Source organism: Numida meleagris, chromosome Z, assembly GCF_002078875.1.
Source record: "Numida meleagris isolate 19003 breed g44 Domestic line chromosome Z, NumMel1.0, whole genome shotgun sequence".
NCBI lineage: Eukaryota > Metazoa > Chordata > Aves > Galliformes > Numididae > Numida > Numida meleagris.
The window spans coordinates 8569743-8639062 of NC_034438.1; the positions used below are offsets into that span (position 1 = coordinate 8569743).

General features: G+C 54.3%; 4 protein-coding genes across 8 annotated transcripts in view; 2 read left to right on the forward strand and 2 right to left on the reverse strand.

The window, feature by feature from the left end:
- Positions 832-4386, reverse strand: LOC110390358. The gene is made up of 2 exons (XM_021381625.1): positions 3833-4386; positions 832-3713 (listed from the first exon to the last, which is right to left on the reverse strand). Exon 2 carries the CDS (start codon positions 3165-3167, stop codon positions 1749-1751), a length of 1419 nt encoding a protein of 472 aa, XP_021237300.1. The 5' UTR covers positions 3168-3713; positions 3833-4386; the 3' UTR covers positions 832-1748.
- PHF24 (PHD finger protein 24) lies at positions 20294-28775 on the forward strand. Its single transcript, XM_021381539.1, has 8 exons — positions 20294-20686; positions 25008-25380; positions 26144-26329; positions 26506-26584; positions 26801-27003; positions 27130-27296; positions 27437-27538; positions 27651-28775. Exons 2-8 carry the CDS (start codon positions 25012-25014, stop codon positions 27745-27747), a joined length of 1203 nt encoding a protein of 400 aa, XP_021237214.1. The 5' UTR covers positions 20294-20686; positions 25008-25011; the 3' UTR covers positions 27748-28775.
- Positions 43433-58731, forward strand: DNAJB5 (DnaJ heat shock protein family (Hsp40) member B5). Of its 5 annotated transcripts, none has more exons than XM_021381099.1 (5): positions 43441-43540; positions 44874-45008; positions 48959-49206; positions 52459-53057; positions 56893-58731. In XM_021381099.1, exons 2-5 carry the CDS (start codon positions 44971-44973, stop codon positions 57124-57126), a joined length of 1119 nt encoding a protein of 372 aa, XP_021236774.1. In that variant the 5' UTR covers positions 43441-43540; positions 44874-44970; the 3' UTR covers positions 57127-58731. The 5 variants fall into 5 exon arrangements, with proteins under 5 accessions (XP_021236775.1, XP_021236774.1, XP_021236778.1 ...); XM_021381101.1 differs by lacking the exon at positions 43441-43540 and adding an exon at positions 45164-46765 and having other exon boundaries at positions 43560-45008; XM_021381100.1 differs by lacking the exon at positions 44874-45008 and having other exon boundaries at positions 43433-43540; positions 56893-58730.
- The window catches only part of VCP (valosin containing protein), a 21059-nt gene continuing 13253 nt past the window's right edge, over positions 61515-69320 (reverse strand). Inside the window, exons 8-17 of the mRNA XM_021379527.1 lie at positions 69192-69320; positions 68820-68955; positions 67697-67809; positions 66899-67063; positions 66666-66788; positions 65456-65668; positions 63974-64282; positions 62872-63027; positions 62357-62511; positions 61515-61964 (exon numbers count right to left, since the gene is read on the reverse strand). The exon at positions 69192-69320 is cut by the window's right edge and continues 5 nt beyond it. Of these exons, the coding sequence (XP_021235202.1) occupies positions 61859-61964; positions 62357-62511; positions 62872-63027; positions 63974-64282; positions 65456-65668; positions 66666-66788; positions 66899-67063; positions 67697-67809; positions 68820-68955; positions 69192-69320 (1605 nt within the window). The 3' untranslated portion in view covers positions 61515-61858. The remainder of the gene's footprint in view (positions 61965-62356; positions 62512-62871; positions 63028-63973; positions 64283-65455; positions 65669-66665; positions 66789-66898; positions 67064-67696; positions 67810-68819; positions 68956-69191) is intronic.

Consider the following 69320-nt stretch of genomic DNA (forward strand, 5'->3'; position numbering starts at 1 on the left):
TCCTGCAGTGGCCATAGCACAGATGGAATCTGTTGAGGGCAGTTCTTCCTGGCTGCAGACAGTAAAGAATCCAACACCTCCTTCAGGCCCCTCCAGGGCAGCATGGTCTGAGATCCCTGGGGACCCCTCATCATACAGATGCCCCTGTTCCTCTGCAGGACCTGAAGTGGTGAGACACACCACATTCACCACTCCCTTCCTCATCTTTGGTCCATCCATCAAATATTCCAAAGCAGGTTTGGCACATACTGCAAGGTTCCTCTTTTACTCTGCCCACTGTTTCTTGTGGTCTTCCATGCTGAATCACTATTGCCTAGACCTCAGCATGGTTCACAAATTACTGCTAATGATACTGTGCAGAGGTGGTCCCAGGGTACTCCTCTTTCATGCCACCTGCAAGACAATGCTACAGCATTTCTTACTAAATAAGAACTAAGGAAATTACACTCCCAAGGCTGTCTCTGTCAGCACTGCTTCTAGCCAGGGTAAGAAAGGCCATCTCCTTAGGCCATCTCACACTACACACCAGATCATTCCTTTCTGAATGATCATAATAATGGTGGGAGACATTACTTCCAATCAGCTGCCTCAATAACATGGCCAACTCTGAGGTGATGGCCAACCCAACCTCGTGCACCCTCTCTCCCCACATCACCATGAGCCAATCTGCCACCCTCACAGATGCATGGGGGAAGGCTAGGCTGGTACCCAGGACCTGGGTTCCAGCAGGACAGGTATCCCATCATGCCTTCCACCTCCGGCCCACAGGCACATCCCACCATGACTTCGCTGGCGCTTCACAGACACAGAGAAACCACTGCAGGATGGCTAGAAACAGGATTTAATGGGACTGTAGCTGCGAGCTGTCTGTTCCCCAGTCCTCCGCTACATCCTTCCACGCTTGGCCCTCCCAGAGCCAATTGGATGCTGATGACAAAAGCCGTGGGCACCCATGGCCTCTCTGCTTCCTTGATGTGCACTAGGGGAAGGAAGTAGCATGGGGCTGGGGCTCTTTGCACTTCCCACAGTGGTGACGCTGGCTTGACAGCCACTGTCCTCCTCTGGCAGCACTGAAGCTGTTTGTGCTGCCTGTGCTGCTGCCCTGTATTCAAGTTGGGAAGTCCAAGAGGAGGAGGCCAAGGGCAACGCAGGAACCTGCTGGGCCACCTCCTACCGGCAGTGTAGCCTCTCATGGGGACCAAGGAGAATGCCACGCACCCTGGTGGCATGCAGTGGTGGCAGAAAGCAGGAGCAGATCCCATGAGGCTGCTTTTTGGCACCTCTGCCTGGCTTGGAGCCCCAGATCTCTTTCCCGGCATGCCTGGGAGTCGTCTGCACGTGCTGGTGCAGCTTTTTCATGCTGGGCGGGTCTGGCTTCTCTGCATTTCCCTTTGATCCCGCTGTCTTATGGGCACCTGGAAGCACTTGGGGCTTGGACACAGGCAATGCAGAAGGCTTCTGGGCCTTGTCGTCCCACCAGCGTTGACCCTGGTTTGGTTGACAAAGTCTCTCATCCACGGGTGGCCGTGGGGGCTGCTCTGTGGCTCCCCTGCCTGGCTTGGAACCCTGACAATTTCTGCTGGAGGGTGTGGGTGCCACCAGCCTCCACGAGTGCTGCCTGTTCATGGAGGGCCTGCCTGTCTGCTCTGCACTTCTCCTGTCACTGAGGGCAGAGCTTGGACACTGGCTGCTTGCACTCCTGCAGTCACCTTCTTTAGCCAGGCTTGAAGGTGCTGCTGCTGGTGGTCTTACTGCCTTGTGGATTTGGGGATCTTCCGGTGGATGCATGGACAATCCAACTGGTGCTGGGCCTTCTGCTGCCACCAATGTATGGCCTTATCTGTTTGCCAGATGTTGTCATGCACAACTGTTCCTAGCTCTGGTGGCAGTGTCTGCCTGCTTTCTTTTCCCACGCTTCTTTGGGCACCAAAGGAACGCGGCGAGTTCTCCTCTCTCGCAGAAGACCTAACACCAACATCTCTTCGGACTGGAGCTGGTCTTGCTGCCACTACCGTAGCGTCTGTGTAGGTGTTGTGAAGGGCTGGTGGAAACACCGCCCACTCCGGAAGGGGCACGAGATTATCCGGCCTCTGGGGCAGCCGCCCGTCTGGGAGGAGGATGTTCTCGCGCACAATGCAGTCCTCTGCTGGTGGCCGGCTAGAGGAGTTGACTGCACCGTGCTTCTCTTCTCTTTTTCCCACCGTGGAAGCCCTGTTTTCGACTCTGAGTGGCCTGCATTCCCTCTGGACTTGCAAGCGTTGTTCGTCTTCAGGGAGCTGACTTGGTTTCCCTGTGCGTCTCTTGGATGGTGTTTGTCCTGGAAGCTCCTTGGTGATCTCGCGAAGGCCTGGTGGAAACACCGCCCACTCCGGAAGGGGCACGAGATTATCCGGCCTCTGGGGCAGCCGCCCGTCTGGGAGGAGGATGTTCTCACGCACAATGCAGTCCTCTGCTGGTGGCCGGCTAGAGGAGTTGACTGCACCGTGCTTCTCTTCTCTGTTTCCTGCCTTTGAACACCAGCTCTCGAGGGCCCCACGTGGCCGGTGTTCACTCAGCACTTGCCTGTCCTGATCCTGTTCACACTGCCTGCTTCGTTTTCCCGCGCTTCTTTGGACACCAAAGGAACGCGGCAAGTTCTCCTCTCTCGCAGAAGTACCAACACCAACATCTCTTCGGACTGGAGCTGGTCTTGCTGCCAGTACCGCAGCGTCTGTGTAGGTGTTGCGAAGGGCTGGTGGAAACACCGCCCACTCCGGAAGGTGCACGAGATTATCCGGCCTCTGGGGCAGCCGCCCGTCTGGGAGGAGGATGTTCTCACGCACAATGCAGTCCTCTGCTGGTGGCCGGCTGGACGAGCAGACCCCGGTGGAATCTGCTACTGCTCTGCTGGCTGCCTTGCCACCTTGACTCTTTGTCTGGGTGGGTTTCGTTGCTGTCAGACCTGGCAGGCAGAGACCCTGACTAGGGAAATAGCCTGGTCGCCCTCCAGCTCTGCATGCATCAGTGGTCTTGCCATACGCACCCAGCCCCTGCGCTTGCTTCTCCCACACGCTGGCCACAATGGCATCCCCCCTGTCCTGCGAAGAGGGGCCCAGACCTTGCAGCAGAAAGGGCTCCAACCAGCAGGGCTCGATTTTGCAATCCCTGTGGGATGCGACAGTCCGCATACGTCCCGGGGCAAAGACAGACACCGGCTCTCTCAAGGCTCCCCGGTGCACATTAATGGAGTTGTTGTTTCTTCTGGGAGAGCTCTGGACGTTTGCAAAGTAGCAGCAGGACGGGCCGCCCTGCTCCACCGGCTCCGCCAGGTCCCTCCGGGCCGCCTGCCATAAGTCAGGGCCCGGAGTAGCCACATGCTCAGGCCGCGCCGACGGCACCAGCTCCTGCAGCTCCTGGTCAGCTTTGCTGCAGCGGTTGCAGCTGGGGCAGCAGCACCGTGGCCCACATGCCTGTCTTTTGGCACCTGCAAAACAGGGAGGGGGCCTGAGCCACGGCAGGACGTGGGCACCAGGGACGCCCTCGGCCCATCAGGCCAACCTGCACTGTGCCAGGTCCTGGCCCAGGGCTGAGCTGCCCTCATGGGCCCAGCCCTGCCTGGGCATGCATCAGGGCAAGCCTGGGGCTTGGGGCTGACCCACAGGAGACTCACCCGACTCCGGTGCTCTTGCTCCTCGCTGCCACCATCTCCTCAATCGCAAGCGTCGTCTGCCAGCCTGCGGGCACACAAACGTGGCGCAGTGAGACTCCTGGGAAGCAACCCGCACAGTTGCTTCCGAATCCCCCGGCCCCAAGTCCCACAGCCCCATGTCACCGCCTCCTCAAACTCCCCTACCAGTAGGTGCCAGATGATGTTGAGCAGGGAGACCCCCAATGCCAAGAACATGAGGTCGTACAGAAGGGAAAGGGTGATAGGGACATCGAGAACGCTGTCGTCAGCCATCGCTCAAAGCTGGTCACGACCGCACTGGCAGAGGCAGCGTGCTGGTTGCTAGCTTCTATAGACTCAGCTGTGAGGTCACAGCCCCACAGCGCACATGGAAGCCAGCCAGCGCTTGCCCTCAGCGTGGTGGTGGGAGAAGTTACAAACCAACCTGAGGATCATGAGAAAATGCTTCAAAAAATTGCAGCTTACGCATCAGGTGAAAGAGTGCAACAGCCTGGGAACCAGCACCATCCTTGCGGTGTGCCGCTGCCATCTTCACTTCAGATACCTGAGGAAGACACAGGGTAAAGCAGGAAGGTGCTTTTAGTTTGCTTTTTCTTCTCACTATCCCAGTGCTTTATTAGCGGGGAATAAAGTAAACGAATTTTTTTTGAGGCCAAAACTGCTTTGCCTACGACTGTAACAGGTAAGCCATCTCCCTCTCCTTCTGGCAGGTTGATTATATCACACTACCCCAAATGAAGAATGGAAGCTACCACTGGTTGGCTGGGAACATATCCCGTGCTCCATGCCACCACCCAAAAGACTATTCTGGGCCTTAAAAAGCAAAAATTCTTTCTGGGGACATGGCACTCCAGAGAGAATTCAGTCAAGCAGGGCTCGCTTCTGAAATAACCTCATCGACACTTGTGGCTTTGAGTGGGTATATCACACTCTCTATCATGCACCAGCAGATCCCACTCGGGGATCATAGGATCACAGAATGACAGAATCATAGAACGGCCTGGGTTGAAAACAACCTCAAAGATCATCAAGTTTCAACTCCCCTTGCTATGTGCAGGGTCACCAATCCCTAGACCAGGCTGCCCAGAGCCACATCCAGCCTGGCCTTGAATGCCTCCAGGGATGGGGCATCCACAACCTCTCTGGACAACCTGTGCCAGTGCGTCACCACCCTCTGAGTGAAAAACTTCCTCCTAATATCTAACCTACATCTCCCCTGTCTCAGTTTAAAACCATTCCCCCTTGTCCTATCGCTATCCACCCTCACAGACAATCGTTCCCCGGCCTGTTTATATGCTCCCTTTGAGTACTGGAAGGCCACAGTGACGTCTCCCCAGAGCCTTCCTTCTCTTCTCCAAGCTGAACAAGCCCAGTTCCCTCAACCTTTCTTCACAGGAGAGCAGCTCCAGCCCTCTGATCATCTTGGTGGCCCTCCTCTGCACTCGTTCCAAGAGCTCCGCGTCTTTCTTGTGCTGGGGCCCCAGGCCTGGACGCAGTACCGCAGATGGGGCCTCACAAGAGCTGAGCAGAGGGGGACAATCCCCTCCCTCTCCTTGCTGGCCACTCCTCTTTTAATGCAGCCCAGAACATAGTTGGCCTTCTGGGCTGCAAGCGCTCACTGCTGGCTCGCATCCAGCTTCTCGTCCATCAAGACTCCCCAGTCCTTCTCCGCAGCGCTGCTCTCAAGGAGATCTTCCCCCAGGTTCTATAAATACCTAGGGTTGCCCCAGCCCAAGTGCAGCACCTTGCGTTTGGCCTTGTTGAACCTCATTATGTTCACATGGGCCTACTTCTCCACCCTGAATGGGTCCCTCTGGATGGCTTCCCTTCCCTCCAATGTATCGACCGCATTAGATCTGCCAGTCAACTGCATTAGGGGATCTGCCAGTCAAGCCTCCTACGTACTGTAGAAGAGGATCAAGTCCCTGCAGAGCACATGAAAAACATGCTGGGCAAGGCAGTCAGGGTTATTCCTGCCTGGGTGCACGTGGTGGGTAATGCACAAGGATGGGGCGGTCCAGTGTGTACTTCAAGAGGATTTGATGTCAGGTGAGAACAGCCAATAATTTGAACTGTATGATATTAGTTGCTGTATAATCCTGCATATTATTATTCCTATGCTTCCCATACACCTTACTAACGGTATTACAGTAAGAAGTACCCAGGTTAAAGAATGAATGAATTCTGATAGAACCAGAAGTGGCTTCAGCATGCAACACTCCAACACCACGCATCATCCTACTAATCAGAACTATTATCCTTTTTTCCCCTTCCTTTTTCTGTCTTAGTTTTTATCTCAACCCACAAGTTCTACTTTGTTGTTTTTTTTCTGATTCTCCCCAGGCAATGCTCCAGGCTTGGGGCTGAGCGGCTGGAAGGCTGTGTGGAGGAAAAGGAACTGCGGATGTTGCTTGGCTGAACACGAGCACTTTGGCCGCAACAACCCCAGGCAACGCTACAGGCTTGGGGCAGAGTGGCTGGAAAGTTGTGTGGAGGAAAAGGAAACTGTGCATGTTGCTCAGCTGAACACGAGCCACCAGTGTGCCCAGGTGGCCACAAAGGCCCACAGCATCCTGGCTTGTGTCAGAAACAGTGCAGTGAGACAGAGCAGGGAGGTGATCATCTCTCTGTACTCAGCTGTGCTGAGGCCGCACCTCAAGTACTGCATTCAGTTTTGGGCCCCTCGGTACGAGAAAGACGCTGGGGCCCTGGAGCGTGTCCAGAGAAGGGAAACAAAGCTGCAAAGGATCTGGAGCACATCTCTTATGGGGGGCAGCCAGAGGAACTAGGATTGTTGAGTCCAGAGAGGAGGAGGCTCAGGGGAGACTTTATCGCTCTCTATAACTGCCTGAAGGGAGGTTGTAGTGAGCTGGGGGCCAGCCTCTTCTCTCTTGTAACTAGTGACAGGACGAGGGGGAATGGCCTCAAGTTGCACCAGGGGATATTCAGGCTGGACATTAGGAAACACTACTTTTCTGAAAGAGTGGTCAGGCGCTGGAACAGGCTGCCCAGGGAAGTGGTGGAGTCACCGTCCCTGGAGGTGTTCTAGAAACATTTAGATGTAGTGTTGAGGGACACAGTTTAGTGAGAACTATTGGTGATAGGCAGACGGTTGGACTGGATGATCTTGGAGGTCTTTTCCAACCTTGGTGATTCTATAATTCTGTGAAATATCTGCAGGCCCCGTAACCCTTCAGTCTGTGCCCAAGACTTCGGCATCCTGCTGCTAGTTGCTCGGACCTGGGACACTGCCTGATGCTGGCAGTTTTTTCCCTGCTGTTTCCTTTGGTGCTTCCCATACAGAAGGCAAGGTACCAAGGTGGCTTCCTCTGGGTCTCCACTAGGGACTGGGGGCACAGCCGGTTGCCCGTGAAACATGTTCTGTGTACAGCCAAACAACGTAAACCAGACTTGCTGTCTCTGCTGTCAAGGTGCTGCTCTGCTGAGCTCTGGGGCACCCAGTCCAAAAAAACTGATTCCAGCTCCTGGTCAGAAAGGGACATTGTCTATAGCTGTTGCAAGTGAAGCACTGACTCTCCTGTGCATCCATCTTGTCTCCTCACATTCTCACAGAAGCAGTCCCCACCAAAACAGTGACAGGGAACTTGCTAGCCATGGCAGATGGCACCTCTTCCCATGCTAATGAGCCAGCAGAATTTAATTCCTGACTCCCATTAACGCTCAGTAGATTGTCACTTGGCCACTCATCTGATTCTGTCACGTCTCTGCCACTAGTTCACCATGTTAATTCAAGGCTGCCTCTGGGATGGCTGTCAGCCTCCCTGCACCCACCCAGCAGTCCCCAAACTTCTCATTAAATGGGTGTTAAGGGGAGGTAGGCATGGAGCAGTGCTACTGGCACTGCTGGGATTTATGGATGGGGCTGGTTTTAAATCACAGACCAAGTTTAGGCTTTTTCTGCAGTGTCCCCAGTTTGCTCCAAATCCCACAGCCCCCCCACTGGTACAGAGATGCAGGAAGAAGCAGACAGACCTGCGGAGCCTGCCTGGGGCTAGAAGTAGGTTACTTTCTGCCATGCATAGAAATGATATGATGCATATTCATCAGTTACGGTTGTGAGGAGATTACAACCGTCACATAAATTGCAGGTTTAAGGATCATCAGCCTCACTCTGTGACTTTCTCAGGGCCTCCTGCCCTGAAAAATGCATGAAAATTGGAGTCTTCTCATTAAAAATAAAGGCTAGCACTTTAAGTGATGTCTTACAGAAATACTCCTCTCTTTACTGTACATTTTTGCACTGCTCAGGCAAGCAATTCAGTAATCATAAACCTCATCTTATTATTTAACTTTATCGTCTGTAATCTCCCTCACTACATTTTCATTCCTCAAATTATTTTATCAAACTCTTCACACCCAGCAAAGGTCTCCTCTGAAACCCTGTATCAGTCATAGCTGGGAAGGAAAAAAGGATCCTTTCAGCTGAGAAGCAGCTGCGCAGCAGCTAAGAGCAACTGGAAGCATTTTGATATTCTTATATTTTGGTGTATCTGAGACCACAGCGGAACGCAAGCTCTTTTCAGCCCAGACTTTCATTAATTTTTCATCCAAAAGAGAAGTTAATATCTAAGTGTAAAGCTCCTTTCCTCCCCAGATGTCTCACTAGAACCATATGGTACTCTCAAGACCGTATATCTATCTCCCAAGCAAGAGCTACAAGTGCCTTGGCATGATGCTACAATTCCCTTTCATTGCTCCTGCAGCAACCTCTTTATCATTGTCTGTATTTTCACATCTCGTTAAGAACAGAGGAAGCTGTGGAAGTGCTGCTGTTAGGAGCTGTTTGAGAAACTCTTCCATGATCTGTGCATCCTCACCAGCGCCAAGGAGAGGGGATAATAACTTCCCGTGATCTGCTTGCCACAGTCCTCCTAATGTAGCCCAGGATGTGGTTTGCCCTTTTAGTGAGGAGAGTGCTCTCTTGGCTCATGTTCCTCCTGGTGACCGTGATAACACCTGGACCCTTCCCAACAGCACAGCTCCTCAGCCCCTCGCTGGGGAGTATCGCATCCTGGTGCTGTGCTTCGCATTACCCCATGCAACCACACCCCTAAAAGCACAGAGCCTTCCTTTCCTGGGCCATCCTTTGGCTGTTGGATGGTTAATCCTCATTACCACCTGGGTTTGAGAGCATGTGAGATGTCCATGGCTCCACACATTCTGTACCCCCTTTACCCAAGATGAACTGCCTTCAGCAGGGCATAGTGGAAGGCTGTGATGATCCCAGCTGTGAGCTTCTGGGAAGGCTGGAGCTTTGCATCCCAGCAGCAGCCTCAGCTAGTTTTATACAAAGACATTAACTAAATTCAGGATGTCTTGGTTTTGAAAGCACTGCATAATTGCAAGCTGTTATTGTCTGAAACTGCATTTGCAAGATGCAATCTCAACAGCCAAGCAGTTTGGGGGAAATGTGAAACACTTACTTGGTGTGGGGGAGGCTCCTGCAGGAAGCCTCACAATAACCCTGCCAAGCTTTCACTGGTCTTCTCAGCTGCCCATGCACAGCAAATTTCAATTGGAAAGCTCTGGAAGGGCTCTGGGCAAAATCCAACACCAGAATACAGGTTTCTGTGTCCCAATTCTCTGTATAGCCATGACAGCTTCTTCACACAACAGCATCAGGCAACAATGCTGGCTTGTGAAGAGGCAGTTCTCTGAGCTTCCCACCATGAATAGCAAAATCCAGAATGCTCTGGCAAAGCCTGCATGTATTTGTGTCTACACTGCTCACAGCACTGATGACACTTTGCAACACACTGCCCCCCTATGCAAGAGCTTGTGTTCCCTTCCAGACTCCTCTTCCTCATCTGCCTGGAAAAGCAGAGGTCAGGGAAATGCTGGGTGTACTCAGGCATTGGCAAAGCTGCAGGCAGAGCATTATTTCAGGCAGGCAATCCGCTGAGGACCTGGATCACCCACGGTAGGAGAATGGCAGGATTTTGTTTTGAGCTTTGTAATTATATTTCAGCCAGTATACTAGGTGACTTTGTATAGGATCCTGTAACTGCACAAGGCCTGATCAATGGCTTGGTGCTGCTCAGTAAAGTACTGAGTGATCAGTTTGGCCTTTTTTCCTGCAGAAGATCACTTAGCCTACAGGTGTCTGCATGCACTCTTCATCATTGTCTTTTTGTATAGAGAAGTTCATTCATCTCTCACTCACACCTTGACTCACCCAAACCCACTTACACCCAAACTTCATAGGATCACGGAATCACTGGAGAAGACCTCTGTGATCACCTAGGCCAACCATCCACCTACCACCAATATTGCCCTCTAAACTATGTCCCTTGGTGCCACATCTCCACATTTCTTGAACATTCCCAGGGAGAGTGAGTCCACCACCTCCCTGGGCAGCCTGTTCCAATGCCTTACCAGTCTTTTGGAGATGAAGGACTTACTTGAGTCACCAAAGCTTAGACTGTGCCTCCTTGTTATCATTTCGCTTTGGGAGCCCAGAACATCTTGCCAAAATACACTGTGCATGTTGCAGCTGTACTCAGGCTCAACAGAAGACAAGTTCAAGGATGAGAGATCCACAAAAGACGCCCAAATGCTGACCAACAGCACCATCCTCTGCCCTTGCCCACTAACACAGGAGCGGGCTGCAGGGCTGGCAGCCATGGATGTCTAAGCATAGCCCAGCAGCATCAGTGTTAACAGGGCTCTGCCCCTCTCCTACTGTTAGTGCACGTTTGCCTGCTGAGTTGTGCTTCCAGAACGCTCCTTGCAATTACATGCCCTGCCACCATGCAGGCGAGTTATTAATATTTATTAGGCTCAATTATTCATGGCCTCTTTAGGATCCTGTTGTTTAAGTCCAGCTTGAGATCTCCAGGCAAGCAATCACAAATGTTGCTTTCCAGAGGAATTACAGTAAATCAATCCTTTGGTGATGTTCCAGGCAGCCATAAAACTCACAGCCAGAGCTGCACAGAAAGGAGCCTCATTCCCAACCCATGATGGCCCAGAAATGCTGCAAGAGATGCTTAGGCGCAGGACACCCCATCCTCTCTCTGTACTGGGGCTGTCTCTCCCAGTGCCATTGTGACTGGCTCTGACCAATAGTCAATGGCAGCTTTCTCCTTGTCTCTGTTACCTTTTTCTTTCCCTATGGCCTGGATATGGGTGACATGGGGCTGTGGGAATCAGGGCTGACAGAGTGAGGTCTGTCCCCCCAGGTCTCTCCCCAGGAGAGTCACTGTGCCACATTTCTGTACCCATGGGATGGAGTGTGACGGTGTGTTTCTTCCTCCCACCCCAACTTGGCAGAACTGATGGCAGAAACCCGATTCAACAGCTGAATTGAGCACGTGCCAAAAAATGCCTGTGAGTCAATCACTGAACTCCATAAGCAGAGCAGCTCAAGAGCACCTTGAGCTCTCCCACACGGCAGCGTTTCCCCTCGAGCAGGAACACCTCCTGAGGTTACGCCTGGACAGAGATCCCTGACACCTGACATCAAGAGATGCCTTGTCATGCAGCTCCTCGGTGAGTGACTAATCACAGAATCACAGAATTGTAGGGGTTGGAAGGGACCTCTAGAGATAACGGAGTCCAACCCCCCTGCAAAGCAGGCCCCCGACAGCAGGCTGCACAGGTTGGCGTCCACGCGGCTCTTGAACAGCTCCAGAAAAGGAGACTGCACAACCTCCCCGGGCAGCCTGTTCCAGTGCTCTGTCACCCTCACCAGGAAGAAGCTCTTATGCACATTTGTGCGGAACTTCCTACGCATCAGTTTGTGGCCATTTCCCCTTGTCCTATCGCCATGCACCACTGAAAAGAGTCTGGCCTCATCCCTTTGCCTCCTGCACCTTAGATATTTATAGACATTGATCAGATCCCCTCTGAGTCTTCTTTTCTCAAGGCTGAACAGACCCAGTTCGCTCAGCCTTTCCTCACAGGGGAGATGCTCCAGGCCCTTTCTCATCTTTGTGGCCCTCTGCTGGACTCTCTCCAGGAGACTCCTGTCTTTTTTGTACTGGGGAGCCCAGAACTGGATACAGAGGCCTCACCAGGGCAGAGGAGATGGGGAGGATCACCTCCTTTGACCTGCTGGCCACGCTCTTTTTAACGCACCCCAGGATCCACTGGCCTTCTTGGCCACCAGGGCAAATGGCTTGGTAAACTCTGTGAGCTTTGCCAAGATTGTATCTTTGATTGACTGTGCATATGTAATCCCTTAGACATAAGCCACTGACCAAGTGTGGGACTAGGAGTGGATCCAGCTGCACCTGGACTCCTCACCCGCCCTAAGAGAAAAATTGCAAGGCCTGAAGTAAGAGCAAGTGTGTCAAACTGCCAAAGCCAATTTCTGACTCCTGGGCGAGAAATGTATGTCAACCACTTGCTTTGCAATTATAAATTGTTCTGAAAAATGTTTCAGGTTTTGAAGTTTTAAGCAGATGACCTTGGCACCAAGTCCTTTGGTTCAAATATCAACCCCAGTACAAACAGAGATGCTACAACACACGTATTTTGTACAGACCCTATACTCTATTAATTTAAAGACTTACATTCTTTGAATTTAAAAAAATAATAATTTAAAAATTATCCAATTTCAAGCAGCACAGGGTGGAATTTCTGAAGTTATAGTGGGTTTGTAAGAACAACAGATTATTTATCTTATGCACAATTGCTTATGCCACACATGCTAAACTTTTACAGACAGCTTTCCTATGAACAGCCTAACCAGAGGAACTTCTTCTAAAAGAGTGAGGAGACCAGCAACACAGCAGGTTTAACCACATTTATGGAAACAGAACGATGATATTCTGAATGGGAAAAGGGACTTCTATTTTTGTCTGAGCAGTCAAGCAAGTTGAGAAAATACATGAGGAACAACCAGTGCAAACCAAAGGATCATTGATTTACTAGAAACAATCCCAAATGGGATCGCTTCCCCAGAAGGAGCTGCGGAAAAATGCAATGCTATGCCCATCTAACAGGAGTAACAGACAGTACGTAGTTAACTGAAGGACGCTCCAAGTTTGCACCTTGCAGATGCCCATACATACAGACCTTCAGTAATACTGAGTGCACTGCCCATTACTGAGGGTACCCCGGCAGCCCCAGTGAAGACTGAGGCTACAAGCAGACCATCCTGCTGAAGCATCACCTCTGCATGTGAATGAAGGGAAAACTTGTCTATGTGGCAAACTGGTTATATCAGACTATTTAAACACTCTGTAGAATATCGATACAGCATCACAGGAGTAAGTAGTCATTGGCTTGCTTAAGGTGACTCAGTGTCAGAAAGCAGAAGGGCAAAATACTGTGAGGGCTATTATTTGGTTCCCAAATCCCAATGTTATCCAAAGTGATAAAGAGAATAAAGAGTAAAGAGAATATATGGCAATATTACAGTCAAGCCAGACTGTGATGGTCAAATTACCATCCACTGATGCTGTGCTTATGATTTTAACTAAACTTTGTAGCCCATCTATCTGAATAGCCGTGGTGCTAAGCATAAAATTTAACAGCTAATGAATTTACGTTTCTTTTTAATGGGGTAACCTGTTTGGAATTCTCTCCAAGCTGATTCTCTGTTTTCTTTTATAGCACCTCCACAGGATGGCAAACGGAATGCTGCGCTCATGCTGCTATCCTGCTCTGTAACAATGCTGCTACTTTTAACTTGTGGTCAGAAAACCTTAGAACTGGCAGGGACTCATGCCTGTGTTCAGTGTATAGGGAGTATGAGAGTAAACACTTGTAAGAAAAAAAGCTTCTCAGCCGTAGTCATATGCAGAAATGAAGTATTCTGAAGTCCATAAATACAAATCAATGCTCCAGGAACAGTACCAACTGAATGCAACCCCTTTGAAAGGGAATGCCAATCCTGGTGCTATTTAGTCAGTTCTACTTATAACCCCATCCAACTCCACCCACACAAAAGATACAATGTAGGACACAATTAATAGAAATACCTTATGCTAAAACTGTTGGCCTGCTGTGGATGGCAATATCTCACATGCCTTGGAACTGTAAGCACTTAAATCATCTGTGTACCCTTTAGGACACAGAGGCAAGAGGTGGCCATACCACCGCTTTGTGAAAGGTACAGTGAATTGACTATAGTCCTGGGGTAGAGAGTGTTGGTTTGCTTGCCCCCAGAAGTGCCTCCTTTTTGGCCTGGCCGTCACACCCAAAGCCTTGCTCAGGCAATGAGCACAGTACTAATGACACTCAAGTCTTTGCTAAGACAGATAGCGACCACAATACTGGCTGAAAGAACTGGTGGCAGAAACCCGATTCAACAGCTGAATTGAGCACGTGCCAAAAAATGCCCGTGAGTCAATCACTGAACTCCATAAGCAGAGCAGCTCGAGAGCGCCTCGAGCTCTCCCACACGGCAGCGTCTCCCCTCGAGCAGGAACACCTCTTGAGGTTACGCCCGCGCAGAGATCCCTGACACCTGACGTCAAGAGATGCCTTGTCATGCAGATCCTCAGGGAGTGACTAATGGCTTGGTAAACTCTGTGAGCTTTGCTAAAACTGTATCCTTGATTGACTGTGAACATATAATCCCTCAAACATAAATTGTTGACCAAGTGTGGGACTAAGAATGAATCCAGCCACACCTGGACTCCTCACCTCTTGGTCTGAGGAGTGTAGACAGCAAAGGGGTCTGCTCTGAACCTCCTGACTCAACAGGAGGGTCTCTTGGGTGAGTCTGTTTTACCCTATCCCCTATGCAGTAAATAACCAAGCTTTGTTAAATTGCTATGTTGTATTAAAAAATGTATTGCTGCTTCAGTAAAGTGTATCGCTTCCATCCACAACATCCCTGCAGCATGCATCCTCCTCACCAGCCTCCACTGAGAGGCCGTGCAGGAGCAGGAGGAAGATCCTATGAGCAACACAGTCTGCCTGGCAGGGTATGGCCCACAGGCAGGCATAGCAGCACGAGTGGACAGCCCCGGCCCCATGCCACCTCCTTCCCCTAGAGAACATCAAGGAAACAGAGGAGGGACAAGTGTGGAAATACGTAACAGAGGACTGCTTACAGCACTATGTGGCATGGGAGGTGAGAATTGGCCTTCCTGCCCTGCTGAAGCCCTGATCTGCACTGTAGCAGTGGTCAGCCTGCACACCACCCACAGCAGACGTGAGCTGCCAACACAAAGCCATCTGGCCTGCTCTGAGACACTCAGCAAGGCTGATAAGCCAGGGCCTGGCACCAGGCTCACTGCAGAAATGATGGCTGGGGCATGGGTGGACAGAAATGACATTGCTCTGGTGCCACCAGGCTCAGATGTGGCTCAGATGGGTGTCAGAGCCCAGCCAAGGTCTGTGGGTGCAGGAATGTGGGAGAACCCAGATACCACCATCCCACAGGACAGGATGTCAAAAAGGCCACACATCACCCTCAGAAACTGGGTTTCTTTGTATGTCATCCCTCCTCTGACCTGTCTTCCCCTCTCCCTGTATGTCCTTGCAGCAGCTGATGCCTCCTGCCTGTGACACAGCTCTCTTTTTTGACTAAAACCTGCAAAGCCTTTTTGTGCTCTGGGCATCAGCACAGCTCAGAATATGAAATTTTTATTACTTAAATGGGTTTGCAGGGGAACCGGGGGAGGGGGGAACGCCCTCACTTCTCTACATCCCTCCATACTGGGGCTGCTCCATCACTTGCACTGCACCAGGCACTGGGAAGCAGCTGGCCAGGGGACGAGGGAGGGCTCGTGCCACACCAGTGCTGGGAAGGAAGGATGGGTAGGAGGTGCTGGACAGGTCCAGCTCACAGCAGGTCCCTGGGCCAGCTCCCACCCCCCCACTCAGAGTCCTCATCTCACAGTCCGCACCAGCCTGTGCTGAAGAAACCCAGACGATGCCACCGCCAGCAGTGCCTCAGACAGACTCCAGCAGGCAGGGACATTGTCTTTTTCCCTAAAAAAGCCTCTTTAGCCCAGCAAGAGCTGTTTTATTTAATCAGCACTTTCTGCCCTGCGGGACTCCTCACGGTGTAATGAAAGAGGCGCAGAAAGCCCTTTTACTCTGCTTTCCCATCAACCCCGTTTGGCCTCAGCTCCTTTTTTTTGTTGCTGTTTCAGTCTCCCCCTCTGCATTTCCAGTCTGCCTGGTAAATGTTTGAAACTGATGCTAATGCGGTTGTTATGGCTACACCAGGCTGGGGCCCTCGCCTGAAACCCCAAACATACTATTTGCTGATTAAAAGGTGAGTGCACCACTGATGCAGGGGCTGTTGCTCTGCGGGGTTTTCCCCGTGCCCTCCCCCTTCCTCTTTCCTCCTCCCCCCTGCGGTCCACCTCCTGCAAGATGCATCCCAGGGAGCACAAACAGACCCTCAGATGGGGAAAGGAATGGGGTTTCCAGGCTTGGGGAGGACAAGCTTTTGCACAAAGCTTCCCTGAAGGATCTTGCAGCAGGGGAATGGTGTGGGATGGGAATGGCTCTGCCCACCTGGGGTGCAGTGGGAACACCAAAGGTGCTGGTCTGGTTTGCAAGCACCATGGATGTGTCTAAATCACAGCACCCAAGAATGTTTTGCAGCTCCTGGCTTGGACACAAGCTATGCCAAATCCTGACTGCACCGTTCAACCCATCCATACCCCGGTGAGAAGCAATGGTTGGATCCAGCACTGCTAGCTCTCCGCTCCGCAGGGACATACGGCAATGGAACCGGCTGGGCTCTGCAGCTGCTCCCTACCCCAGGGGCTGCCTCCTCACATCTATCCCCCAAAACATGCCTAGCAGTGCCCTCAGCAGCAGGGCAGAGGCATAGGAAGCTGCTCCCTCCCCAGCTGCCTCTCTTCACTCTTTGCTGCTTGCACATCTGGATTGTTCATAAAGCAGCTCAGGAAGGCAGCAATCATCCCTGTGACAGCTTTGTTTAATGAAGTCGGCCTTCATTAGGCATTTCCGTTCCACTTGAAAAGCTCCTCTGTGAGGATGCTCAAATGCCCTGCGGCTGAGTTGGTGGGCACAGGGACAGGTGATGCTGAAGGGATAGGTGATGCTGCAGGGACACCATCCCAGTGGAGACCAATGCTGCCCCTGCAAGGGTTCCACTATTTGGGTACCCTCATGTCCCCACTTCGGGCACCAATCCCAGAGAACCTCGGGCACAGGGTCTGGCCCTGACCCCGTTCTGGGTCTCACAGGCACTGGGGAGAGGGCAGGCTGGAGAGCAGAATGCTTACAGGGAGCCAGCTGGAATGGCCCTACAGAGAGGGTAATTTAGCTAATGCCTGCCAGAGTGCTCCTCGAGGAGAGAGCTTTGAAGTGCTCCACAGTTATCTGTCCAGGGGGAGCACTGTCATCCCATCAGTGCCAGGCCTGGCGAGCCACCAGCTGCAGCAGGTCAGGAGAGACCCAGGGCTCCATGCTCAGACATGGGGAACACCTTCCTGCAGCCAGGAGCCCCCGTCCATCACAGGATACTTTGTGGGCTTCCTTCTCCCCCTGTCACAGCACCCCATTTCTCTCACCCCAGAACCTTCCTCCAGCTTCCTTGGGGGCCATTTCAGTGTCCACCCATATCATCAGATCACGTCTTTTCTTTGCACCCCCTCCCCAGGTCCTGGCACTGATTGCCACTGGCTTTGCCCCTTATCATGGCAGAGAAGGTGGCTGAGAGCAAACAAATAGTGAGCTGCGGCTGTGAGGCATGCAGCCACCACCCAAGGGCTTCTCAGCCTCATTCAGGTTCTGCTCACAGGCGCTCTGCCTCCCTCCCCAGCTCAGTCCTGCTCCTGCACGCAGTGATGGGCAATGCATCGCCCTTCCCCGCTGCAGCCTCACACAGCAGCCCAAGAGGCAGATGGTTTTTATCCCATTTCATGCTGATTTTGGCATCAGCCTCGCCTCCCGCACCAGCACGGATGCAAACCCTCCGCACAGCGCCTCAACACTATTATCTCCATCAGCCAAACTTGCAATCTCCTGAAAAAAGATCTCTCGCTATTTTGACAAGTTCTCTTTCCCACCACCTCCTGTCGACTGGCAGCGACGCCAGCTCGCACAGCCGCTTGCTTCGCAGCGGGCTCATCCCCCAAAGCTTATCTCCCCCTCTTCACCCTGTGCTCCCACTTCCCACAGGGTGCTGCTGGCTTCAGGACCGGGTGCCGGCAGGAGAGGTGTCTGCACAGAGCGATGTTCTTGGGCTGTGGGCTCCAGAACAGCCACAGATGGTGAGCCCACACGCCGCGTCGCTGCAGGAGACAGTGACCTACACGCGGGCGTCATGAGAGATTTGGGGAGGGAGGAGAGGAGCTGATGAAAAAGCACATTCCCGCTGCAGCTCAGCTCTCACCTCCACCCCTGCAGCCCTCCCCCAGCAGCTGCCTCCAGTGCCAAGGCTCTCCCAGCCTGTTGCCATCACGCCCGCTCTGATACACTGTTTTTTGGAGAGGGGTGTTGGGGCAGAGGGCGCTGGGGCTGCAAGGGCATCCCGCATCCCACATCCTGCATTTTCCTGCATCCTGTATCCTGCACCCCATATCTTGCATCCTGCATCCTGCATAATCCTGCATCCCACATCCTGCATCCTACATTCTGCATCCCAAATCCCGCAATCCTACATCCCGCATCCTGCATAACCCTGCGTCCCACATCCTGCAACACCCTGCAGTATCTTGCATCCTGCATCCTGTATCCCGTCTTGCTTCTAGCATTCTGCATCCCACATCCTGCATCCCATATCATGAATACTTAATCCCACATCCCGCATTCCAAATTTCACATCCCACTTCTCAAATCCCACACCCTGCATCCCACATCCTGCAGCATCCTGCATCCCACATCCCACGTCCTGCACCCTGCCTCCTACATCCTGCATCGCGCCTCCCATAGCCCACATCCTACATCATGCATTCCACATCCTGAATCCCACATCCTCCATTCGGCATCCCACATTCCACACCTTGCATTCTGCACAAGTCAGAGGCTGCTGGATGCCCTATGCAGGCTCTTTTTGCAGAGGGGGCCCCTGGTCATGCTATGGAAGGGACCAAACCCACCACAGGGATTGTCAGGTGTCCACCAGGCAGTACTGGTACCCAGCCAGGCAAGAGGGCAGCAGGACCCCCAGGCCCTCTGCTCTGGCAGCTTGAGCAGGGAATGAGCTCCTCCTCACCTTGCTTTTCCAGGAATCACTGCTCTCATCCAGGGCTCTGCTAGGGCAGGGCTTCCCCAGCAGAACCACTTAATGCTCTCACAGCCTCCTGGCACAATCCTCCACCACCTCCTCCTTCCTAGTCCTCTGGGGCCAGCACTCAGCTGCAGAGATGGTTTCCTCTGGCCCCATTTACGATTTGCTGCCACTTTCTCCATCTCCCTTCACACCACATGCATCTCAGCACCTTTCCACTGTGTTCAGCAAATAATCATAGAATTACTGAGGTTGGAAAAGACCACTAAGATCATCTAGTCCTACCACCATCTCATTCCCACCAAGCCCACTAACTACATTCCTCAGTGCCACATCTCCACGTTTCTTGGACACCTTCAGGGATGCTGACTCCACCACCTCCCCGGGCAGCCTGTTCCAGTGCCTGACCGAAATAACGCAAAATCTTAAAGGGAAGCATCCTAGGAAGCATCTTCAGGAGGGATTCAGTGCAGTGTGGCTCCCCACACCAGGACAGAGCGATGAGGCTCTGCAGGCGATGGAGCAAGGCACAACAGGAGCTGACAGCACAAGCAGCAAGCAGATGAATCCTGCCTGCAGTCCAGCTTTGCTCATCTGTAGCCACCAGGGAAGGAGCCACGAGTGCCAGCGCAGCAGCCTGGAGCTGCCATGGGTGACACGAGCTGCAGATGATCTCAGCTCATTCCTGACTGGACAGTGAGGGGATGCGATAGATTTTTAGGGAGGTATGGTAGATAACTGCAGCTGGTCCTGCAGCAGTGGGACCAGTGTCAGCTCCCACAGGGCTGGCACCCAGCCCAGACAGTGGCCAGGGACCTCTGGAGGTCCAACACCATGCTCAAGCAGGGCTACACAGAGCACTGCTGAGAGCTGCTTCTAGGAGGGATCTGAGCACCCTAAATCAACCCCAGATATAGTGGGCACCTCCAAAAAGGGAAGCAGAGCCTTCAGCCTGCAGTACCCATAGCAGAAGGGTGTCAGGGGCTGAGTGACTGCCCTTAACAGGCTGGTGAAGGGGATGGAGCAGGTATCCCACCTTCAGCAGCAGAGCTTGGGAGGTGCCCTCTCCTCATCAGCCCAGCACCCACCCTCCTGCCACACCACTCCTGCGTGCCCCCAGCCCTGCAGTGTGCACCCCTCCAGTCCTGGGAAAAGGGAGAGCTGAAAACCCTTTGCACTGCATTGCACTGGGAGAACAAGGCTGGATGGAGCCAGAAACCATCGTGTCCCTGCCCCACAGTGGAAGAGGGTGGGTAGCAGACAGTGGTTTAAAGTGGATGCAGTTTGTGGCTGGGGCTCAATGCAGGGAAGATCTTGGGGTGGAAAGGGAGCCCTCTGCTCCTGCACCAGCGCAGCAGCCCCAGCTCTGTAGTCTTTGAGGCTGTCTCTAAGAAAAGCAGCACAGCCTCGGGTCCAGAAGATTTGCAGGGAAAGCTTTTATTGGTATCTCTCAGCCAATGCCAGCCCAGTTAAAAAAAAAATGCTCCATCTCTCAGATAGCTGTTTAACACAGCTCAGGCAGCAATTGGTACAGGGACAGCAAACCAGGCTGCTTCTGCTCAGCCCCAGTCACAAGCTCCCTGCTTCCTCCGAGTGTGTGTGTGTGTGTGTGTGTGTGTGTGTGTGTGTGTGTGTGTGCGCGCGCGCTAGACACCGGCATCCGCTCCCAGCATCTCGCTGTCTCCTGCATCCTCCAGTGCTCAGCGCACGGCTCTGGCTCTCCGCATACCAGCCTCGCTGCTCCTTCCCCCGGCGCGGATTCTCGCGCAGAGCGCGGGATGCAGTGAGCACCCGCAGGGTGGAGAGGAGGTGGTGGCCGGGAACAGCGGCGATGGGCATCGTATGGGCAGCTCTCTAGGACTTGTGCTCTCAACAGGACCCTGGTAAGTGTTTTTTTTTTGCTGCTGCTGGTGCTTTGCTTGGTGAGTGGCGTGGGCTGGCCATGCATCATGACACCCATGGGTGGGTCACCCTGGAGTCCTGGATCCGGGGAGGGTGACACCTGGGATGGGGCACCTGAGAGAGGGGGTGTGGACAGTGCAGAAGGGTCCTGCGCAGGCACTGGGGTTCTGATGTGGGTGCTGGGGAAGAAGATGAGGGGGAGAAGTGGGGAGCTGGGTGGGAGCTGTGTCTGCTGCAGGGGAAGGGACTCTGCTGTCATGGTATTTTCATCCCCCTCTGGGAGATGGAAACATGCGACACACCTATAAAATCAGCCATGGTGCGGCAGGATGGGCAGCCTGATCCTGCAGGGAGAGCAGCCAACAGCCGTGTGTCCCCAGGAGAGAGACACTGCACAGCTGGGGCTCTGCCCACCCCCCAGACCTCCCATGCCTCTGCAGAGGGTGAGGAGGTTGCTACCAGCATTGGATGCCGCCGACCCTTCTGCCACACTGCAACCAGGTCACCTCCCTGCAGCAGCCCTGACAGCATCCTGGCCCCAGCACGTGTCATCTGCCAGGGAGAAGGGACGAGGGGCTGCTGCCAAACCCCTCTGGGGACCCCTGGCTGCCCAGGTCAGCTCAGGGGATGGGATGTGGGGGTGCCCTGGGCAGGCAGCAGTGGGCAGGATTGTGCCAGAGCAGCATGGGCTCCTCCCAGCTCTGCTCACTGCCCTTCAGACCAAGCTGCTTCGGGTCCTGGGATCTTTGGGTTGTCACCCGCACCTGCACTCCATTCCTAACGCTGCTCCCCACAGGGCTGCAGCCCCAGGACTGCCCCAGGCACAGCATGGGGGGTTAAATCACAGTGAGACTCGTGAGGGCAAGGAGCTGTCCTGGCCCACGGGAGCCAGTGTTGGGTGGGGGGAAGGAGGGCGGAGGAGGTGCATTCTTCCCCAAGGGGGTCCTGCTCCTCACACATCTCTGCTGCATCCCCTTCAGGATTGGTACAAGGGGTACCAATGCCCCTCCTCATGGCTGCATCACGCCAAGACCTCATTTTGCTCACTGAGCTGCTGCCCACCCTGCACCCAAAGCCCTTGCAGCCACCCCCCCAAAACCCTACTGGGCTGTAACACCAACCCCGTGCTCCCAGCTGTTCCGTAACACATCCACCCACAGCTGGTCCCCGACGCATCCATCCTGTGCTTGCAGCCGCCACTACGCCTACGCTGCACTGTGCCGCTCCGCACCCACTCATGACACATCCACCTGTGCCGTCACCCCCCCCTGTGTACAGCCAAAGCCAGTATATCCACACCCAGCACAAGGCTTTGGTGCCAAGGCCAGCCCAGCTCCCTCCTCCCAGGATGCCCCCATGCTGGCCCCATCCCAACCATGCCTCAGTTTCCCCGTGCAGAGTGCCCTGATGAGCTGGGAAGAATGATCCATCAGTGCTAGGGGGATGAAGTGCTTCCTCGCTGTGGTTCACTCCAGAGATGAAGCAGCAAAGAGCATTTGCCACCAGAAGAACACAGGGAAGCAGTGCAGTCTGGGGGATAAAGGCAGGATGTAGATGATCGAAGCAAAGGAAAGGAAGAGGGAAGATGCCCACGACCGCTGTGATTGCCCCTGGCAGGACTCAGCTGAGCTGGGTGTTTGCAGCCAAAACCAGCTCAGATTTAGCTCTTTGATGGCTACAACCTAAAAATAGGCCCTGTGTTGGTGCCCGGCAGCAAGGTCAAGGCCCCAGTGCTTCAGACCAAGGTAAGCAGGGTGACAGCACCAGATCTTGAACTGCTGGGCATCTCCAAGGGCAGCCACAAACAGCAACAGAGTCAGTTTCCCTCGGGGACACCTGGGGATGCAGGATGCAGTCATCAGGATGCATGTGGCAGGAAGCTGGGCTACTATGGGGCAGGGTGCTTTTGGTCCCCATCACATCCAGGGGACACTGGGAGAGGACGGACCTGGGGAGAGCAATGCAGCACTGGGGTTTCCAGGGTGCTTTGGGCCTGGGTTTGGCTGGGTGATGGAGATGAGGGTGAAGCCATTCAGCCCCTAAATGTGCGGGCACCCTGTTGCAGAGACACCCAGAGAGGGGTAAAATTGGGTTGGAAGGAGTCCAGCCATGCAGTTCTAGCAGAGACAGGGAGGCCAGCAGGGCTGAGAAGAGACACAAGCCATGACAGAAGTGTGATGGCCTCTGGGCTCAATGTCAGGCATGCAGCAGCTGGTGGCAGGGGACATTCAGGTTGGCACTGGAAGAGGATGATCACCAGGGACTGGAGGCAGGAAGGTGGGCTGGAACCCTCCAGCAACAGCATGGGGCATGTCACAAGCCCAGGCTGTGAATCGGGAACATAAGCTACTGGGAAGACTGGTGTACCAAGTGCTCTCCTTTATTTTGTGTCCTTGGACAGGATGAGGCCAGCAGCAGGCCAAGGAACACTCAGGGAGACAGGAACCTACAAGGGCAGCTCATAAGGTTGAGGAGTTCTCCCTGCTGTACCCCCTGTTCAGTGGCTTGCAGGCAGAGTTGCAGTGCTGCTTGGCAGGAGAGTTGACCCTACCCATGGCCAATGGGCTTCTGAGCCACCTGGGCAGGGGGTGGCCATGCTGCAAGGAGGCAGAGACATCCAGGTATCTTCCCTCCCACCAGCACAGCCGCAGCGATGCTGCTGCTGTGGCTTGAACACGTGCCTCCAGCTTTTCCCCGCTCCCACCTTTGCAAAGCCCAGGCAGCTGTGCTGGGTGCCAGACACAAGCTGGGTGCGGGGGCTGATGGGTGCAAATACCCCTTCCCACGTGTGCATGCTCCCAAGACATGTGCCAAGCCTGCAGAATGGCTCCTGGGGACACACATGTCCCCCTTGCACAGGGGATGGGGTCCTTGCGTGCACACGCAGTACTGAATGTGAGAATGTGTGCATAGATGGTCCTAGAATTGTAGGGGCCAGAAAGCTACATGCGTATGTGTGTGCAGTAGTGTCTGGTTTTGCATGCCTATGCATGTGCGTGTGCATTCATGCACGTGTACAGGGCTGGTGCAGCAGGGGCTCGCCAGGCAGGAGTGGGAGTGCAGGGCCACGCATCCGCTGCGTGGCAGCTTTGGTGTAGACACAATCTGCTGCCTGCCTGCACGCTCAGCTCAGATGTGGGGCAGCTGTAATTACCGTGCCAAGGCTCCCTGCTGCAGCAGTGTCTGCAGAGCTGGGTCATCCTGCCACTGCGAAATCCTGGTGATATCGTTGCTGCTAATTATCCTGTTCCCCAGGAACATTCCTGCCTCCTGGCGTGCTGCGGAGGCCGGAGGGGCTGGGAGATGGCTGCACTAATGATCCTCCCTTACATAGGTACTGACTGCCACCAGTCGTACAGCTCCAGCAAGGACAGGGAGGCTACGGGGCTCCCTGAGTGCAGGCTGGAAGCTCCTCTTGGCTGCAGCATCTTCCCCAACTCCACTCCTGCCATGCACAAGGCAGTGCTGGGACCCCTATAGGGTGATGCTATGCCCCACACCACTGGAGAACAAATTTTCCTTCTCTCCAGCTTCAGCTCACTCCATCCTCACACTCGTGCAGCCTGGGATCATATCCACCTGCACTGAGACAGAGCCCAACCTGTTTGCTGCCACTGTTGCCCTCCCCATTTTGCCCCAAACTGCTCCTCCCTCAGTGCTGCCCTAAAGTCTCTTCTTGGAGTCCACACACCCCAAGCCCACTTCCCTCCTACACCTCACAGCTCTTCCAACGGCCCAGCCTCCCCTGGGAGGAGCCAGCCCCATGCCACATTTTGAGGACTCCAGGGTGCTCAGCACTCAGGGCAACGATGCACACACATGCATACACACAAGCTTGAGAGATGGAGAGATGTGGGGGTGAAAATAAATTTAGGGAAGGTAAGAGAACCAGCACCAGCTCTGCTGCACCGAGATGCTGGGAGGGCAGGTTGTACCTTCAGGGGGCTAAAGACACTTTTTTGTTGGGATGCAAGCAAAGAGCAGGGCTACAAGTGGTCCTGGTCCTCTGGGATCCACTGGTCTATTGTGGAAAGGGCCTGCAAGCAATTCTTGTTAAGCTGAAGCTGCAGATCCAGGATGGGTGAGGAAAGGTCCCCCAACACTGAGACTCTCCATGCTCAGATCTCCACATGGGGTTGGTTCCTGCTCCCCACAGCCACCATGGTCACCATCCTAGCACAGTTCCCAGTATGCTACCATTGGTACACATTTTGGGAACCAGGAACTTGTCTCAGTGGTACAGCAGTAAGGTGCAGCGTTACACCACAAGAGCTTAGCACTGAGCACCCTTCCCCCTTGCAGAGCCATGGGGGTGCTGATGTCAAGGCGGCAGACGGTGGAGAAGGTGCAGAAGGTCAGCTTGGCTGTGTCAGCTTTCAAAGATGGGCTGCGGGAGCAGCCAGTGGCACGGAGGAGGGCAGAGGCTGGGGGCACACGCCGGGGAACTCTGGAGCAGACAGTGCAAGAGGCAGAGGAGGAGGCATCTGCTGGGCCCTCACAGCCAGAAGAGGTCAGCGCCAGCAAGGCTGCCTGGGAGCGGCTGCGGGATGGCCGAGGTGTGGAGCCAGAGGAGTTTGATCGAGCCAGCAGGTTCACACCACCCGCCTTCATTCGGCCCCAGCGAGAGCTGCACGATGATGAGCCACTGGACATCAGCCTGGAGCAGCGGGAGCAGGCAAGCAGCCAGGCATGGGGACAGGGTGGTAGGGATGAGGCCAGGGTTGGAGATAAATAGGTGGTGTGCAAGCATCTCTGATGTCTGCACCGCGGTCACAGCCTCCCCTGAGCTAGGTGGCTCAACAGGCTTGGCCATGGCACGCATGCAGCTCAGCAGGGCTGAATATGGAAGCAGGATCATTCCTGTTCTGGGGTGATCCACTCTGCATGTTTGTTCACAGGACCTTACAGACTAACCTGACCATCCACAGCTACAACTTTCACAGCCCAGCAAATCTACAACCCCATAGCTTATTCATGCATGCCTCCAATCCTATAGCCACCAACCCACACCTGCAACCCTACGCAACAATCCACCCACATCCACAAGCTGGCGCTCCAGCCAACCTACAACTTTACAGCTTGTCCATTCACACACAGCCAGCAAACTCTCAGATCAAAACTTCCATCCACCCACACCTATAAGCCTGTAATCCAGCCAACCTACAGCCTAACAGCCTGGTCATCCACACCTACAATGCTGGACTCCAGAGAAGTTGCAACCCACCAACCCTACAGCCATACCCTTCCACCTTCCCTTCATTCCTGTGAACCCATGCACCCTCCTATAAAGCTACCTGGCCACCAAGCCAGACATTCCTCCCACTAACCCAAGAATTTGCTCTCCTGTTCCCAGGAGTGTACACCAGTGATGTAGGGCCCCCAAGCTGGGGAGCCACGCTGAGTACCCCATGGTGCTGAGCTGCAGCATCACTCCACAGGTCCTCAATGATGAGATGTGTGAGATCTGTGAGGTGTGGACAGCCGAGAGCCTCTTCCCCTGCCGCATCTGCAGCCGGGTGTACCATGATGGCTGCCTGCGCCGCATGGGCTACGTGCAGAATGACAGTGCCGTGGAGGTGACAGAGACAGCACACACCGAGACAGGCTGGAGCTGCTATTATTGCGTGAGTGCCCACTAGGGTCCAATGATGTGATCTGCCCCAGGACGATGGGTCTTCTACAGTTCCTCAGCTCCCACCACCAACACTAATGGGGAGTCACCATGGGGCTGGGGACACTGACGCCTCTTCACCCCCCTGCCACCATTGGATGCTAACACTCCCCCTGCTTTCCTCTCTAGGACAACCTCAACCTCCTGCTGACCGAGGAAGAGATGTACAGCCTGATGGAGACCTTGCAGCAGTGCAAGATCATCCCAGGTGCGTATCCTCCCTGTGATGCGATGGGCTGAGCCCTTGCTCACCCTGCACATGGCTCCCAGGATGGGGTGTCACCTTGGAGGCCAGAAGGTACAAGCTGTGCAAAAAGTAGCAGCTGTGCATGTCCCATAGCGAGGAAGCAGGAGAAATGGGAGGGATGCTCAGGGTGCCGGGGGGAAGGCTGGTGTAAGAGTTGCCCCGAATGTGCCCCCACAGAAACCTCCCTGACACTGGACGACTTCCTGCACTACAAGCACCTGGTGCACAAACAGCAGTTTGAACGGCCCATGGAGGAGGCACAGGAGGAGCGAGCCACTCTGCAGTTCTCCGCCCTGGACCCTGACAAGAAGGGGCACATCGAGTGGCCAGATTTCCTCTCCCACGAGTCCATCCAGCTGCTGCAGAAACTCCGGCCACCGGTATGGCCACAGGGCTGGGATGTCTGTCACAACTTGATTGTGACCCTGGGGCTTTGCCCAGATCTTCCACAGCCAGTAGTGGGGGATCCCCAAACCTGGGTGTTCCCTGCTCCCCTCTGTCCCCAGAACTCCCTGCTGCGGCTGCTGACAGTCAAGGAACGGGAGCGGGCACGTGCAGCCTTCCTGGCCCTGGACCAGGACGGCAATGGCTTCATCGGGGAGGGTGAGTGCCACAAGGCCCAGCACGCCTGGTTCCGCAAGCACCAGAAGGAGACACCATCCTGCAATGTCAGGTATGGAGGGGACCCTGGTATGGAATGAGGAGCCCCCTCCTTTCCTCCTTCATGCCTGCAGCCCTTCCCTCATGCTGCACACCCTCTCCCTGCCAGCCACTGCCTCTGGCAGGGCTGAACGGCGTTCTGTCACCCTGCAGCATCAGCCATGTTGGGCCCATGTCAGAGAGCAGCCCGGCCAGCAGTGGCAGTGGCAAGAGCCAGGAGAAGACACTGCTGGCCTCGGAGCAGGAGGAAGCCAGGTGAGGGACGGCTCTGGGGTGGGGGGCACGCCATCATGAAGGGCAAGCACTGGGGAGGTCACTCTGAAGCTGTCCCCCCGGGGCCTGTGAGGTGACAGTGTTTGCCCCACAGGCCCATCGACTGGCCCAGATTCCTGCAGGAGAATGTCGTCTACATCCTGGCAGCCCGCCCGAACAGTGCTGCCATTCATCTGCAGCCGCCAGCCTAGTCCCCTGCCTACCCGTCCCGGCGCCATCTTGGTTGGCGAGGCCTTCCCTGCCGCCCTACAGGGAGGCCCGTTGCCATGGCGACCGGCCCTGCATCCCATTGGCTGAGGGAAGTACCGCCCCCTTTTCCCCACCTGCCAATCCCACGCAGCTCTCCGCCCTCTGCCAGTGGGGAGCCAGCTGCTGATTGGCTGGCGGGAAAGCAGCTGCTCCTCCTTTCCCCTTGCCTCCGAGTTGGACTTGCTAGGTGACGCCCGAGCGGGGTTGGTGCGGGCTGAGCTTGGCTGCGGTTACCAGAGCAGGTACCGGCTTGGATGCAGCGCTCTGATTGGCTGGGGCATGCCTCTGGTGCCATGGAGGCCCTGCAGTGGGGAGGCCATGGAGGCTATGGGGCAGAGGGCAGAGGGCCCCACTGCAGCAAGGCCATCCCCACCCCGCAGCGCTGACATCCCTGGGTCCCCCTCAGGGCAGCCCCGCAGGCTGGCAGCCACCAGCAGCCCGGAACCGTGACTGGAGGGTAGGAAAGCTCCACGAGGATCCTTCCTCCAGCCCCAAGGATAAGGCCTCACGGGGTGGGGGTGAGGCAGTAGACTGCAAGGCAGTAGGGCAGGCTTGATCCAGGGCCCCTTGCAGACCTTGCCCCATGCACTCTGGGGTTGAGGTCTGGTTGCTCCCACCTGGCGAGCCCTCACCACCACCTCCTCAGCCTGGGCAATGGAGACACCATCCCGCTTGGCTCCCCCTCCCCAAATCAGGGCACTGCTCACCCCTTTAGGGCCTCCCTACCCCCTTTAGGCATTCCCTTCCCCCTTCAGGAACTCCCTCCCTTGTAAGCTGTGAGACAATCACAGAGATTCAGGCCATACCTGAGGCCGGGAGATGTGCCAGTGCAACATTTCAGGTGCTGGGTCTGAGGTGGGGCATTGGCTGGCTGGAACATGACTGGAGCGAGCAGGCAGCTGGGGATATAAGGTGTTGCAGCCTCCGCTCTGTACTGGGAAGTATCCATTAAACAGCTGTGTCCAACCAACCTCTGGCTGCTGATTATACAATGCACGTGCTGCAGATGCCATATGGCACCCTCCTGGCTTCTCATAGGGGGGTTTTGGGGGATCCCGCTGCTTCCTGCTGTGCTGAACACTCTGCCCTGGGCTTGGGTCCTTATCCCATCTGGCAGGCAGGCTGTTCCTCGCATCCCCAAAAGTCCTGCAGCAATGATGGGTGAAGAAGCTTGTGCCTAGGGACATCTGCTCCTGTCTCTCTCCCAAATGCAATCCCAGCCCTGCATGGGAGGAAAGCTTACACATCCGTACAAGGCTGCTCCTTGTCCACAGAGGTGCTGGAGGCTGTGAGCAGGCAGAGAAAGAGCCCTGGGGAGTGGTGGAGGCTGGGTTCTGCCAACAAGCTGCTTGCAGCTGCACTGGGAAACTCTGAATAACCAAGGGCCCTCTGGAGGTGTTTTAAGAGTGGTGCTGATGGCTCGAGGCTTCTCCAGTACTAGACGTATCCCTGCAGCACCCAGGGAAAGCTGCTGGTGGCACTTGGTCTTCAAGGCTGCCAGGAAAGAGGGGCTTCCCTGCAGCCCACTTCCAGAGCTACAGAGTTCCAGTAAGAGGATCTGTCACTGGGTCCAGACCACAGCAGTGGTGTACAGCTCGGAAAGTCCAGGTACCCATCGCTTTGAAGAAGAGGATGGTGGAAGGAAGGACAAGTGGTAGGTAGTTGATTACCTGAAGCCAGAATGCTGTGGGCAGGTGATGCTGCACTCACCTGTGGGCAGATAACATTGCCTGTGGGCAGGCAACGTTGCTGGAGCGGGAGAGGGGAGTGGGACTGCACATAGGTCCTAACAGCACTCCAAATCCATGCTCTGCGCACCCATGGGATCCAAGCAGAGGAGCAGAGCATGGGCCAGATCAGGGTTTCAAAACAACCTGTGAAATGTGCGTGACGGTCCTTTCTAGCTTTCCTTTCTTCATCTTGGCCTCCAACCTCTGGGACACCCAGGACACAGGTCTGTTCCCAAATTACATTGCTATGGGTGCAGTAGTCAACAGTTTATGGGCGTTTGGCCCGGTTCCGTGACAAATGGGACAGGAGACCCATGGGGCCATGCCCCAGGAAAAGGGAAAAGGGAAAAAAGGGTAAGCCATGACAGAACCACTCTGCTCCTGACACTTCCCTGTGCCTGAGTACAGGGCACTGCAGCATTCCTGGCCCTGTCTTCCTTTGCCACTCCCCTACCACCAACTGTCATCCTTGCCAGTACCCATGGCTGGCTGCTGTCCCTATGAAGCTGGCTTATGAAGGATGCAGGTGGCTGGGCTGGCCCACATCTCTCAGGGCTGTGCTGTCAGCTGCCCAGTGTGCACCTAGTGTGGCAGATGCAGTCCCCCAGCCACTGCCAGGTGGGAGATAGAACGTGTCCCCAGCCTGCCAGGACAGGGTGGGCAATGCGCAGGGCACTGCCATGGCATCCCAGCTGTGACCCACTGCTCAGCCAAGGCTGGTGACCTCAGCTGGGCCAAGGGGAGAATGTGCCCCTGTCCTCAGGAAAGCCTCAGCTGCCTGTATTCCTCTTCAGTGTCACTGCAAATCTCTCCTGAATGCTGGTGCAAAGCACCGCAGGCCTCATAGCCCCAGATCACAGGATGGGGATGTTCTGGTAGGAGTTAAGGCTGCAGCAAGGACAGCCCAGCCCCACAAATCCACTCCTTCTTCATGCCCAGACCCTCCCAGGAAGGAAATCCTAGGTGTGATAAATTCATTGTAGTTGAGGTGTCAGAGCTGCCTATATCACCCCAGGTCCACGGGTCCATCACCCCAAGTCCATCACCACGGCAGGGTGCTTTCCCGTGGGCACTGTGCTCCTGGTGGGACACCCCACAAGGGCCCCAGGGGAAGGTCCATTGTGGCACAGAGCTGTGCACCGAAGTTGCACTGCCTGGGTGAGGGTGTCCTTGCTGCGCCAGGGGATCCGCACTGCGGGGAGGTGGCACCCTCTGCTGGCTGCACAGGCATCGCACACGCATTGCTGAGCCACTCCAACAACCTCTGTGCTTGTGGGTAAGATGAGTGCTTGGCTTTGCAACCCAGGGTGCAGGAGAGCACTCCCATCCAATCCCTGCTCATGGCCCCAGGGCTCCCCGGACATGGCCAGGTGCAATGAGAAGGTAACCACAATGTGCCCCACACCAGAGCCCACCACTCCTTGGGGACGTACGTGGCGTCATGTGCAGACGGGAGGGCAGAGGTGACCCAGACAGCGTCACTTTGAGTGGTGCCACTGGGTCATCGCTGGGGCAAGGCAGTGAGATGTCTGAAACTAATCCCATCGCTGCCCCAGGGACTGCCAGGGGCCACTGGAAGAAAAAAACTGGGTTATGTGGGCATCGTGCAACAGTGACAGCGACAGTGACAACTCCTGGAGGCGCTGCCACCCTGACGTCCACCATCCACCCCTTCCAGAACAGAGCAGGAATCACCAAGCCCATTGGGGACACGTGTATCAGCTTCACTGTCCTTCCAGCAGCACCTCGAGAGAGGACAGTTCGGGACCAGGACCTGCGGGAGGATTAAGGAGGAGAAGAGGCTGGGATGGGATGCGAGGGGCCCTAAGAAGCCTCCCACCCCAAGAAGGGACGCGACCACACGGTGTCGCTCCTGCGCCGCGAGCGCATGGTGGCACTGGGGCCCGCGCTGATGGCTGGGGGCGCCGGGAGGGACGAGAAGGGCCCGGTCCTCACTGCCCTGCCCCGGCACGGAGCTGGGACCAGGAGCGGCAGGGACCGGGGACAGCAGGGACCGAGGACGGCAGCCCACCCCTGTGCCTCACCACTGGCTCCACACCCATCGAAGCACGCAGGAACGAAGGGTGCAAGCGCTCCTTTCAGTCCTCAGATGTCATTTTGTAGGGTGGTGGGGTGCCCATCCTCTTGCCCAAGTGTGGCTTTGACCTCCATCTGCCTCACAGCATCCTCCTCTTCCCCAACTGTTCCCTGCACGTCCCCAGTCAGACCATCCCACACCCACACAGAACCAGTCCTGCCTCCTCAGGTGACCTCAGCACCACCTCCTCATGCTCCCAGCTCCTTTGTTCCCACTGTCCTGCTCATGCTATCGCCACAGGGGCCCACACAGTGCAGGGACAAGAGGTGAACTGTGGGCACTGTAAACACTGCACTCTCCACAGTGGCTCTTCTGGAGGTTGTGACTCATGCCAGCAGCCTACACAGCACTCAGGCAGTGTCCAGGTCCGCTCCTGCGTTGGTGTCAGGAGCAGCACAGAGACAGCAGGTGTTGTGTGCCTCTCTCCATGCGCTTCCTGCTCCTATTGCCCTGACCTTGCAGAGGGGACAGGGAACAGAGGGCAAAAAGGAAGAGTGGGAAATGGTTTGTGGTGGGGTGAAAGGTGAGTTCAGCCTACCTATTTCAGCTGTGCAGACCCAAGCCCTGCTGACATTACCTCTGCAAAGTGAGGGTGGGCAGCTGTATGATGCCTACCCCACAAATGATCCCCAACACCCATGTTCCTTCTAGGATGTGTCCCTAGGTCTGACAGCCAGCACATGTGTTCACATCAGGTGAGCTCACACTGGACATGCAGTGGTGACACCAATGACAAGGCACATCCAGGACTGATCTAGGGCTGAAGCATAGCCTGGCTGTCCAGGGAGAGAGGAAGCCAGCCAGGATACCTGGAAAGCATGGATTTGGCTCAGAGCCACCCTAGAAAGCCAGCCCAGCTGTTGGCACCAGGCTGGAAAGCAGTGGGCTGGGGACAGAGAGCCCAGTCTGGGTTACAGGTACTCCGTGTCTCTGGCAGAGGAGCAGAGCAGCCTGCCCCCCACACCATGGCATCCTGCAATGGGGCTATCACAGCCCCTTCTTGCCAGTGGAGCAGTGACAAGGGTAGTAAAGAGGGGGCACCTCAATACCCCACAGACAGCCAGAGACCAGCAGCAAAGAGATCTGGGGGCTGGAGTGAGCGATCCGCAAGAAGCTGCACACAACTATATCCGTCTCGTTTGGCTGAGCGATGACTAAGGGAGGGACATGAGAGCAGACTGCAAACCGCCAGGCAGAGGAGGAATTATTTAGGCTGGAGCGTGGGGGTGGAGCGCTGGGGGGGCTGGAAGGGGAGGGATGGAGGGGGGATGCTGGTGGGATGCCTTGGCAGCATCCCCCTCTCTGGTCCGGGGTACCAGGCTGGGGAGAGGCAGCAGGAGGTCTGGGGATTGGCACCCTGTGGTTTCCTCCCTACATGTGGGGAGGAAATCCGTCCAGCAAAACAAGGTCCTGCCCTGCCCCATCCCACAGCCATCTCACAGGGCTTGCCATGCCACAGAGCCAGCATCTCTGTGTGAATTCCCTCCAAAGATATCTAGACATGGAGAAACGCACCCACAGCTGCTGCACAGGGCAGCGCTGGGCGTGCGCAGCCCCATCCCTGCCCAGCCGTGCCATGCAAGGGGGTTGCAGGAGCTATTTCTGCTCACCTCCCAGGCTCAGCTGTGGGCACATTAACCACATTGCTGCAGGCCAGTGGTGTAGACAGCTGCTGATGGGGGACAGCTGGGTGCTGGGCTTGCAGGAATTCAGCCTCGGGTATGTGAGATGAATTTTTATCAATACAGAGAGGAAAGGGAAAAAATGACCCCACTGTGTGGCATCTCTCCCGCCCAGCACAGCAATTCTCCCACCTTGCACATGGGGCATGATAAAAATCAAAGACAAGAGGAGGGGATGCTGAGCCAGTGGCTATGGTCCAGGAAAAGAAATAAAGGAAGGACAGCCAGCCTGGGGGCACCACCCATCACAACACTCCCACAAACAGTGGCACCTCTGTCACCACCAGGTCCCTGGAATGGCAGTGAGGGGGTGTTCCGGGGCCACAGCATCACCTCAGCTTCATCTCTGGTCCCTCATCCTCAAAGCAACCTGATATCCTCTTCCGACACCCTAAGCGTAGCATGGCAACAGTGACAGCAGCATAGCAACGCTGTGCCGACTTGGAGACGTGGAGGAGAGGTAAAGTGTCAGTGGCTTCTCTCGCCTCAACCTTCAGCATTCTGGCTGCTCTGTGCCTACAGGGACCTCTGGCAGGGGACAGCTGCTGCAGGTGCCATCTCCTTTGCTCCCCATTGACCAGCATGGCATGAGATGAGTTGCGAGGCCTGAGGCCAGGTCTGATAGCTCCCGGCATGCAATGTCCCCACACATCCACTCCTTGCAGAGACCCATGCAGTGCAGGGGACAAAAGGGACTGACAATGGGTGGAGAGGGCAGAGTGGGGAGCTGTGGAAAAGCAGCACCGGATGGGCTCTGGAGCCCATATCCACATAAATTCGCTGCGCAGGATTGAGCCTGAAGATGCAAATCCACTCAGTGGGGTGCAAAAAGTCACGGGGCAGCATGGCCCCATCAGAGGGCTCTCCCCCACGACCCAGCCCTGCCCTTCCTCTGCCCCCCCCACCAAGGGGTTTCAGAAACCGAGATTTCTCAGTGGTACCAGAGCCAGTGTTCTCCATCCTTCCTGGAATGCTAACCTCTCTGAGGAGCTGCAGGCAGAGCAGTGCATGGAGAAACCCTCAAATTTCTCCTGGAGCAAACAGTTTCCTTGAGGGGTATTTGGGAGAACAAAGTGAGCAGTCTGGTTTGGGTTGGTTTTTTTTTTTTGGCTGCCAAAGGCATCTCCACATACCAGACCCCTCCACCAGCTGCAACAGACCTCTCCCAGACAGGGGGGAAGCCGGGGGGATGTCACTGGGTTGCAGGAACGGTGGGCATCCAAAGCATCCCGGAAACCCGGCACAGGGAGCAGCACCATTACACAACGCAGACGATGCACTGGGGCTGGTGGCGGCACGCCAGCCCCCGGCGTGAATTCCCTGACGTGGCAAAGCCTCTCCCGAAGCCCCCATCGCCACCCACCCGCACACGCAGGCAGTGAGCCCCCGCGCATACGCAGGCAGCACCCACGCACGCTGCCTCTAAAGGAGAAGCCTCGCCGGAGGAAGCGCTGAAATAGCGACTTGCCTCATTCATGCGGCCTCCCCGGAAGCCCAGCAGGTGCAGGCAGCATGGGTGCAGGATGGGTTCTGTGCCAGACGCGCTTGGCCCTCTCAGGACACCCCCCACAGCTGCTGCCTGCAGCACTCAGCTCCAAAATGCTGAGGGGTTTGCTGGCATGTGGCCCTGTGGATCCATCCTGGGGGTCTCAGGGATGGAGGAGATTTCACCTGCAGTGAAGTCCCCCCCCTTTGCAGTGGAGCACCCACACTTGCTGTGGGAGGGACTTTTTGGTCCATCACTTTTTGATCCTAGATACCTGCAGAAGGGAGATACGTCCTGCGTGGCATGGCTCAGAAGGTAGAAGGGTCCCCACAGATACAGGGGACCCTCCAGGGATGGGCACATGCAGACACAGGTGCCCACAAGCATGTCCCCAGCAAAGCTGACCACCACCTCCTGCACTGTGAGACAGAGAGCTTTCCTTCCCCAGACAAGGGGCTTGCAAAGCAGACAGCCATCCTATTCCTCACGCTGCTGGACTCCCTCCCGTGGGATCACCCACTCAAGTAGGGTGACTTTCACCACTGCCTCCCTCATGTCACTTCTGCAGACGGGTGACCAAGGGCTGTGACGTGTGTCTGCACAGCACACAGCACATGCATGGCACATGCATGTATGTGGTGTGCACCATGTCATGCAGTGGGGTGTGTGATGTGTGCACACAGTGCATGGCACACGCATATGCTTTTCCTCCTGGAGAGATGCAGAGCAGAGCATGCTCTTTCTCTGTCATCCAAGGGCACCGTTGCAGGGGACTGTGGTATAACATCAGAAATCTCCACGTCTGGGATGGAAGGTCTCGTCTGGAGGTATCATCTTGTCATGCACACGGTACACTGGCACACACATGTGAGTTGCGAGATTAGCATATGAGGGGTTAAAGATGTTGCTGCCTGCTTCCCTGTTGTCTAAGCCTTGAAGATGAAGATCCATGATGCCAGCATCAAAAGCAGCTGAAGGAGGGGGTCTGGTGGCAGAAGGAGAGTCCTGTTTTGTCTAAAGGTTGAGGAAAAAGATGATAATGCTTCGGCACAGACTCTGAAAGGCCACAGTGCCCAGAGTGAGACCTTTTGCTTCATTAACTCATGCTGAACATGTGGAACTCAACTCTCCACCCAAATGATGGTCAACATCACCCCATGGAGGGAAACAGGTATGGTTCAGGATATCAGGGAAAGTATCTTGGAGGGAGAGAAGAGAAAAGGTGAGCAGAGAAAGGAAGAGAGATGGAAGGAGAGAGATGGAAGGGGAGATATGAAGCTGTGCTCCTCTTCCTCCTCCAGGACAGTGACATCTTCTTGGTAAGCTCTGTGCTTTGTCTGTTGGTGAAGAACACACAGGATACCTAGAGTTTTGCCAGCACTAGTGACATGTACTGATGATGTTGCTGCTGGGACATTTATCAGTGGTAAGCCTGATTTGTTATGTCTGTCACTTCAATAAACCATCTTTTTTTTTAATGTTTGAGGAACTATCCAGCAAAAGCCCTCATGGGGAGACTCCGGCAACGTCAAAACTCTACTCTTAATGCAACACATGTGCATGCATGTGTGCACACACATGGCCAGGCACAGCACATGCAACATGTGCACATACAACATGCACACACACGTGGGTGCGCACACGGCTCCGTGCTGAGGGCTCAGCAAGCACAGGACACGTGAGGCAGAGAGATGCCTGCACCCTGTCTGCACCTGGCATGACCCTGTTCTGCCTGCGTCCTTACATAACTCTGCCTGGGGGTGGGACAAGAAAATGCACCGTGCAGGGAGAGGGAGCGCGTTCAGCTCATTTCGTTTCCTAGAATAACTTATCTCTCTCTCTCTCTTTTTCTTTTTTCTTTTTTTTTAATTTTAATTAAAAAAAAGGTGCCCGAGGAAACATCCCATCTCCACCGCCCACCCCTTGCTGGCAGCCTCCCGGCAGCACCGAGCTGTGGTGCAGAGCCCGCATGGCACCCAGCACTGCAGGAACTGAGCGTTGCACTCCAAGGAAGCTAAAGCACCCAACGCCTGTGCCCTGCCCCTCTTGTTGAACTTTCAGTGTCACGTGCCCATTTTCCTTCAGCTTATCCAGAATTTGGGACCAGCTCTGATCGTGTTCCCTCTCCACCAGTACAGGCTGTGCTCGCGCTGTTCCCACAGCCCCGCTGGGCTTTGCACACCGTTTGAAGGACGGCCTTGTGTCAAGAAGCAGCCCTGCAATCGTCCCAGCGTGCGGCAGCTCCCCGGGGCCGCAGGCAGTGCAGCCGCCCTGCTCCGGGCACAACGAACGCGCCGAGCTTTTGTTCCCATTCAGCAGCGACAATTTCTCCTCCCCGCCTCCCTCCCACTCTTCCTCCCTGCTTCAGGCTGCGCATTCAGCACTGCTGCCCTTACTGAAGGCTCAGGCACAGGGGAAATTAGCTCGAGGCTGGTTTTGCACATGCATTAATTCTCCCCGCACTTTGTCAGGTGGAGATGGTGCTGCTCGTTTGCTCCCCAGCCACTCCATACTGTGACTTCACCTCTTTGCCTGCTCTCTTTCAACAAATTGTAGCGTGGTGTTTGTCAGCGCTCTCCTTAACATTAGCCCTCTGCTTCCCCTCACCCTTCCTGCTGCCAGGCTTCACCATGTCCCCAGCCCAGGACCCTGCAACCGGACACACAGTGGACCAGCCACAGACAACCACACCCAGGTTTGTTCCAGTGCCTTGAGAAACTGGGCAATGCTACATCCTTGCAGCCCACTACCTTGGGTTGAGATATGGCTTTGGGAATTGGAGCTCACATGCTCCAGATGTGGCCAACAGCTGCACAACTGTGCCCTTCTAAATCCCCACCTGAGTGATCCCTCAGCTGATTATGGTCTGATTTTCATAGAATCATAGAACGGCCTGGGTTGAAAACGACCTCAAAGATCATCAAGTTTCAACTCCCCTTGCTGAGTGCAGGGTCACCAATCCCTAGACCAGGCTGCCCAGAGCCACATCCAGCCTGGCCTTGAATGCCTCCAGGGATGGGGCATCCACAACCTCTCTGGACAACCTGTGCCAGTGCGTCACCACCCTCTGAGTGAAAAACTTCCTCCTAATATCTAACCTACATCTCCCCTGTCTCAGTTTAAAACCATTCCCCCTTGTCCTATCGCTATCCACCCTCACGGACCATCGTTCCCCGGCCTGTTTATATGCTCCCTTTGAGTACTGGAAGGCCACAGTGACGTCTCCCCAGAGCCTTCCTTCTCTTCTCCAAGCTGAACAAGCCCAGTTCCCTCAACCTTTCTTCACAGGAGAGCAGCTCCAGCCCTCTGATCTTCTTGGTGGCCCTCCTCTGCACTCGTTCCAAGAGCTCTGCGTCTTTCTTGTCCTGGGGCCCCAGGCCTGGACGCAGTACCGCAGATGGGGCCTCACAAGAGCTGAGTAGAGGGGGACCACCACCTCCCTCTCCCTGCTGGCCACTCCTCTTTTAATGCAGCCCAGAACATAGTTGGCCTTCTGGGCTGCAAGCGCACACTGCTGGCTCGCATCCAGCTTCTCGTCCATCAAGACCCCCCAGTCCTTCTCCGCAGCACTGCTCTCAAGGAGATCTTCCCCCAGGCTCTATAAATACCTAGGGTTGCCCCAGCCCAAGTGCAGCACCTTGCGTTTGGCCTTGTTGAACCTCATTATGTTCACATGGGCCTACTTCTCCACCCTGAATGGGTCCCTCTGGACAGCTTCCCTTCCCTCCAATGTATCGACTGCATCGCTCAGCTTGGTGTCATCTGCAAACTTGCTGAGGCTGCACTCGACTCCATCGTCTCTGTCATTGATAAAGATGTTGAAAAGCACTGGTCCCATGACTGAGCCCTGGGGGACACCACTGGTGACTGGCCTCCACCCTGACATAGAACCATTGATCACAACCCTTTGGCTGCGACCAGCCAACCAGTTCTTAATCCACCAAACAGTCCATCCTTCAAATCCATACCTCTCCAATTTGGAGAGAAGGATGTGGTGAGGAACCCTGTCAAAGGCTTTGGAGAAGTCCGGGTAGATGACATCCATTGCCCTTCTCCCATCCACCGATGCCGTCACTCCATTTTCAGGCAGTCCTCTGTGGAGCCAGGCAGGGAACTCAGTGATCCCTATGGGTCCCTTCCAACTTGGGATATTCTGTGATTCTGCAACTCAGAGGAGAGCTCAGGGTTCCCTCAGCTTTTGGGGTGTCCTATCAAGGCAGTGCTACACAAAAGGCTGTAAGAATAAAATACAGTGAGAATAAAATAAAAGCAAGCCAATGTATTCTTTCAGAAAACAGTCCTTTCCTGATAATTTCAGGTCATTTTTTTTTTTTAAGAGGTCACAATTAGGTAATACCACCAAGGTATTAAGCTTCTTACAGCAACCAAGCACCACTTTGAGCCCTGATGAACTGACAGGGCCTTGCTACAGTCAGCTCCTTTCAGAAATTAAGGATTCAATGCCAGGCACATCTGCAACATGGACACACGTAAAACAGATGTGGTAGGTTTGTCTAGCTCTGGCATACCCAACTCTAGCTGCAATTCTGACAGCCAGCATCCCTGCTGGGAACACCTGCAGTTAAAAAGGATAATTTGAAGTTATCCATAGGAGAAACCATCACGTGCCATGGCACTTCTTTACTGAGGAAAGCACAGCGAGCATTAACAGCTGGAAGCTGAAATGGAGCCAAGCCCAACTCCAGCGTGTGCTTTCCATGTGCAGATGTGTCCCTGAAGTCGACCAGTGCCACTTGTGCTCCTTAGCACAGCTGGGTAAATGGTGCAGATGGGTAGAACACAAGTGCCACAGGATCCCAGCCACCATCACACTCCCTCAGCAGGGAATACCTCAACCAAATGCTGGGTTCAGCATCCTGTCCCCACCAAACACCACAGAACTCTCCTTGCTACCCTCCCATCCCACTCCCACACTCTGATTTTGGCCACTCCTCTGGAGCAGCTCCTCTGGGCACAGGTGTGGGTACCGGAGAGGACCAAGTCCTCCCAAGGAGAGCCATTCCCATCTCCACGCACCTGACATGCACCAGAGAGCCCAAGGTTCTCACCGTGGGGGCTCACCGCGATCAGCCTGGGGGGAGTTCTCTGGCAGAGGCTGGATGACAACACTGGCTGGGAACCACTCGAGAATAGAGGCAGAAAGGAAAGAGAAATAACCCAGCTGGCAGCTCAGACGCTGCCGGGAGAGGAAGCAGCAGGTTGAGCTGAGGACACGGCTCATTATGCCACCCCCGCAGGTGCATGGCGCGGAGCGGCCGGCGGCAGCGCTGACAGGGGGAAGCAGCAGCCGGTGTCCTCAGCATCAATGGGCAAGGACAAATTAAGTATCATCATTATCATTAATAGCGGTTTCCATCCCCTTCCTCCTGTGTGCCCTCAGGAGTACGGGGGGGGCTGTGATGAGATGCAGTGCCACGAGGACGTGGGAGAGGCTGCTGGAACAAAATCTTCTGGTGCTGCCGCTGTCCTCAGTGGCTTTCAAGACCAGCCCAGATAAAGGCCTGAGCAACCCACTGTGATCCCATGTCTGAGCCTGCTTTGAGCAGGGCTTTGGGCAAGACAATTCCTAGGGACCCTTTCCACCTGGCTGCCCTCACACTCAGTGTCAGGTAGGTACAAGCCTTGTGCTGAGGCTCCCAACAATGCTGGGGGTACTGGGGGCTGGCAGAGCCACCTCAGATGGATGGTCTCCTCTGCGGCCAGGCCAGGGGCTGCCAGAGTCCAGAGGAACAAAGCGCCCAAGGCCTCATGACTAAGCTCACCTACACAGCATGCAGGCAGGTGCTGACCCGAAGACCTGTAAGACAACCCACCACCAGCACCATCTTGCAGATATGACCAGCTCAGATCACAGCCAGGAGACAAACAGGTGGGGAAGGTGGTGGCTACTCAACAATGAAAAATAAAGAGTGATGTAATAATAAAAAAAAAAAAAAGGATTTTTCTTTCAGCCCTTTCCTCATCCTGCAGCTCTGGGTACTGAAAAAGGAGGGCGGCATCTCCAAGGATGGGAACAGGAACAGGCAGGAAGAAGAGACAGCACCAAATACGTGGGCGCTGCTCTCACTGTAGAGAACAGAGTACAAACCCTGCTGCTGCCGCCAAGCCCGGTGTCCTCAGATGTATCTCTGAAGCTTGCCCAGCCATTGACTTCCCTGTCTCATGGATCAAGGGAGCCTGAGCAGGACCAGGGACACTGCGGTGGTGAATGCTCTGGTTCCTGCCTACCCGCTCAGCCACACTGGGATGATCTGTGCACCCAAGGTAGGCTGAGCAGTGTCCCACAGAATCTTCCTGCCTGAGGAGGCTATGGCAGGGCCATGGGAGAGGTCCATGTTTACCACTTTCACAGCAGCCAGGGACTTGCTCAGCATCTAACATGCAGGTAGGGAGTTGCAGAGCTCAATGGCCTCATCTGCTGCTCTGACCTTCAAACACTACGTAATTATGTAAGATGTGTTTTATCAGAAAAACAGTTGCACTGCTAAAAGCCATCGTTCCCCACCTCCCCATTCTCCCTGGAATGGAGTTCAACAGCCAAGGCTTTGGGAAAAGCTGAAGATTGGGGTGAAAATACCTCCACAATGTGCTCCTTGACCCCAACAGCTCATAGCCTCGGGACTTCCTAAGCCAGAAGAACCACCACTATGCTCACCAATCTCCAGTGGATTTTCTCTTTGCTTAATTGCTTTTTGACCCCAGACCAGTTTTTCACACCTTCAGCATCCTCCTCATCAAAGTCAGCAGCTCCACAGGTTAATCCTAAACCACAGCAGGAAGCATGCTCTTGCCCTGAGGTGCACTACCAATTTTAGCACGTGATGGTAGCATGCACTTTAAGGGAAAAGAGCTTGAGCAGCCATTCTCTGCTCAGCTTCCCCCAGACACACATGATTTTATTATTCTCCGTCATCCCTCCCTCAGTCATCTCTTCCCCCAGACGGAAGAGAGCTAGTTTATGTAATTGTTCCTTGTATGGAAACTGCTTCATACCTTTAATTATTCCCATCACTCTTCCCTGCGTTTTTCTAGCATTTCTTTAAAAGGGTGCCGGATGTCCTGGTGGATAGTCTGTGGAAGAAGAGCAGCTCTGGTTAAGGAGGACACTGCTGACCACAGCACCCAGAGAGGGAGGCAGGGGCTCAGCTGACCCTTCTCCTGCCCTGCTTTTGGTGGCCTCTAGGCTGCATGCAGGCCCCATGCTGCAGCCTCCTGGGACAAAGCACTTGCTCCCGCTGTCCTGGTTTCAGCCCACACAGCTGCACGCCAAGTGGTCATTTTTGAATGCAGACACAGTCAGCGCCTGCTCTGTGCCAGGGCTGCAATGCCTTCACTGATGAAGGACTGGGAAAGGGAACTAAAGGAGTTTGCAAGCCCAGGGCACTGGCATTGCACTGGAGGAGCGGCACAAGCCCTTTGTAGCAAAAGCAGCAATCCCTCAAAGAACACAGATAGCAAAACAAATAGACATATTAATATAATGATGACTCAGGTGCTGTGCGGAGAGCACAGTGAACTCTCCCAGTTCAGGGACGGGCGGAAATGATGATGGGCAGCCACCTGCATGCCACCAGGAGACAGCAAAACATATCAGTAACCCCAGCCCTAGCACAGGGCCAGGCAGGGGGAGCAGTGCTGCAATTGATCTGCTGTAGAACTGAAGATCACTCTGAAATAACCCCATTCAGAAACCTCCTCCACTCAGTTACAAAAACATGGCACTTGCATCACGACGCGAGCACATTACGCACATCATCTCCCAGCTTCGAAGTCAGAACTTTCCGGGCACATTTCTCCTGGATGTGGGCTCCAGAGATGAACCAAAGGCTTCCAGACAGGCATAAGCCACAGAACTATGGTTCCTCAAAGGGCAGCTCTTCCTGCATGGTACAGCTCTCAGAAGGCCTAGACAACACCATAAGGCCTGCAGCAACCGCGTGGGAAGCAGCAGCCCCTTGTCCCTGCATGCTGCGACCCAGTGCTTGAGAGAGAGAGAGCCACAGAGGCACCACATCCTGGCCAGGATCCAGCACCTCCAAACCCACAGGGAAGCAGCGCAGTCCTTCCCTCCATGGAGACGGCCCTTGGTAGGCACAGGAACGCACACCCTGTGCGCAGCACCTGGTACACAGACCTGCTGCTGCCCCTGGGTCTCTGGGAAAGCTCTGTTCAAGGGTGCCCTCGCCACCGCAAGGCCCGACCAAGGCCACTGCCAGGCCCCACCGTTATCCCCAAGGTCCCAAGATGGCGACCCCTTGGCCCCACGCCCGCTGGGGGAGGGGGGGGGGCCGCCGTGCTGCGCCCCGTGACGTCACAGGCTCCAGAAGGTTCGCGAGGGCATCCCGCCGCTCTCCAATGCCACACGGGCGCGGCGAGCAGGGTGGGGCCTCGAGCCGAGCCTTCGCCCAATGACAGCGCGCAGGAGGGGCGGTGTCGGCTTGAACTGTCCAATGAGCGCCGGGGATAGAGAGGAGGGGCGCCTCGGCTCCACCCACCCCTTTCTCCCCGCCTCCTCCTCAGGGGAAAACCAGTCAGCCCGGCGCTTTGCCGAGACAGACACCACCTGCGCCCAATAGAACGCCGTGGGGCGGGGCCGGCACCACCCCCGCACTCCTCTTTCCCGGGGAGCGCGGGCGGGACTCCCCAGACGTCACAGCCAGTGGGGGCGGGAGAGGGGGCGGCGGAGTGCGTGCGCGGCGCCCCGGGACAGCGCGAGCGGTGAGTGCCGGCGGCGCCGGGGCTGGTCCTGCTGGGACCGTGCGGATGGGGCCGAACACCGCCCTCAAAGCCGCCCCGTGGGGTGACAGCGTGTCCCCGTGGGGGGCCGCCGCCCCGCCGCGGGTGTGACACCGATGTCCCTGTGGGGGTGGGAGGAAGGGGCCCGTGCCCCCCCTCGCTGCGAATCACAGCGCATCCCGGGGACCGGCAGGGAAGGGGTTAACACCAAGTGCTGGCGAGGAGGGGGTTAACCAATCCCCCACCCCCCCACAGCGTAGTTTTGTGGCACCCCCTCCCGTGGGGATGCAGCGGGTGTTGAGGAGACGGCTAACACCCCGTTCCCCCGAGGTCACAGTCTGTGGCGCGGGGCCGGCAAGGAAGGAGTTAATCCCTGTCCCCAGCTGCGGTGACAGCGTTCGGGGAGGGCAAAGGGTTAACTCCGCGTTTCGTACCTTCACCCCCCCGCCCCGAAGCCCCCGTCGGGGTCACCTCGCCCCGCTCGGGGGGCAGCACAGCGAGCTGGGGGGGAGCCCGTTCCATGTGGGTCCGTGGGCATGGAGGAGGGGGCGGGGGGCCGCAGCCCCGTCGCGTGGAAAATGGGGTCGGTGCGTGGGAGAGTGGTGTGGAGTCTGAGCCCCATCCCCACACTGCTGCCAGTGTGGGAACTGGGGACCCTCTGTGGGGATGGAGGGGGCTTTTTGCCCCATCCCCATGCGGGGTGGATACCCCAAGGGGGCTATAAAGGGGGCCCCTGTGGGGGGGTTAACTCCATCCAAATGCAGACACCCCCAGAGAGGGACAGGGAATGGGGTCCCTGTGCGGGGGGAAGCTGAGCCCCATCTCCACGCAGTGGCTGAGAGTGGGGAGCCCGCGCAAGGGGTGAACAAAGGGATGAACCCCTCATAAGGGCATCCAGCAGGGGTACAGACGGGAGCCCCATGTGGGGGGGGAAATGAGGGCTGAACCCTATCTCCTTGCATCTGATGGCATCCCAGTGGGGCTGGGAATAGAGGGGAGCCCCATCCCGGTGTGGTTGCCTGTGAGGCTGGGAATGGGGTGAGGAGGGGACTCAACCCCATTCCTATAGAGTTACCCCCCACAGAGCTGGAAAAAGTGGGGAGACCCTCAGTGGAAGCTCTGGGGATGCTGAGCCCTCTCCGACACGCAGGGGCGGGCTCACCCCATCCCCACGCGGGTGCCGGGCTGGGGAGGGGGTTGGGGGGGGGCTGGCAGTGGGGCGGGGGAAAGCGGGCGGTGCGTGTGGGGGCCTGGGGAAGGGATGATTCATTGCGTGTACTCATGACATCGCTGGCTGCTTCTCTGCGACTGGCAGCCAGCACGGGCACGGGTGGCTCTGCCTGCCCCGCTGCCGCACTCCCCTTGTGCTGCCTGACCAAACTTGGGCTTCGTCTGCCTGCCCCGGCGCTGCCATGCCAGCCATCCTGCTCTTCTGGAGCCGTGCGGAGAGGTATGCATTCACCCCAAGCCTTGGGGCTACGGGGTTGGTTCATCCCTGAGATGGGGACACGGTGCCTGGGACACCAGCAGGAGGATGCTCAGCTCCAAAGTTACTCTGGGCTGCAGAGGGGAGGGCGGGATGGCAGTGAGTTTTTCTCAATGAAGGTGATTCCAGAAGGAGGTTTCGTGCCGTTCGGGCTGCAGCTGCCAATGAGACCGCATCCACCGAACCCATTCTGCGGGCACCTGGGGAGGGGACCCCCGGGGACCGCACTCTCCACGACTTTTCCCCGCCTCGCGCATCGCTGCCATCCCACTTTTCTCCCTCCCTTTGTGGGTGCAGCAGCCTGACAGAGGGAGCGCACCATTCATTCTGCAGAGCGCGGGGACTCCCTGCCCTCACCCAGGGTTAGGGACGGCGGCAGGGAAGGGGCAGCTGAGGGCTGGGAAGCAGGGAGGGCACGCAGTCCTGCTGCGGAAATGTCTTAATCTGGGAGCTCTGTGCCTCCCGGCCCCAGCAATCTGCCAGAAACCAATGAGAGGAAAATCACTGCCTGCCGAGCGCCTTCATTGATGGGTTTCGGCGGCGGGGAGGGGATGGCAGCGCACAAAGGACGTCGCGCTCGCCCCGCACTGAAGACACTCTGGCGCTGACGCCCGCATCCCCGCTGCACCCGCTGTCCTTGGGGCAATGTTTAAAATAAAATTAGAGCCTTTACGAAGGAGCGCTTGGAGCATGAATGTGTTTATGAAGTTCCGGTAAGTGGCTGTCTGTGTGTCTTGTGTGAATTGCTGTGGTTCGAGTGCACGCGGTGCCCTGGCGCCACTTATCACCCCGCTGTGACCTTATGGTCTGGGATGGAAAATCTTAGTGGGACCACTTCATTGTGGGTTTGTTCCCTTACATGACTGCGGAGCAGGGGGATTACGTCAAACGATTGCTATTCAGCCGCTTGCCCATCCTGGGGCTGCGCGATCTGATGTCATGTGCGGGGCTGGAACAAAGGTCTCGCTGCCTTTTTGTTAAGGGGGGAGCGGGGTTATCTGTGCAGTGCTTTGCTCCGCGTTTTTCTGAGCGCAGCGCCTTTCACTATGGTGTCCCAGCTCGGAAGGCAGATCTGAAATGCTGAAACCCTCATCCGTCGCAGTGCTCCTTGGCCACCATCTCAGCAGCAATTTCCCCTGCTCTCGACAGGGTTAAATGGGAAGGCAGTGACGGATGATTGAGCAGAAGGGGAAAGCGGGGCTGTGCTTGGCGCAGCTGATGCCAGGAGGTGGGAGGGAGGCTGTGCGGGGACAGAGTCGTGTTTTACCACCACACGTGTGACGCTCGCCTCCGAAGCGTGCCTGGATCCGGCGGGCCGCCGTCTGGGCCCCCCAGGGCGGCAGCGGGTGAGCAGGGTGGGAGGCACAAGGTGCAGTGTCCCAAGGGCTGGGAGAGGGACTGGCGGTGCCCAGGAACGGGCTGCACCCCAGCACGCGTCCCACCAGCCAAAGACCTCTTGGTGGTGCGTGCATGCAGGAGGTTTGGTGTAAGCAGGGTTTGCTGTAATGTCATAAGAACGGCTGTGAGGTCTCTGGTAGCACCTACGTGGGTGAAATCTGCTGTTCTGAGTGTAGAAGCAGTTTTTAGACAGTCTTCAGTTTGCTGTTTGACCTTGCTGCAGGTGGCCTGTTTTCCGTAGGGGTGTCTCAGGCAGGAGCTTCTGTGTGTCTGGAGACTGCGTCCTGGGCTGGGTGTTCACGTCAGGCTGCCACTGCCCCCAGGTGAGGAGTGGCTGACCTTGGCCACGCTGCTCTGGGGAAGGCTATGGTAATGCTTTATTTCTACAGTGTGGCACGAAACAACCTTTTGGGCCACCTCTGGGGACCCACTGCGTCCCCCACAGCTTGTCACAGGCTCCTGCTGGGAGTCATAGAGCAGATGCAGATGGTGGTGGGCACGGGGTAGAGCATCTCATAATGGCTGTGTGGGCTCGGCGGCTCTTAGCACAGAAGCTGAAGGGCTGTGCTGGTACAGAAACGTGCTGGCATTTAGAAGCTGGGATCTGGAGATGCTGTAGGATGCTCTCTACGCCTCCAGAGGCCTTTTCATGTCTCTAACAATAGCTCGGTGCTGCCTCTCCATTCTGCCCCACTGGCATATGGGGCAGAGCCTGGTATCTGCTCCCGTCCTCCAGACCTGAAGCCATGTAGCACTGTGGGGCTGGGGCAGAAGGGGTAAAACCAGTGGTTTGGAGGAAGGTAGAATCATAGAATCATTAAGGTTGGAAAAAGACCTCTAAGGTCATCTACTCCAACCATCAACCCATTACCACCATGCCCACTAAACCATGTCCCCATGGATGGCTAGGGTCATTGTGCAACCCTTGAAGATGTGCCCCAGCAGTGGGCAGCGAGCCCAGTGGCCTCCTCTGCTCTAGTGTAGCAAGAGTAGCCCCCAAGACTTCCAGTGGGTCTGGATGGAGAACACCTGACGGCCCTGAAGATGGTCATCTGCAGAAACATGTTTGCTGGAGGGGCTCAGAGGGCTGGAGCTGCCAAGGAGGAGCGAGGGTGGCATTAGAGCACACCCAGATCTAGAGAGGGGAGTGGGATGTGAGCAGAAGTGCTTAGCAGAGGACATTGAGGATCAGAGGGTCAGCTAGGGCAAGGTCTGGGGAAGAACACAGCAAGGATTTTAGGTTGGATATTAGGAAAAATTTTTCCTTTTGAAGAAGTGTTGAGGTATTGGAACAGACTGCCTGGAGAGGTGGTAGAGTCACCACCCCTGGAGGTGTTCAGGTAATGTGGAGATGTGGCACTGAGGGGTGTGGTCAGTGGGCATGGTGGGGATGGACTGGGGTTAGGCTTGGTGATCTTTGTGGTCTTTTCCAACCTTAATGATTCTGTGATTCTAAGGAGCAAGTACCCAGTGAGGGTTGGCTGGGGAGGGACAGGAGCTCTCAGTGGGGAAACCAGATGGGAAGAAGCAATGGAAAATGTTGTTTGGGAAAGCTGGGCCTCATGACCCCTTGAGCTGCTCCCCGAGTTTCCATGACCCCACTGGGTTTTGCTGTTCCTCAGCATGCCTGTGGAGTGAATTAACTGCCACCCCTTTTCCTCGGGCTGTGGCTGTTGGGTTTTCAATGCCTTAGTATAGGCATGGCTTTGTCCTGAGCCTCCCACATGATGGAGAAAGTGAGTGCAGGGAGCTGCTGCCTGTGCTGACCTCACCGCATCGTGTCAGGCTGCGATGGCATTTCGCCGTCTCTTAAAACACTTAATAATTCTGGCTTACTGCAGTGGTTACGTGGAGACTCTAAGGGAGTGCAAGTCAGGCTAGAAAGCATTTTATTTTAATTTTTTTTTTAAAGAAAAAAGCCTCCCACCATTGCAAGATGTTTCTGTCTAACGGCTTCGTTCCCTCTGCGCTAAATACAAATTAAAGCTCTGACATGCTGGAAGCACTTATCTCCAGCTGAATGCCAATTGCTTTCAGGAACAAAATGTTTGAAGTTCCTCCAAGGTGAACGCGGCGGCGCAGTCCCTGCTGCTTCCCCAACCCCTCCAGCCCTGCTGGTGCCCTGTATGGGGTTGCAGATCCCAGTGGCGGGGGGGGTCACGGCTGCATTTAGCCCGTCACGCCTACAACAGCCTTGGTGACGTCCTCGCCCCTATAACCGCCCCGCGCATCGAGCGGTGCTCCCTGTCCAGCAAGCGGAGCACACGGGATGGCTCCTTCAGTCCCCACCTTGGCAATGGGGCAGGGGAAGCTGCAGCCAAGGGACGTGCTGGCCATGCCGCGTTAATGCATCCCTGTGCTTTGCTTGTGCCCCACCTCGGAGGAAAACTTGGACTTGGGGTGGCCGCGGTGCTGCTGCACGGTACGATGCGGGGAGCTCTGCAATAAGTGGGTGCTGGTCCCACCTCCCACCGTGCCCCAGCTCGCCTTACAGAGTGCCGTCTTTCTGCTTTCAGGAATAAGTACTCAGCGCCTGGCAGCGTCGCCGCCGTCATGGGGAAGGACTACTACAAGATCTTGGGCATCCAGTCCGGAGCCAACGAGGATGAAATCAAGAAAGCCTATCGGAAAATGGCCCTCAAGTATCACCCCGATAAGAATAAAGACCCCAACGCTGAGGAGAAGTTCAAGGAGATCGCAGAGGCTTACGACGTGCTGAGCGACCCCAAAAAGCGAGCTGTGTACGACCAGTACGGGGAGGAAGGTAAGGGGTCCGTGTGGGGCACAGAGGCATCCCAGGCTGCTGAGGAGGTTGGTATGGGTGAGATGGGGTGCAAAACCCCAACTTGCAGTACCTCCAAGCAGAGTTTGCTGGGAGCTGAAGTGGGGAGAGTCACTGCTCCACCAGCCCTGCTTTGCTGTGCTGCCAGAAATAATATCCTGACCCATTTCCCTGCTCCCCAGCCAGGGAGATGGCACCTTGTGTTTGGCAGTGCCACCCCAGAAGGGCAAATGCTGAGATGATGGAAGAGAATGGAGCTCGTGCGCTAGGACGGTGCTAGAGCAACCCTTTCCTCGACCTAAATTTCCATCACAGCAGTGTTCCCTTTGCCTGGATGTCCCCCGCAGATTCCCTGTTCACGTGCTGCCAGTCCCACTTTTCTCCCCAGGACAGGCTGACCTACATGATTCAAAGCTTTTCCCAATTTAAGTAATAGGCTTTTTGTTTTGAAACCAAGCGGCTGCTGTTGTCTCCCGGTTGGCATGGAGGAGGAGAGCGGCTCCACCGCACACAGCCTTATTAGTCGAATATGGAAGCATGCAACCCCATTTGCTGAGGGTGAGGAGAGCACCGAATAGCATCGGCATTAATCAGCCGGGGACTTGGGTGCTGAAAAGAGCAGCCCATCCACTGTGCTCAGTGGAAGGTGCAGCCCCTCCTGGGGGCCCAGCGAGCAGGTGCACCTGCTTTTGGGACAGCAGAGATTCCTTATCAGCCCTGTACTGCTCCCAGCAGGCATGGAGCAGGCTCTTAGGGGGGAAGACTGGAGGGGGGACAGAGTTTTGCTCCTGACCGATGGAAATTGTTCCCACTCCTGAAAGATGCTGGGGAACGAGAAGTTTACAAAACTTAAGGGAAAAACGGAGGAGCTCCATGAAGACGTGGCCTGAGGTTCCAAAGGCTGTCAGCAGTCAGGGTGTGAGAGCAGACCTGGGGGAGATCCCTCCAGGTTTATGTGAGCAAACCTCGGGTGAAGCGCCAGGAAATCTTTGCCTGGCAGTGCGTGCTGCCTATAGGCGTTACTCAACCCGTTATTTATGTCCCTGCCACAGGGGATGCACAGAGCCGCGGTGGTTTGCTGCTGTTTAAAATTAGAAGTGGCTTTCTCAAGGGAGAAAGCAGCATTTCCTTGGAGGCACCGCTGAAATCGGACCCTGCCTTTGCCTTTGATGGGCATCGTGGGATTAAAGCAACTGCGTAAAGGTGAAAGCTGCTGGCTGCACAGCCCAGGGACGGGGTCTGTCAGCAGGAGCAGCTGAAGTAAGAGTGAGTTCAGTAGTGCAGAAGAAAACAGCTGTGGGGGAATGGCCCCACATGGCACTTGAGCTCGGGGCTGGCTGTACCTCGTTGTCCTTGACCCCATAGCCAGATTTGGGGTTGAATTACCCAAAGCAAAAGCAGCAGCAGGTTCAGCCCTTAGGGGGCATGGGGTTGCCTGCAGAAATCGCAGACCTGCTCTGCAGAACTCAAGCACCAGCAGCACCCAGGTGAGCAGTGTCAGTGGCCCCAGCAGATTCGGTCATCTCCCCTCTGCTCTGTGCTGCTGAACATCTCTGGGCTCACTGTATGTGCAAGGGCAGGGCTTGGATTTCCCTGTGGCTTGTAGCCACTGAGTTATTCCCATAGCTCCCAGTTAGTAGCCCAGTCTCTGGTGCCCATAGTCACGCACCAGGACACTTCCAATTGGGATCCTTTCCCCCCGGGCAGAGCCTGCCCCGTCCCTTGCGCTGGGAAATACTGTCTTGCATTGCCCATCCAGGACAGTAACTGAACTGCAGCTTGCAGCAACATGGTCCAGGTGTCAGTGTTTGTGGAGGGTCTCCAGGGCCCCATGGAGTGGGATGGGCTCATGGGGTTTGATCCTCGTGCCCTACAGCCCAGCCCCAACCTGGGAACCGTGCCAAATGAGGATGGAGCTCTCAAAACTAGACTTGCACAGCTGAGAGTTGGAGAGGGATGTTGCCACTCTCCTCACCCCTTGTGGAACCAGCCAGACCCCAAAGTCAACTTCACCAGTGTCCCCTCTGTCCTGCAGCATGGCAAGGCAAGGTGAATAAGAGCCGCAGACCCCATGAGGGGGCTAAGAGCCCAGCTGGGCAAAGGAGATCCTGCTAGAGAGGGTGTGAGGAGAAGAAAAAATCCTCCACCACCCAGGAGAGTAAACTCAGCAGTCAGAGCATGTCCCCTCTGTGTTTTTTCCCTCCTGCTGCCAACAGTGAGGACGGTACTGGCGCAACAACAGCCCATCAGAAATAGTCCTCTACTTTCACCAGCATGCCCTGAAAATAGCTCTTGAGCTTGGCTTGTATTAACCCTTTCCTGGTCAAAGACGAGATCCCAGAGGCATCTTATTGGTATGACCTCTAGGGATTACCTGTGGTACTGCTGTCAACACAGTTCACCTTGGGTAATAGATAACTCACCCGAGGTGGGTTTTTTTGAGATCCTTGACTGAATATCAAGGACACAGAACACCGACCATGGCAAATCTGCTCCACCTGCAGCATAGAGTGGCTGATGGTGGGATGCTTAATCTCCTGTAATGCACAGGGTTTCTTTGGCTGGTTTTCTCTGGACTGGGCAAGGGTGTTTGGCAAGAAGCACCGCTGTTACACTTAGAGGTGGTGAGGTTGTGCTGTGGGACTGGGAGGGGGTCAGTTGTTCAGGCTTGGAAGGCACAGCAGAACAAACACTGCTGTTTGGGCAGAAGGGAGCCTGCCATCAGGGAAAAAAAAGAAGATGGGCTAGTCATTAAATGTGTCGGATGGAAAGAGGTAACCAAACAAGCATTTTAGAAGGAACAGGACCTGAAGAGCTTTTGAGTTTGAGTTTGCTGGGTATAGAATCACAGAATACCCAAGTTGGAAGGGACCACGTAGATCATCCAACTCATGGGTCCATACAAGACCACACCCAAAATTCAAACCCCTCATCTGAGAGCATTGTCCAAACACTTCTTGACTTATGTTAGGCTCAGGGCTGTGACTGCTGCCCTGGGGAGCCTGTTCCATGCCCACCACCCTCCGATGAAAAAGCTTTTCCTAGTAGCCAGTCTGACCCTCCTCTGATGCAGCTTCATGTGAGGTACAAGCAGGATGTGTGCCATAGGTTGAGGTGGTGCCTTCCTGGCCTGCAGAGATCATGCTGCTGCGTGAAGAGTAGGGGTGCCATGCGTCTCAGCAGCTTTCTCCTGGCAGGGGATGTTAATATCTTGTCTTCCCCATTCTCTTCTAGGTCTTAAGACTGGAGGTGGCTCCTCAGGTGGCTCAGGGAACACTTTCCATTACACGTTCCATGGAGACCCCCACGCCACTTTTGCGTCTTTCTTCGGAGGCTCCAACCCTTTTGATATCTTCTTCGCCAGCAGCCGCTCCCGGATGTTCAACGGCTTTGACCAGGAAGATATGGATATCGATGATGACGATGATCCTTTCAGTGCCTTCGGCCGGTTTGGCTTCAACGGCATTAACGGGGTTCACCGGCGGCACCAGGAGTCCCTGCACACGCGGAGGAAGGTCCAAGACCCACCTGTCATCCATGAGCTCAAGGTGTCCCTGGAAGAGATCTACCACGGCTCCACCAAGAGGATGAAGATCACCCGCAGAAGGCTCAACCCTGATGGCCGGACCATGCGGACTGAGGATAAGATCCTCAACATTGTCATCAAACGGGGTTGGAAGGAGGGAACCAAAATCACATTCCCCAAAGAAGGGGACGCCACCCCAGACAACATCCCCGCTGACATCGTCTTCATCCTCAAGGACAAGCCTCACTCGCACTTCAAGAGGGATGGGACGAACGTGGTCTACACCGCAAACATCAGTCTTAAAGAGGTGGGTGTCAGTGGGAAATGGCACAGGCTGAGAGGTGGCACGGGGCTGTGTCACATGAACCAAGATGGGAGCCAGTCCTCTTCCTGTGCTGGAGGGGGGCCAGGTAGGGCACAAGAGACCAATGGTCAGTTTTGGAGAGGTGCTCAACCACCATGCAGGGTGTAGGACACGGGTACTGCAGTCCCTGCTGAACACATTGTGCTTCTGGGCAGACACAAGTGGTATTTACACGTTTTTTCCTTTGCCCGTATGTCTTACCCTTCTATTTCAGAGTAGGGTATTCACATGAGGAAGAGAGCTCATGCACTCTGTCGGGACAGGGGAGAACCCAAGTTTGCTGACACAAGTCTGGTGCCTGCCTGTTCTCACAGCCTTGCAGCTGTGGCTCAGCCACTGTCCCATGTGGTGACAGATGCCTTCTCACCTGGTCAGAAGGCAGGGGCACGCCTCTTTCTTGCTGAGTCCTGCTTCAGCCCAAACAGTTGATTTTTTGTGGTTCTTCCTTCCCTGAATACAGGGCAAAATCAGCAAAATATTCAGGCTGTGAGCAAAATGCATCACATCCATGCCATCAGTCCTGGAGGTCACAGTGGGACTCACTGCACCAGGGCAGCAAACTTTGTGAAGATGTGGAAGATGGGGAGCTTACCTCAGTACAAGATGTGCGTTTGCTGCTGCTGCTACCTACCTTTTAATAAATCCCAGCTGGCAGCTGCATTTAACTTTGACGTTTATGGCAGCTGCCATTTGCTGTTCCTTTCAGACTGTAGACGCTGTCTGTCTTCTTAATGAGCTGGTTTTTTTTTTCTTTGAAGACAGATTTATGTTCTGAAATTCAGTAGCATTTAATAGAAATAAGCTCAATGGGCCAGACCCGAGGCAGGGAAACGTGAGCTCCTGAGCGTGCCAGCAAGTAGACAGCTCTGCAATGGCACAGGCTGCTGCTGTCTGTACTGGGGCCAAGGGAGCACCATGGGCCAGGCAGAGCTGAGCGCTCTGCAACAAGCTCATCTCATGTTAACCTATAGGATGGGAGTCGATTTTACTTCATGGTGCAGAAGGGATTCAAACTAAGAGGTTATTCCTGCAGTGACTGGCCTCTGTGGAAATACTTGGGAGAGGCTGCCTCATTTATGGCATCCTGCATGCCGTATCTCAGATGCTTCCTTCTGTGCATTCCCATATCTGTTAAAATTAACCCCAGGCTGGCTCTCCCCATGCCCGACCTGTTAGTCCAGGTGGACAGAGCTGTGCTCAGAGCTGCCTGGCTCCTGCCTGCAGGACAACTGTGATCTCGAGCCAGCTGCCCATGAACAGGGCTTGTGTTGGCATTTGCTTTGCTTGATGCAGTCACAAAGAGAGACTGCTGGAAATTGCTGGTCCGGGCAAATTCCTCATCTCTTTGAGCCGGGCTTCCTGTTCTCTGCACAGCCTCATCGCAGACTGAATGTGCCAGGGAGCTGCTGGCCTGGCTGCCACCCTCAGCCCAATGCCTGCCATGGCAGGGCAGTGCTCTGCTGCTTTCATCTTTCATGAGAAGCAGTAGCTTAAGAGCTGCAAAACATGAGCAGATGCCAGGAGCTCCCCGACTCCATATGCCATCATTTCAGTATGTGATGGAGCAAATCACAGCACAACCTCTTCATCACCTAAGCCTACAGCCATAGCCTCAAGTGCTTTCCTCGCGCTGTTCATCCTTGCAAAAATCTTTTTTTAGCTGGAGCTTTGGGCTTCTCTGCTGCCGGAGCAAGCAGCACAGCATGGTGCCAGCAGGAGCTGGGAGCTGCCATCCCACTCGTGGTCATGTGCAGACCCATGGGGAGCGGGGCAGGGGGTCTGCCCCTCGGAAACACAGCATCATCTGCTTCTTTGTGTCTCCTTCCCAAACTGGAGCAGCTGTGAACTCGATCTCCTGGCTCCGTGGTAGGAACTTGCGACCCCCAAAGCTGCCTCCAGCAGTGCTGGGTCAAGCGGAGGTGATGACCAGGGGATGCCAAGGATGGGCAGCTGTGTGGCACCGTGGCTCCTTGGAGCATGGTTGTTGCAGATGCAGGAGGTGGGGCTGGGCTTCCCTAGAGCCTTGTGGGCTGCAGGGAAGTGTCCGTTCCAAAAATCACAGTGGGTGCCCAAGGGAGGGAGGAGTGACGCCGCTAACAACCCTGTCAGCCTCCCGGGAGGATCGTCAGCACTGGTGGGCTCTGAGGGAGATGGGAGCAGCACAGCCCCGCAGCATCCTTCACCTGACATCACCTTCCTTGAGGTACCCAGCAGCCCCCCCGCTGCCACCAGCAGAGCGGGACCGCTGCTGACCCAGATGGAGCTCAGCGCTCACGGCTCAGACAGCAAACCCGCACCGGCTTCATACTCAGGCAGAAACTGAGATGCTTTCTAGGATGCAGGGCAGCTCCCATGGCTGCGCTCACCGCATCTCGCCCTGGAATGGGCTCTTGTGTTGCTTCGACAACCAGTTTCTTACACGGCAGCAAATTTGGGCCAGAAGGATAAAAGACAGGAACAGACGGTGGCGGAGTGATGGCCTCAAACTCTTACATCTTGGCTTTCAAAGGAAACGCTGAGATCTTGTCTGTATGTGCTGTTCCCGCTTGCTTCTGCTCCCATCTCTCTGCTTTTGCACGGCAAGAACGGTGCTGGGGGGCAGCACCCATGGTCTGAGCCTGGCAGGGCTCTGCTCCAGCGATCCCCCATGCTCTTCTGTGGGTTGGATGCAAACATCCCAGCCACATTTCTCCTGCCCTGTTTCCATCTCACTCACTCACTCTGGAAGAAATTTTTCCTAATATCCAACCTGAAACCTGGCTGCAGCCTCCCGCCTTCTCTTCTCAGCCCAAGATCCAAGCCCAGCATGGATGGGGCTGTGTTGGCTTTTCTGCAGAGCCTCAGCAGCACAGGGACCAGCGGGAGAGCTGTTCCTGCTGGTGCCTCCTATTGTGATGGCACTGGAAGCTTTTTCAGAGGAGGCAGCTGCAGAGCATCCTCCCCTACTTCCTTTTGGGCGTCTTTTGGGGGATGGGGGTGGACAAGTGCTTTGTGTGCAGGGCAGGACCAGCCCCAGGAATCCTCCCCTTCCAGAAGTATCGCTCTGCAGCCTCTCTCCTTGCTGAAAGCCTGGAGACACTGCTGCCCACGTGTACAGCAGAGCTGTCTGAGTTATTTAAGGACACAAGGATTTTCTTGCTGCATTCCCACGTCACGTGGTTTGCTCATGCAGGCTGGTTTGCGGCTGCTGCCGGCTTCTGCAGTAGGCAGCACCCAGTTCTGGGGAGGGAATGGCAGCTTTAAAATCCCCTCTTGTCTTTGCCATGGGGGAATCAGGAAAGAAAGGATCTACCTGTGGTGGGAATACAGGGCCCACTGGGGTCACCCTCCCCACGCTTGCGTTTTTGGGTCCTGCCTCGCTGCTGCTTCCTTCTTGGGCCACCAAGGTGTAAAAATAGCCGTGGGGCAGCGGCGCGATGCCATAGCCCGTCGAGCGGCCCCAGCTTCCAGGAAAGTGTGGTGTCGTGCCGCGTGGCTGTGCTGTGCCACGTGCCCCTGGGCTGTGCTATAGATAACCCCGGGCTCCGCGCAGTGACAGCTGATGGGTTGCAGAGGCATCCGATGAGCTCAGCTGGGTTTTCGGCTGCCCCTATCCCCATCCCGGCTCCCCAGTCGGGTGGTGAGGGGCTAAATTTAGGCTGCTTGTTGTTGGTCATTGGTGGTGCCGTGGGGAGGAGCAGGGATGGGGACTCTGCAGCACAGGACGGGGGGCTCAGGACTCTCTTGGTGCAGAGTTACGGGGCCGACTGATGGTGTGTCTCCCTTTTTATCCCCACAGGCCCTCTGCGGCTGCACCGTGAACATTCCCACCATTGACGGGAGGGTGATCCCGCTGCCCTGCAACGACATCATCAAGCCAGGCACAGTGAAGAGACTCCGTGGGGAGGGGCTGCCTTTCCCCAAGGCCCCCAACCAGCGAGGAGACTTGATCGTGGAGTTCAAAATCCGCTTCCCGGACAGAATAGCTCCCCAGACGAGACAGATCCTCAAGCAGCACCTCCCGTGCTCCTAGAGCCCCGGGGACTCTCCTCCAAGCAGCAATACTCCAAATGCACGTGCCACAGCACCTGGCTCACACAGAGCAGAGGTGCCTGAGCACTTTCAAATGCAAAAAACCCACTTTTCTTCCCCAAAACTCCCATCTGTCCCACCTACCCCTGCCCCTCCTGACCCATTTTGTACTCCAGTGGCGGGAGAGTCTCCTGCCCTCACCTCTCTCCCAGCTGCCGCCTTTTTTTTGTTCTTTCAGAGGTCCGGCTTTGCTGCCTTGCACAAGCGCATGGCACGGGCTGTGACTTGGGGATGTGCATCACTTTGTGGTTTTTGTGTCACCCGCTTTTCAAGCCAACTTTCTGACCGGAGGGTGGGATTGTAGGGAGCTCAGCGCAGTGTAAATAGGACTCACGTTAAATGGGATCTCGCATCCCTCCGTGTTAGATTTCTCTTCCCTTCTTTGATACTTGCTGCTGTTCGAGGTCCCGGCCGTACCGAGGTGCCAAGGAAACCGTCCTGAGCGCGTACGGCGAAGGGACTGCTCCTACCGGACCGTTTCTAACCTGGGACCACAGCACCCAATCCTACTGCGGTCCCCTCTCCTGTGCCAAGACCACCACCGAGTGTCACCTGTGCCAATCGACGGAGCTCAGAGCAGTGGGGACGGTCCCTTCCAGCCTCCTGCCCAGGCTGGGAGCTTTCTTGTTCAGATGTGTTGAGTTTGCATTGCTGCTTTATTTTTTAATACATATATTTAGCTCGTTAGGTAACTCCGTAAGGGTTTTCTCTGCCCGTTTTGGGTTTCCTGGAGTGGTTGGCCCCAGTGCCGGTGAGCAGCTCAGCCAGACAAACAACCTGCCTGCGAGAGTGGAGAATGTGTAGCACAAGACTGGGTGCAACAGCAGAGCCAAGCGTGAGCAGAGCCGTGGTTTTGACTAGTGTTCGAGTTCAACCTTAGAGATTGTAATAGGTAGAGAAATGCACGTGTATATATTTTTCTACGGGGAAGTTTAATTCAGGAGGTGTTTCTGGGTGTGACGGTGGAGCTGAGAGGAGCATGAGGCAATCCGCTTGGTGGTTTGGTTTTCAAATGCTGTATTTTTTTAAAAACTTCGGATTTCCATCAGGAGAATTTTTATATTTCTTACCTTCCTCGGCCAACTCTGCCTCTTGCCAGTTTTTTCCCAGGAGGGGCCAGCCGGGCTCCATGCGGCTCCTCCGCCGCCGCTCCGCGTCTGCCCGGCCGGTGCTGGGAAAGCCAAGGTGCTTCCCCGGGGCAGCTTTCTGTAAAGGGAAATCACTGACTTGAAGCAGGGGTCCGGAGGCGTACAGCTGTACAGCGCATCACGTGGCGGGAGGACAGCCCGTGGGCATGGGGATAGAGCACTTGCATTATTAAAGCACTACTTAATTTATCGACCAGTTTGACTTCAGGTTGGGGTGTGACGCCTTTTCCCTCCACTGTTCTCTCTGGAGTTCAGCATGCAGAAAACTGGTGGACACTGATGGAGCGAGAAGACAGGTCAGCACACAGATGCAAGCTGCTTTGTTTTTCTCAGTTTCAATGAGACCTGAATGTTTTATAGTGTTTTGGTTTTTTTTTTTTTTTTTTAATGTAACTTTTTTTTTTTTGTAATGTCCGTATTGAAGAAAAATAAAAAATATTTTGAAAAATAGAACTCCTTGGTACGTGTTGTGGTGGGAGGTGCTGGGGCTGTGCTCTCCCTCGATGCAGGGAAGGGGCTCAGACTCGCACTGTTCCCACCTCTCCCATTGGAGGGATGCTGGGACCCAGCTCTTCTCGGAGGGACCCTGGCGCTGGGTGAGCAGAGCAGCACAGGATGCACCCGGGGCATTCCCACTGATGCCAGGAGAAGTGTTTGCCCATCAGTGTGGTCAGTCCACCAAGGAAATCCTTTCTTGGAGACTTCTAGCCCTGAATGTGGCCAGGACCAAAGTGACCTGCTTGAGCCCGGCTCTGCTGTGGGAGGGGCTTGAAACGCGGCTCTGCACCAATCCTTCCCTCCTGCCCCCCCTTCCAGGGCTGCGTGCGACCCTGCAGCTTGTTCCTGGGGGCAGCAGCAGCCGTGGTCCATCCCTGGTGGCTTCAGGGCAGGCTGTGCCAGGGACACGGGGGGAACAGGGGGACTGGGGCCGCAGGGAGCACAGCCACCGCCTGCCCTCTGCTGGCAGCAGGGACCAAGTGAGTCCATAGACTACGGGGCCGTGCCGGACCCGCCTCCAAATCCAGGGCCTGGGGCATTGGGGGCCTCCGTGCCCCACGCTTCGGGCCTGGTGGAGCCGAGCTGTAGGGCCAGGGAGCTGCTGGCCGTGGCAGCACGGGAAGGGCCCAGCCGAGCTCCCTGCTTCTGCCTGCCTGGGGGTACTCCAGCCCCATGCACTGCTCCAGGCAGATCTTCCCAGAGCTCCCCTGGGTGTTGTCCCCACCCCAAGACAGAGGGGTTCCAGCCCTTCTACCTGGATTTAATCAGCATTTGTAATTAGGAGAGGAGGCAGGGAAATGAGCTCCAAGGAACTGAGACGCACACCACCACCCCCTGCCTCCTGCCCCAGGCTGCAGAGTGCACAGCACTGCCGGGCTGGATCTGCCACCTGCCCTGGCCAAGCTCAGCAGTGCATGGTGGCAACCCCAAAGCATCAGGGAAGAAGAAACCTGCTCGTCGCCAGAGCTGGGCAAGGCTTTTAGGGGTCCTGAAGAGCTCCTCGCGTGGCGTGATCTTTTTCCCCTCCCTGGCTGGCAGACAGCAAACACTTCACCCAGCAGCAGCACATCCCCACGAGCTGGCAGCGTTGTCCTGACGGCACTGAACGGATGCGGTGCAAGGACAGACAGGCGTGGTGCTGGAATGGGTCTCTGAACTAGGACAGAGCACCTGAGCAGGCGCTGCCCCCCCTCCCAGGGGCTCCCACGCCTCCTCCCGTAGCCACCAGCAAGTGGCTGTGCTACTTCTGCAGCGTTCTCAATTTTGGTGCATTTCTCCCAAGCCCCCTTTTCCCCTGGACAGCCCCCTCCGTCTGCCATGGTTGGGATTCCCCTCATCCCTCTTTTCCCTCCAAGTCCATGTGATCTATGGAGCCCTTCGACATGTGGCAGCCTTTGGGGCCAAAACCCTCGGAGTCTGGAGGTTTCCCCAGGAACCCAGGGGGCACCTTTACTGCTCATTCCAGCACATAATCCATAGCTACTCATCTCTGTGAAAACCCTGCTCCTGCAAGCCCCTAGAAGCTGACAGCACACAGCTACTCTGTGCCTCACACAGTCAAAACCCAGAGCACTCTTGGATTCAGAGCTGGGTCGCACACAGCCTGGTGCTCTGCTCCTTTGGGTACGTTTAACAGGTCTCCCCTTGCCCATCTGTAACATCCCACATACTGCTAAATCCCGCCCCAAGCTGACCAATGTAGACAGCTGGTGAAAGATGCCCACCTACCTCTTGGTGGCCAAAGCTGCACCTTCAAGTTCGGTAGGGAAGATCGAATACAGCCACGGCCAATTGCTGTGAGTGTTCAGCCTAAGAAGAGCATGCATCTCCCTGCCCTGCGCTTATTTCAGATTTGCAAAGGCAAGGTACAGCCGTGGGCTCCAGCCACAGATGAGCAAGTGTGCACACACCAGGACGGAGCAGGAACCAGCTGCCAAGCCCAGGGAGGGCTTCTCTCATGTGAAATACTAAGTACAGCAGAAGCACATTTTCCAGTTAATAGGAAAATAAAGCAAGGATCAGGCCAGAAAGCTAGGTGGTGGTGAAAGGGAAGAAAAGTACTAGGAGTGGATTAAAATCTGACTGCACAGAACCACAATAAAAGGCAGGCTCATAGCAATGAACCAAACCTTTCATCAGAAGCCCAAAGGGGCACAGGGATTGTTTCCACAAAGGGGGAAATCTCTTTGCAGAGCCTTACAAAATCTGCTGCTACAGCATCAGAGGAAGCTCCTGTTCCCTAACTACTTATGGGTTATGCTGCATCATAAGCTCCAGGGACAGCCCAGGAATCCTCCTGTGCCCATCTTCAAGCAGGGCTGATGAAAAGGGGATCCCTGGGGGAGTTCTTTGCTGCACAGGAGCCAAAGCAGCAAGAGACCCGGTGGCTCACAGCCAGCATTGGAGAAGCAATACCAGATACCTGCCAGTTAACTCAGTGCTTACTTCCAAGTTGGGGCACAGGAGAGAGACTGCCCAACCAATTTCTTCTGTTAGCATGGGGTGAAAGATATAAGGACAAAGAGCAACCACGCACACTCCAGGAAACTGCACAAAGACTGGCTGTACAAGACACGAGAGGCAGCTGAGAAGCGCTCAAGATAGCAAGTGAGACATGGGACTTACAGAGGCAGTGCTGCCAATGCTGTGGCAGTACCACACAAAGGAATTGCCAGAGCCTGGCGAGAGTTTTGTAGGATTTTATTCATTTTTTTAATTATTTTTGTAGGTTTTTTTTTAATACAGGCTAGCGTTGTACCCTTTGCTAAAGCTGCTGATTCTGCCACATAAACTAGAACAGAAATTTCTCAGAAATTAAGTTGAATCCCCTCCTTGTTAATTCACTGTCTGCTTCCCAACTGAACATCGGTCTGGATTTGTGTTTGCAGAAAACATCCCCTGTACAAAGTCTGACGTGCACCTACACTGTTCTGACTGAGGAATGAAGAAGCCAAGAGTCCATTGAATGTTGTATTTTCCCTGTACAACGTGGCCTGATTTGGAGTTTGGTCCACTGAGGACAGCGAGTTAACCATAGAGATCATCATCGTTGTCTTCACTGTACACATTGCCCCCGCTGCCACCTCCTGTGCCTTGGCTTGGCCCAGCGCCTCCCTGGTTACCTGATGGGAACCTGTATGCAGCAGTGCAGAAGGGGAGAGAAGAGATGCAGTTCAGAAGCCTCCTCACAGCTCAGCACAGTCCCCCCCCTCCGCATCAACGCCCTGGTGCCAAGAAGGGAAAGGGGGAGAAATGTGGCGAAGCCTTATGAAAAGGCTTACAGTGCTGCCAGATGTTGCTTGCATTAAAGAAAAAAGGGTTGATGGGTTTCAAGAGCACAGCAGCTGCAACTGACCTGCAGTGCTGTTTGCACCCACCACATGCTCAGCTGGCTGTATGCACTGGGGGGAATGCAAAAAAGCAGAGGAAAAGGGACTGCTTTCAGAGTACATCAAAACCACCCTCAGTGCTCTGTTCCTGGGGCTAACCATGTCACACTGCCCTCCCCACCTCCCTCACAGTTACCTGAAGCTGCCAAAGCCACGGCTCTGCTGTAGAGTCTGTGCAAACATCTCATATTTCCTGATGTCATTGTCACTGACAGAGCGGCGAGCAAAGCGCATGGCCTCCTCAAAGTGATCTCTGCGTATCTCAGGAACTGGGTCGTCCTCCTCCACTTCCTGCAGCAGGACAGAGAGCAGGGATGAGCCACGTGCAGCTCAGCACCTGCCCACACCTCCCTCAGGGTCAGGATGCATCAATACCCACTGAGGCAGGGGCTAGAGAGGGATGCTGCAGCAGACTGACTCACAGCTGCAGCAGGGGCCTGCTGAGCAATGCCAGTGACGAGGCACCACAGGAGGCCCTCGCCCTCCCACAAGAAGAGAACAAAGTGCTCCAGCTCAGCGCTCTGTGCCAAGAGCCTACAGCCTACTCGTCCTCATCTGAAGATTACTGAGAGAAATGCATCATCCCTCACCCACAGGCAGAGGTGGGCTGCCTATCTCAAAAGCAGGGAAAGCTCAGGGTGCCCCACTCACCATGGCAGAAGGGTTGGTCTGCCTCTCACGTTCTCGTCTGATCTCACTCTCAATGGACTCCCGGATGGCCAGTTTGCAGGCACGCTGGCAGATTTCTGTCAGGTCGGCCCCCGAAAAGCCATTGGTCATCTTAGCTAGGAAATCCAGGTCAACATCCTAGCAAAGAAAACCAAACCCACAAGAAAAGCGTTTACATCTTGTACTCTCAAATGACAAAGAGGTGCCTTAAGATTTCACAATAGCAAGGAGCTACCTTAACTTTGGCCAGTCTGAAGAAGATAAGCTATTAAGGCTCCTGTTGCTCCTGTTGATAAAAGTACACTACATACAAGGGCAGGTCATATATCCCCCCCACACCCAGCAAGAACCTGCTACATGGCTACAAACCTCTGCCCACTGTTCACCTTCAAGAGGAAGGAGGCTGACTTGAGCATTTCAGATATAATTCGCTCAGATCTTAGCATTAGAAATCAATGGAACAGTTTCAGAATGGAAATAGAGATGGGGCAGAGGGAGACAAGCATGAACAGTCTTCAACCCTCAAGTGACACAGCAACACCAGAACATCCTCTTTCAAGCTTTCCTTCCCAGCAGCACTTAAAAAAGTAAACTTGGCCTAAAAACACTTGTGCACTCACTTTACATCTGTTTTTTCTCTGATTAATTCTATCAGTTTCACTATTGCCTGCTCCCCAGGCAAGGGATATAACTCTTGTCTGTGAAAGAGTTCAGCAGTTAACCGCTATGGTTCCTCTTCAATTTCCATTTCCCACCCCCGTTTTCTACATTTACTTTTTCAGAGTACAAGAATCCTTTCCATCTTGCCATAACAGGCATTTCCCATTCCTGCACCGTGGGCAGAACTCTACTATGTGATGAAGACCTGCTGTGCTTACACACTGATATCTAGCTGCACTGATACTTACTTTTAGATCTCGAGCCTACCTCTACCCTCTTCATTTCCATCTTTCAGGGATGGAAGACTTCCCAACTCTGCACGGTGCAGAGCAGTCACCAGCCCTCTTCTCTGCTCCCAGTTCATTGGGAATATGTGCAGCACACAGGAAAATCAAATCAGATACAGCCACAGCACAGGTCCTACCTTAGCAACTGGTGATTTCCTCAGGTTGGCCTTAAGAATAGCAACCCGGGACTTCTCGTCAGGCAGGGGGATGTAGATGAGTTGATCCAGGCGGCCAGGGCGCAAGATGGCTGGGTCAATGATGTCTGGCCTGTTGGTGGCACCGATGATGAAGACGTTCTTCTTGGTGGACATGCCATCCATCTCTGTCAGGATCTGGTTGATGACACGATCTGCAGCACCACCACCATCTCCAATATTCCCACCTCGAGCCTTTGCAATGGAATCCAGCTCATCAAAGAAGAGCACACAAGGGGCTGCTTGGCGGGCCTGAAAAAGCAAACAGAAACAACTGAATACCATCAGGCAAAGAGAACACTGGTTTCATGCTAAGCCTACTCCTAGAATCAAAGCAGTTCGGAAGAGTACCAGAGCACTGTCACCTCAAGGAGAGCCCGAAGGAGCTGCTTTAGAGCAGTCTCCTGCAAAATAACCCTCAGTAAACTCTCTTGATAACAAGGTAAACTTCCCCAAAGCTGGGATCATTGTGAACCAGACAGAAGGGTGGTAACTCTGATGGCTAGAGGGTAACTCTGCCTGGACAAGAACTCTCCCTGCAAGATATGGGGATATCAAATTGTTATTTAAGCACTGGGGTATTAGTAGATGCAGTGTGGAAGGGGGAGATCTAGTCACTGCCTTCAGCTGCCAAACAAGTAGTTAGAGGGAAAAAAGAGCCAGATACTTCTATAAGGTGCGCAGTGAGAATAGGTGCAAATTGCCTTCACAATGAGAGAGTTCAAACACTAGCACACAGGGCTACAGATGCCAGGGATTCACCAAGCTTGGCATGTGTCCAGAACTAATATACGTAAGGACCTAGTGTACACAAACTAAATTTCCAAGCTCTTCCAACTCTGGACAAAGAGTTGGAGCAGGTGGTATCCGAGGTTCTTTTCCAACCCACAATTTTTCCTCTCTTTCTTCTTTCAACTTTGCTCTTTCAGCAGCTTCCCTGACATGACAAGAGGATTCCCATGGTAATCAAGGCCATGTTCCTTCTGGGACAGAAGGAGACAATATCTACAGGGAACTGTATAGGAGGAGTCAAACTCTCTTCTATTCCATGCACACTGAAGGACAAGAACCTGTAGGATGTTTGAAAATCTGTAGTGGGTATCAGATACTGAGGTTTCAAAATAAGTTTTTAGGGATGAGGAGGATATTTATGTCACCCTAATGCTTACCTCCCTGCTAAGGCACTGGGACATTTATCATCCTGTAACAACAGATACAAACTGTAGCAGGAGCAATCTATTAAATATCTATGTTCCCAAAGAGGATTAATTCCCCAACATCAGGAAAGCAGTCTCTGCTCACTGCAAGTTGGAAAAACACAAAATACATAAACAATAACCAGGCCAGTTAAGACAGCACAGTGGAGACAACATGCTGGGGGTATCTAAGCACAAATATAGTACAAGGAGTAGAAGAAACACCTACCTTGTCAAAGATCTCGCGCACATTGGCTTCAGACTCTCCAAACCACATGGTGAGCAATTCTGGCCCCTTGATGGAAATGAAGTTTGCCTGGCATTCGTTGGCAATGGCTTTGGCCAGAAGTGTTTTACCACAACCAGGCGGCCCATAGAACAGAACTCCTTTTGATGGAGTCATGCCAAATTTGAGGAACTTGTCTGGGTGCTCCACAGGATACTAAATTAGAACAATAACAAAAAAAACTTAAAATGTGCCCCAGAAGGCCTGTACTTTGCTCCTACCATTTAAAAAAAAAAAAAAAAGAAAAGAAAAAAAGCCACACACAACCCTGAGATTTCTAGTGAGTTACATGCAAGATTCTGCCGCTCGGGGCCACTGGAGTTTTTTTAAATGGGGACTGGTCTGAAAAGTACCACAGCTAAACTATAAAGCTGCCCTAAACAGTCCGTTTACCCTTAAAGACTAAACACTACAATTTGGGTAGTTTTCCAACACACTTAAACCCAGCTTTGCTCTGCCCTGCAGAAGCAAAACGGAACAAACAGCTCATTATCCAACCTAGTCAGCTCTGCCCTCCAGAGACAGGCAAGGTGTCTGATGTGAGCTTTTATCCCTAGCAACAAGGTCAGATCGCCTAGGCGATGACTGAAAACCAGAAAATTAGACTAAAAATATTTTTTTTTACACTCACAGACAAGGTGTCTCTGCAGGGCTAACTGAAAGCGGGAATATATCAAAACCCAACCAAACTGATGGAGACACAAGAAGTTTCCACAGAGCATTTGTGACTTTTTGTGTCCGTCACAGCAGACTTTGCTAATTACTTCTCACCTGTCCCTATGCTAGCAGTGATAGAAAGCTCTTTGGAGGCTCACTGCATGAGAATCTTCATTAATCATCCGGCAGATAAAGCCACTACATGATAGATTCTCAGCAGTGGTCCCACTGCTATTCTCCACTTAAGCAGAACTACTGTTGTTTTTGAACATAGCACGAGACTCACCAAAGATCACTGTAGATTCAACTACAGAAAGCCTGACAGGAAAGCTGCTTCCCCTCCCTAAGTTCTCTAAGATGGAATACTACAGAATTTTCAATCCACTACAAGCAATTACTCTAAAAATATCTGCATTTATCCTGTTCATAGCCCAAAGCAGAATATCAAGAGGTTCTTTTTAAGCTGACTGGGCAAAAATCTGTTGGAAATCCTCACCTGTACAAGCTCCTGGAGTTCTCTCTTTACATCCTCTAGACCACCAATATCTTCCCAGGTAACTTGTGGCACCTCCACCACAGTCTCCCGAAGAGCAGAAGGGTTGCTCTGGCTCAGAGCCCACTGTTATTAGAAAGAAACAGCAGTGTAGAACTGTATCATGTCATGTTAAAACACTTCAGATAAGCAATTAAACAATGCATCTAGAAGAAAGAGGGGCAGTCTTGCATTACCCTGAAGTCATCCATGGTCACAGCCAGCGAGTTCATCACTTCAGCATCAATGGTTTCATCTTCTAGGTCTATAAGATCCATCTTCTTTCTGATAGCCTGAAGAGCAGCTTCTGAGCAAAGAGCAGCCAAGTCAGCACCAACATGTCCATGGGTCTCATTTGCCACCTGAAAGCAAAGCACTGACTATGACTCACAGAGATACAAGCAAGCAATCACAAGGAAAGGCACGCTCTGGTCACTTATTCAGAGATGCAGTGAAACTCTGAAAGACGGGAATGTCAGTGCTCCAATGTGGTTTTCAGGAAAAGTGCTACCACATATTTAACAGGCAGAGACACTGCTGTTGTATGTACCACTTGAGATCAAAGTTGCAACTGGAATTCAGATGGCATGCAGAAGGATAACCACAAGGACTGGAGTTCTTCATGCAGGATAGAGATTACAGGAACAAAATAAGTGTACATGCAGTGTCCCAAGCCACCATAACACTCACACCTCTGAGAGCTGTTTTAAATTTACTTCATTTTTAAAGAGAATGCCACAACAAACACAGAAGAACAGTGGCAGAGCACTTGCAGACTCTACTGAGACATGACTTTGCCATGCCATTCTTAATGAGCAAGAGAGGATTTCTAGTCACTGCTAAAATAGTTGGAAGGAAGCTCAGAGATCACATTCACCCAGTTTAAAGATGCCCTAGATGAGCAACTAACATTTGCTGGTCAAAGTCATAACAACTCTTCCACTACAAAACACAGCACCAGGAACATTCACCTTTCCCAATGGCATGCCACTCACCTGTTCCAGATCCACATCATCAGCCAGTTTCATATTTTTTGTGTGGATCTGCAGGATCTCCAGGCGCCCAGTTGCATCTGGGATTCCAATATCTACCTCTCTATCAAAACGACCTGGAGAATATAAAACGTGTGTTGAGCTACTGATTCTCCAAACCAAAGAAGCTGTAGTGGCAGTTTTCCTCTGACTGAGCAACCTGATGACAAGCCGCAATTTCAGAAAATGCCAGAGCTTTGAGTTCCTCTACAGCATCTATCAGCATAGTTGCAGGGACAGATCAGAGAAGGAGAGGCCTTACCAGTGTAGGGAGAGTGAGACTACTACATTAACCAGAGTTCAGGATTTCAAAAAACAGAGTGTTACTGGTCTAGGAGCTTTTTCCTGGCCTCATCTGTAGAAGAAGATGCTTCTCCTAACCAAGATATCACAATACATTTTTGTTTACTTCTACCACTGTGTCCTGAGCATAAGAATTTGCAAATTCTAAGAGAGTGATTTAGTTTTTCTGAACTTTTTACAGTACTGATCATGGCAATAACCAAGTGGTGAAATGCAAAAATCTAACCAGTATGTGGGGAGGCAGGAAGCCTACTTATTGCTGAAATACTAACTAAAGTACGTATCCCTGTCATTAGTCTCCAGTAATGCCTCTGCAGACTGAAGATTGCCATTTTCTCCTGCAAACTTGACTGGTTTGCTATTACAGGCTTCGCGGCTCATACACCAGACATCCATTCACACTGCACAGTTCTGAAAACCTAGATCTTGGAAACTACTCGACTCCTCATCAACAAAAGTAACAGAAGCCAGAAAATTCTTCTGCAGCCTGAGGCATGAACATCCTCTCAGGAAGCCATTTAATCAGTGTGTCCCAAGCTAGCCTCATCTAAGAAAGGCTACCACTAGATTTCAAGTATTTTGTCATTTCCTTAAGTTCTAGCCTAGTAAGACAGAAAATTATACCAAAGCCCAGAAATTAATCTCAAACAAGCAGTTGGAGGCAAATCACAGATAAGACACCACACAGAAGATGTTAAATTTCTGCTCAATCTTTTCAAGGCCCCTGAAGCATAGTCTGTAATAAAGTATCTGACAGACAAAACAGAGATGATAATCCAGTTACCAAATCTCCTGAGTGCTGGGTCAATGCTGTTTGGTCTGTTGGTAGCTGCCATAACAATCACATGCGCTCTCTGTTTCAGTCCATCCATAAGAGTCAATAGCTGAGACACTATGCGACGCTCCACCTCTCCATGCGTCTGTGGAGACAGAAAGCAACGATCAGACTTAAAGCTCTACAGCATAGCACAGGTACTAGTGCTGCACCACAGCAGACAGACAATAAAAACACCAGCTGTTAAGAAACATTGTGAACGATGTACAATTCCACTCATGTCTGCTGCTTTACACTATACTCAAAACACAGAGATTCATGCCAGTTGCTACCAAAAAGGGTGTACAGACACATCTTCAGCTCCTAAAAGGCTCTTTTTACCTTCTCTCTCTTAGGAGCAATGGCATCCAGTTCATCAATGAAAATGATGGCAGGTGCATTCTTTTCAGCTTCTTCAAAGGCTTTCCTCAGGTTGCTCTCAGACTCGCCAGCCAGCTTGCTCATGATCTC

Bases quoted from the DNA above. Each gene is read 5' to 3' on its own strand.
- LOC110390358 (XM_021381625.1), bottom strand. From the start codon at position 3,167: ATGCGGACTGTCGCATCCCACAGGGATTGCAAAATCGAGCCCTGCTGG.
- PHF24 (XM_021381539.1), top strand. From the start codon at position 25,012: ATGGGGGTGCTGATGTCAAGGCGGCAGACGGTGGAGAAGGTGCAGAAG. The intron at 25,381-26,143 runs GCAAGCAGCCAG...ATCACTCCACAG, and splicing joins GCCTGGAGCAGCGGGAGCAG to GTCCTCAATGATGAGATGTG. The intron at 27,539-27,650 runs GTGAGGGACGGC...TTTGCCCCACAG, and splicing joins TCGGAGCAGGAGGAAGCCAG to GCCCATCGACTGGCCCAGAT.
- DNAJB5 (XM_021381099.1), top strand. From the start codon at position 44,971: ATGCCAGCCATCCTGCTCTTCTGGAGCCGTGCGGAGAG. The intron at 49,207-52,458 runs GTAAGGGGTCCG...ATTCTCTTCTAG, and splicing joins CGACCAGTACGGGGAGGAAG to GTCTTAAGACTGGAGGTGGC. The intron at 53,058-56,892 runs GTGGGTGTCAGT...TTATCCCCACAG, and splicing joins CAAACATCAGTCTTAAAGAG to GCCCTCTGCGGCTGCACCGT.